Source organism: Lissotriton helveticus, chromosome 7 (genome assembly GCF_964261635.1).
Source record: "Lissotriton helveticus chromosome 7, aLisHel1.1, whole genome shotgun sequence".
Classification (NCBI taxonomy): Eukaryota; Metazoa; Chordata; class Amphibia; order Caudata; family Salamandridae; genus Lissotriton; species Lissotriton helveticus.
The window spans coordinates 1773876825-1773948913 of NC_136068.1; the positions used below are offsets into that span (position 1 = coordinate 1773876825).

Genomic DNA, 72089 nt, shown 5'->3' on the forward strand with positions numbered 1-72089 from the left:
ACCCGATCATCACAGTGCAAATAAAGTTTCTACTGCCAGGAGCGGAGACCGAAAGGTTGCTGACACTCAACATCGTTCATCCTGCTCTCCTGAGTGGAATAAGAAAATTGCTTTTAGAGACAGTTGAGTTTCCAGTTTGCTGTTCACGATATCCAATATTGGAGGGAACTCTTCTTCGTTTGGAAATGCTTGAACGAGTAGTAGAATTGTTAGGAGTGCTTATTGTTGTGGATTAAAACCATACTGCGAATGTCTTCAAAGGGGTGCAGATCTGGAAAAGTGAAGAAAGTGATCTTGATTAGAACGGACCCCTTTGTAATTGTGGATATAGAACTGATAGTACCAGGATTGGAAATTGAAAAAACGCTAACTCTCAATTTCGTCCGTCCACTTGTCTTGAGCGAAATAAGGAGAATAATCCTAGAAAAGGTTGACTTTCCATGGTGTGGTACGAACTGTCCAGAACCTGAGGGAATGATACTTCGGATGGACGTTTATGAAGAAGTAGTGTCACTCCTTGAGTCATACATAACTTCAGATGAAAATAAGACTTTTGAAAAGAAATTGTAAACTTGTTGCAAGATAACCTAGCGCCGAGTGGAAGAAGAAAAGTGATAGGGGTTTCATTTTAGTGGATGGAGAAGGGCTAGGGTTGTCTATTTTCTACTGGACTTTGAACTGTTTTGCGGAAACAAATTGTCAAGCTTCCAAGCGTTCCAAGAAAGACATTGCAAGAGAGAAAGACTTTGTTTGAAAAGAAGAGGAAGTGAATGCTGGAAGAAAGTCGAAAACTACACTGTTTGAAAACATGGAGGCTGGCAACCCGAACCGCAGGGCAAAATGTATAGCTGTTACATTTTTAGGAGTAGTGGTTTCTCTTATAATTTTAGTGGTAACTGTTTCATTCCTAGCGGGACACGAAGGGGATGGAACCACAGTTAAGGAGGATAAGGGAGTGTCAACACCGAGAACTACCATTATTAAGGAGAAGGGAAACATCAATGAGAAAGACAAAGCGTTGTTAGATGCAGAAGTAAAAAGGTTACACATGGATGAGTCACAGGGGAATTACAAGTCAAATGCTTATGCTAAATTGCTTTATGAATATGTTGATGCCATGGAGGTAAAGGACTGCTATGTATGTATGCAATTACCAATTTCGGTGGAGGAGGGTATCAAATACCATCATCTCCCGTTGACATATGGAATAACGTGCAGTTTATTGTTAAGTATGTTTTATGGACGAGACGGATTTGAGTATTACTTCTCGAATTTCGACTCGACATTGCCAGAGGTTCCGAATTTCAAGCATTTGAACAAATGGGACTACTACAAAAGCGAAGACAGGTTACACAAATGGTTTATTCCATGGAAAACGTTAGATACTTCACATGCTCGAAACAACAATCTGACTTGTCAAATATCAGAAGTTGAGAAAAAGTTTATAGCTCAGGTAGATACTAGATACAGAAAGCAGAAGGCATTGAAGGCATCAGGACAAGGAGAAACAGATTGGACCAAGGAGGAAAGGGCACAACAACGGAAAGGTAGTATTGGTCCAATTGCTTTGGATAAGGAGAAACGGGGGAAACTGTGCATTCACAGGAGTTACTCCTACTATGAAAACGTTTATGTAGGACAAGTCAATTGCGAACATGCTTTTCAATTGGAGTACTACTCTAAGAACTTCATGAAAGGGATGCAAGCAATACCAAATGTATATTTTGTATGTGGAAGATATGCCTATGTGAAGTTACCAGATAATTGGTACGGATCATGCTATCTGGCTGTTGTCTTCCCTAAAATATATCATGTTGAGAATTTAGACACGCCTAAGAAAGAAATATCAACTAGATGGAAGCGAGGGCTGGGTGCAGCAGAAGTAATCGGAGATGTAATAGGTGCTGCATTCCCTTTCTTAGGATTGATAATGAATGACATTAAGATCAGGAGGTTAGCTACAGTCGTAGATAGACTGTCTGCCAGTACTGCAAGGTCCTTGATGCTGATAGAAGGGGAGATGCAATCGATTAGGGCAATGGTTCTTCAGAACCGACTTGCTTTAGATGTTCTGTTAGCAAAAGAGGGAGGAGTCTGTAGGGCCTTGAAGGTCCAGGAATGTTGTACTTACATTCCAGACAATTCAAAGCCTCTAGAGAAGTATATACAAAACATTACTGCCATACACTACGAAATTGAGGACCTAGCAAAGGTAAATGTGTGGGAAAAAGTAGGCCATGGAATGGGTAAAGTTGGAAGTTGGTTTGCCAACTTAGGAAAGGGTATCGTTTGGTACATATTGAAACCCATCATCATAGTAGTGATTTGTGTAATCACTTTGTGGGGATTGGTGCGTTTGTATCAATGGTATAGAGCAAATAGGTTACAGAGAGCTATGAAGAAACAGGAAGAAGAGTTGACAGCGATGCAGGACACTCAATATAAGAGTCTGAAAGCATTAGAGAGTATGAAAAGAAGTGGTACTGCCCTGTCTTCACTTTAAAGGTTCTACATTTTTGTGTCATGGTAATGATGACCCCTGAAGGTCATCAAAGGGGGGACTGAGAGAGCACAAGTTTGGGAAAAAAATGTATAAGTACGCCATAGTTACAAGCACGTAGTTAGTTAACATGTACTTTGCACCAGAGTGTTTATATTTAGAAGTGAAATACACCGAGTGTCTTATATTCAGTAGTGAAATGCATAGAATGTTTAAGTAGAGTAACAATAATCATAACTGTGTGAGACTAATGTAGAAATGTTTGGGATGAATATGAAAACCTCACGTTCTCATGTTACAGGAATAATGTAAGAGTTGAATGTAACTCTAAAACCCAGTATTTTGTGTAGGCCTCATGGCAATTCACAAGCAAATCTAAACGTGCTGCTAAAATAATGTGAGACAAGGTTGACATGGTTCTTTCAAAATGTACTATTGAACTTAGGGTTAAAAGTATATGCTTTATAGATGTGTTATTTTAGAAACGTATGCTAGTTAAGAATGTTTGCTGTTTAAATCACGTTAACGTTTTAAGAGTGCAGGAACCTGCTGCATGTAAATCAAGTAGGCCAGAGCCGATAATGTCATGTAGTTTAAATCGTCATGTGCTCGTTAGAGGAGAGGTCGTGAGGTGTCCAGTATGGAGCTCTGAGAGTGTTTTATGGCCTAAGATATGGTGAAGTCTGGAATTTGAGGCCCACTGCAGGAAGAGCTGTATGCAGGTGCGAGGGTCCTAATCAGCTCGAATGAAAGGGACTTTGTTCAGTGGCGCCTTGCGCAGGCCTGTAGGAGTTTCCAGGAATTTCAGGGGGTATCAGCGCACGGAAGAAGAAGCCTGGGAACCAAGGTCAACTTTAACGAGGGTCTTCAAGAGTACCATCATGGAGTTTGCCGCGCAAAGATGTACCACGTGAGGGGCGTCCCAAGGGGCGTTTCTATTGGAAATGTGATTTGGTATTAGGGAAAGTGACCCGGGAGGAGAGCAGAGCAGATGATTTTTGGAGCCTAAGGAAGCGGATGGGTAGGCAGATAGGCTGATCAGGAGAGACCCATTATCTGAGAAGAGACAAAGAGAAGTGCGTGATCTTCTTAGGAAATCACCACGGCTGACACCTAGAGGGTTAAGATCTTGCTAAGTAGGGATGTCATTTAGTGTAGTGTAGGGACAGACTAACCTTAATTTTCTTTTCTGTAATGACTTTGAGGTTGCAACTTGTATCCATTTTAACAACTCTGATGGTATTCGAACTTGTACTTATTATTTTGTTCTTCAGACTCAGACTATTCAAGAAGTTCATGTTCATAGTGATTCCGATATACCTTTTGAATCTCATCTTGAGAAGTTTGTATCTTCAGTTATCTTTGACTTTATATTAAATCTTTAAAACTTAATTTTGGTCAGTGGTCATTTAGAGTGGTGTAAGTTCTTAAATTGTTTGTTTACCTCGAGATTACCTTTTACTCAAGACAGGTACCAACGATTCAGTCGACAGGAAATGGGATTTGGTAAGATAATTAGTAACCAGTAATCCCGCGTTAGCACCCCCCCTGGTCAGACTCTCTGTAACTCAGATTGCACCCTGTTAACCTTAGGGCATAGACTCGAACAAATCACCTCTAACACCCAGGGTGGCTGCCAGTCCACCGAGCAGAGAGCAAAGCAGATACTTTTCTTTCACATTTAATATGCACTGAGTCATGTCAATTAACATTTTAATATCAAATTTGGAAACTTGCTGAACGCGTTCCCAGGACAGATGCCAATGTGTAATTTCTGGCACAAGCACCGGGTCTTGCTCCTACATTTTTCATCTTTGCCTACTTTTGTGAGGCACAGATGAGCCAGAAGCAGTCATTTGGGTTTAATGTCTTCTACTCTGCCTCTTCCTGTCCCGACTCTCAGTAGAGGGCATTAAGGCCTTTGGAGGCCTACATTAAATTTTTTATTGCATGCAGTGAGTATTTCTAATTATGCTGTAATTACAAAAGGTGGTAACGCTAACCACACCTGCACAACATATTAGTTGGTACCTTCTTTTCTCAAAAACATGCTACCCTTCATTTACAGACCACATTCTTATTTCTCTTGTCTTTCTGCTTATTTGACTCTCTTTTTTTATTTTGACCTCTTGCTCATTTTTCTCTTTTTTAATAATCGATATTTTGCTTTTCTTTCCTCGTCCTTAATGCAAGCTTTCTTTGTCTCTTTATGTCTCCCATTTTCGTAGATCCCTTTCCTCTATTTACGTTGCTTTTTTCTTTCCATACTCCATTGTTTGCCTTCTTTCTCCCTCCGTTATTTCACTTTCTCCCTCTTTGCCTTCCTACACTTCCTTACTAGCCTTTTTCTCCCTTCCTTCCTTTCTTTCTTCCTTCTTTCTTAGTTCCTTTCCTTCTTTCTTCATACCTTTGTTTCTTTGCTTCTTTGTTTGTTTGTTTGTTTCTTTCTTTCATTCTTTCTTTCTTTCTTTCTTCCTTCCTTCTTTCTTCCTTTCTTCCTTCCTTTAATTCATTCTTTTTCTTTCTTTCTTTCTTTCTTTCTTTCTTTCTTTCTTTCTTTCTTTCTTTCTTTGTTCCTTCTCTCTTTGCTTCCCTCCTTCTTTCTTTGGTCCCTCATACAGAGTATGCAAACTGTGAAGATGTGATGCAATGGACTTAAAGACTTGAGCCTTAAAGGGCCTCCACACATCCCCAGAGAGAGGTCAGGCTGATTCAGTACCAGCTGAAGCGATGTTAGTCACCGTTCCTCACAGGTTTCTGTTTAGGAAATACTGCAGTGTTTGTGGTTTACTATAGTTACCTCTTGGACTCAGAGAATTGGCAAAGTGCAGGATCTGGGAGCAACAGCCCTGGCCGAGGGCAGGTTCAGGGAGCGGGTGGAGTCCAGGTCCCAATTACTCAGGACGGGGCGGATAGGCAGGCCCAGTGACCTCCACCCAGAATATTTAGGTGGATCACTGGCACCTCGGCGCAGTCCTGCGGAGAGGAGGGAGGAGGAGACGTGAGGAGCCCTGGATGAGGGATTGTGTTGCACACCATGGAGCTAAGGTGTATGTGCCAAGTTCTGCTACTTCTGTCAGCATCATGGACCACAGGTAAAACTCTGGACAAGGAGGGTTACCACGCTGATAATTTGGATTTACAGGATAATGTCCAGATTAGATACCTAGACTGGCTCTATGGGGGTAGGGGTCTCTTGTGCACCCCCAGGGGGAGGATATGGAAGGAACTACTATTCATTAACAGGAAGGTTTTCATGGGCCTGAAGCTATCTAAGATATTTTGTGCTCTCACCTGCAAATGTGGACATAAAGAATTAATGATAATATCCACAAAAGGCAGATATTTCATGATTTTTGCAGCTGGTCTATGGTGATATCTTGGTGGACCTTCATTAGCTTACAATCCCGCTGTGACCTTTAACATGCTAAACGTGACCTTCAAGAGGTAACAGATGGGATAACTGGGGAAATTGGTAATTTTATGAGTAATGCCACAAAGACTCAGGCACTTTAGATTCAATCTTGAAAGCTATATGATCTTACAGGGAATTTGGGGGAAATCAACAGAAAACGCTCTATTTCTTCTATATGTTTTTTGTAAAATGGACATTTTTAAAAAGAAAATTAAATCATAAAATGTTTGAATATCTTTGGCAGTTGAGACTTCTGATTAAAACTTTGCACCAAGAAAGGGTACTGCAAAACAGGGGTTAGGTATTAGACAAGCTAGCTTTAATTTCTGCATCGGAAATGTCTGCATGGGTTGGTGTTCCCACCTAAGATTCAAAATCCTCCCCTTCTTTTGACTTTATCGTATCTGACAGCTTCTTTGATTCACTGTCAGTGGACATTTTCTCTCAAATACAGATGTACAGAGCATCATCGCAATGCCAACATGCTTCTATATAGGGCAATGTGAGGATTTCTCCGGTTCAATGGCAGGTGTTGACTTTGCTACCTGACTACCTTGCAAGATATATTTGGGTGCATTTGCATGATGGTAAAACCCAACTGAGACAACTGAATTCGACTAATGAATTCATGTAAAGTTCTGTGGGGTTGTAATAAATTGATGGATTTTAAATTTTCCCAAAAAAAGAGTTACTTTGGTTTCTTGCAGAGTTTCACTTGAGGCGCCTTCTGGTTGCGCTGTGTAGGGTGCCAGAAATAGTGGCCCTGTACTTTAGGTGTGTGGAGGTAGGTGATCACCCAAAAAGATGTGAAGATGGAGTGTTGGTTGTTTTTTGGTGCAGCGATATTTATCTTGGGTGTGTTCTGGAATTGTGCTGTAGTACACCTGCTTATGCAAGGACCATGAACGTTTTTCAAGCTGTCCACGTTGTCTTTGGTTAGAGGAAAGGACAGTGCTGTTAGCTTTTTGCAAGGGGTATTTAACTTCACTTTCATGGTTAATGCTTAGGTAGATGTCTTGGCTTTGCATTAAAAACTTTGAGAGATAGTGGTCAGTTTCTTCAGGCGATAGACACTTCAGGAGCCGAGCTTACTCTTGCAGATGCCAAAATCAGGATTGGGCAAGTGGGTCTGTGGCAGAAACATCTGGATGGCTCCTTGTTGCCAAATGCAGGCGACCTACCTTTTATCAAAGGATACACTTCTTAAAAGACCAGAAGGCAGAGTAACCAAATTGAGCTAGAGACAAGTGATGTTCGGCACATGCCTGACCCTTGACTGATGTAAGGAAATGACTTAAGGCTTATAGACTTTAATAATCAATTCAAACTATGATAGGTGCATGGAACACCACATCTGCGATAAGATTAAGCAGATGTAGAAGAACAGTATTGGTGTAATGCAGGGTCCAGAACACATGAAAGTGGCCAAGCTAAGTAGGTGTGGTTGTTCCCACCTGATGATATCTCCTGGAGGCTAATATGGGCCACATAAAAGGAAAGCGTACCTGCTATCAAGTCATCCTTCAACCATGCACATGAGAATAGTTAAGTTGCTTTGCTAGGTACTCAGACCCTTCGATTATTATGTCCAACCCCCTGCTGTGGAAGGTGACCCAATACTTGACAAGTCTACCGAGACATCCGGCGTCGCCTGCCCCACCAGCCTCCCCTCCTGTGGTCTTAGATCTCCGTACTAATGTGCTGCCTACTATGATACTGCGATGCAAGAAGAATTATAGTGACTGAAAGGTCTATAAGCCCTTCGGATGTGAGACAATGCAGCGGTTAACTGGTCCCACAACTAGGACCTTCTCCCTCTATCTTAAAGGGCATTTGAATGTTTTCAATGGTAAACCATCAAGTGTATTTATCTCATTCAATCTTTCTGTATTCATATGCTCTCTATGAATATTCTATGAATACCCTCAAGTGAGTCAGCGTTGTCGTACATTGTGGTGACCATTCATGCCTACACTCTTCTGAACAGGGCTACAAATCACTTGCAAAGTGAAAGTCATATATTCTTGTATCTTCTTGTTGAGACTGAATCACACTGGCGGCTCATTTAGTGTATTATCCACTCCCTCTCTCTGATCCATCCCTGCGTTCATAATCCCCCCCCCTGCCTTCCCAGTCTATAGATTTTCTGAAAGTGCTAATTATCAGATTCATTCAATATTGGTCCCTAATGTGCTCCACTTTAAATTTCTCATGATCTCATGATCTTTCCTCTTTAAAGTAGCAAATTGAAGTTCTGTCACATATAGGGTTAAACATTTATTTTTGGTTTGAGAACCAAGTCTGTAGGAAATAGGACCTTTCCTTACTTAGATTTTAACAGAAAAATGTAAATGGTCCATCAAGTACTCTGCCCTTCCCCAGACAATCTTGCACTCGCTGAGTTTCAGTACAAAACCCTTGGCTCGGAGAATATGAAAACATTCATCAAATGGCCTTCAGAACCACTGCTGGCCAAAGTAATTAAACTTTTTACCCTGTACCTATTTGCATTTCCGCGAACTATCCAGACTACCTGCCATCTCCTGTTGCTAATTAAACATTTGTTAGTTAACTACCAAAATATGAATCTACTGTAAATTGTTAATGCTAGCTTTTTCAGTTAACTCGTGGTTTATCTGCAGATTGCAATGCTGGGAGTCTCTCAGGCCCTTTGCATTTCAGCAATATTGAAGTCCTTCAGCTTCCTGGAAATAACAGGCCTTGAGGACCTCTGAGGAGGGCAACCCATCCCTCCAAACCTGCCACGCCGCCTTCAAGGTGCATATTCTATGGTGTGAACCCATGTTGCTAAGTTCACCTTCTGCCACATCTGCTCAGCGACAACAGAGCACCCTCCATATATTTTATCGAGAAATTAGGTCAGAGATGGGGGTGTGATATCTGATGATGTTGAATCACATAAGGGCTGATTCACAAGGTGTTTATGAGTATTTAAGCAGTGCTCCAAGAGTATTCTTTTACAAGCCCTTTATGAATCAGCCCCGAAACGTCCAACTCCCTATTCGTACAATTGCAAAGAGGTCACAGTTCTTGCTAATTGAAATAACTGTTAATTGGTACTTCCTGAATATTCTCGTTTAAAATGTGTAGGGCCAGTTCACGAAAGCATGTAAGAGTATGTAAAAGAGTACTACAGTAGTACCCCTTTTCATACTCCAAAATTTCTTTGTGGGTAGGCCCTGAACGTACACAGCTTCGAATGGGATTCCTTTAAAGTGTATTTGGCCAAGTAGAGGACAATGAAATGCAAAATTGGTACCCGGAGAGAGCATTCGTGGAAATAAATCTCACTTGTTAAGTATTTGAGACCAGTGCTGGAGAATGAGTCAGGTGAAACCAATAATATCTCATTTTAATGTAAGAGGGATTGTTGATGGGAAGTATCAATGAGAAATAAGAACAAGGGTGAGTTTCTACTGATGTTTGTGAGGCTGGTAAAGACGGACTTAAAGGGGCTCCATTGAGATTCATGAGGCTGATGTATGAGGGCAGCAATGTGAGTTAAGGTGCACACACCAGTGCCTTTCTGGCAGTATGGGAGGCCAGTGATAAGTACAGTTTGAATTTAATCTATCAGTGACATTAAGTTTCCAGAGTACACCAAGACCACAATTCAAACATTACATGTGGCAGCAGTGACACCCAGTGCCCAGCAAGAGTATTGCATTTGCAGCAGTGACGCCTAGTGTTCAGTCAGAGTATGGCACTGGTAGCAGTGACATCTGGTGATGGCAATAAAAGGATGATTCAAACAGAAGTCAGACGTAACAGTGCCAGTCGCACCCACGGATGCCAGTCAGAGGAAAGAGCTTGTTTCCTTTCTAGTAAAGAATTGGCTTGGTAGTTTGGTCTGCTCTGTTCCCATGATGCACTGGGCCAGGGACAGACTAATTTGCATGTAGCCATGTTCTGAACTGGGATGGTGCAGTGAGCTAAAAAACGGTGATGGATCAAGCCCTAATCTTTTGACTGGGTATGAGTGTTCTGTTTAATTCAGCTGCTCTGTCCATCACCACCCCCTTTTCTGAATAGTCAGAGGAAGGGATTGTCAGGCCTGGCTGCTCACTTTACTCGTCAGGTGATTTTCTTTGCAGTATTCATAGCAAGTGAATTTAGTTGGAACACTGCTTTGGAAACAGTGGCATCACCAATGAGAAGGTAAATGTGCGAGCGATGGTACTTGGTTGCGGAGTATGGCACTTACAGGAGCACCTACAGAAATGCCTAGTTGTCGGCTTATGTCAATGGCATCGGACAGGGAACGACTTTGGAAGAGTGATGCCGAGTGGCTGGCTGCAATAACGCCTAGTGACCAGTAAAAGTATGTCATTTGTTTAGATCCTTTAGAGGAGATGCTATTGGTTTGTCTGGCACATAACCAGTGGTTGTTGCTGAGGATGCTGAGGACACTGAGATAGTGTGTCCTCAGCAAAAAATCATGATGTTACCTACCTCTTGAGAGTATACACACACCAAACACTACCATCAAACCACTAAGAAGACTGATGAAAAATTCACTGTCTGCCATCTTTCTGAAATCCAACACCTTTTTTCAAACTAGCAATCCAGATTCAGACCCTAGTTTTTTACTGTGACAGCCATCGTGCAAGGGTCAGGGACAGACTTTTTGTTACCGGTAACGGTGATCCATGTCTTTAGTCATACTCAACCCCTCTCATTCATTCAATACCAGCAACTACTTAGCCCTATGCAACACCTTTACATTCTGAATTGGATTTCATGGAATTGTCCTACAGTGGCCTACCTACCAAAACACTAAATCCATCAAGGTCTGAAACCCTCCCCATCAGCAAGGATCCACCTTTTTCCAAGTGACCTTCAACCTGCATATGGAGCCCCTATCCACGGGTGTCCGTATTCACCACTATGTGCATAGCATGTAAGTGTGCTTGAAAACGTCATAGAGCCGCGGCATGGAGCACCTGGACAATGGCTTCGCCACGATGCAAGTTTGGACCACCTGATCCCTCCTCAAACTGAAGACGGCCAAGACAGAATGTATTCATCCCTCAATGACCGCAAGCACAAAGAGAGGAGTGAACTGGATTCTTTCACTCCAAGACTAACAGCGTAAAGTCTCCAAACTTCCACATCACACAGATAAGAAAGCCTATTTGATGTCAGATAACCCTGTTCTGCAAGGTGCTCTACCAGGAGCTAACTTCTGAACGTCTCTCCAAGCATTGGCTTTATCCCATCCATAAGGCGGGAAGCACTGTTGGCGGGTGTCCCAGAGACCCACTGGACTCTATGGAAGAGTTTGCCAGATGCAGCCAACTACTGGCTCCCTCTGCCCGTGTGAGATTCAAGCCCAGCGTCACCGTCTACAAGGCAGTCAACACTGTCTCCCCTCCCCCTTCCTGGCATTTAGCATATGGAAGTCCATTCCAGCTCTCATAGGCAGCCCCCATTTCTACTCCACTTCTTCAAATAGCTGAAGACGTATCTTGTCCATGCATACCTCGTGGCAATGTAACATGTTCCAATACTGGACTCTTCAACAGAACCCCACTTCCATTGGTCCCTTGACTCTTGCATCCCGCCCTCTCCTTGTTGCACTCTGTTATCTCCAATGCCAGTCACCAGTGCCTACTGGTAGTCACCTTCTCCCTATATTGCCTTCTCCTCTGTGCTCAGGGCACCCTGCTTCCACCTGCATGACTTCACTGTGCACGTCTCGCCTGTGCAGCCCTCCAGTCGTCACTGGAACTGGGAGCTGTATTTATATGGCGCTTACCACCCCTGACGAGGCGTGGCCAGGATTGTGAGATGCAAGTGCCAGGCATACACATATTTGTTGATACTTGGACACTGTGTTCTGGATTCTTCAGGTCAGAGCTGTGACCTCAAGAGTGTCCTCTATCTCGTGACCTCCTTTGCCTTTCCACTGCTCTCCTCCCTCAGTGCATACACTGTGTTGAACCCGGTGGGGCAGGGGTTCGAATCCCGGCGGGTCCACTCAACCTGTCCTACTGCTGAGCACCATTCAGTTAGGTAAAAAACGAGTCATAACATACATGTTAAAAAACTGCTCAAGTGGGTAAGGTGTAATTAACTCATAGAGTAGAGCTCTTGTTGTTTAATTTAGTAAATGTACTGATCTTAGCTTTACGATGGGCCCAGTATTTCACCACCAAGAATGCAATTCACTTCTACATTGCACGAACTCCTTCCCCACAGGCTCGAACCGCAGCCGTTGCAGAGATGACTCCATTTTGTACAACAGTTTCCTGTTGTTTTGTTTCAGAGAAGGCTCTTCTTACAAGATTCTGTGGCGCACAGATTTTGTGTGGGTTGTGGTTGGTGGCAGTACGTCCAAGTCGATCTCTTTATTTACCAGTCTGATAACACACTTCCTCCTGCCCATTCAACCCTTAAAGGATAATAACTCTGCTCAAAAGAAAAGGACGATAAATAACGTAACTAAACATCAATTACTAAACTAGTCACAGATGTAATAAGATGAAATGCGTGCACCTTCAGTAACAGTAAACATTTGCTAGCTAGTGTATTCCTCAAGCAAGAGGCTTTTCATACTTTTGGACAGCTTGAAATACGCGTCCAATGGCAAGTACCACGAAACAGGTAGCCTTCCATCACTCGCTGAGCAGAAGCACACAGCTGAAGCAATGGAAATGTGATGAAAGTGAACTGCTTCATCGGAGTTTACCATAATGCATTGCGGGAGGTTTGTGGGAATTGCAGCAACAGGCGTGTTTATTGCAAACGTATGAAGTTTATGAGAGCCAGGTCACATTATGGTGGGGTGAGAGGAAAGTGCCTTGCCCTAGAACTGCTGTGCCTATGACCTCTGTGACGTCCTGAAGGATGGACCAGTGCACCGGAAGAGCAACTGTGCTATCCTGGGTAAAGAGCCCGCCCCACAAATATGACTGGCAAGAGGATAGCCAATCGCTGATGGGAGTGGGCCTTGGGCTGGGTGTGTGTGGAGGGGGCAGAGCACTGATAGCACAATGAGCTTCCATTGCAGTGTATGACACTTTACAATCCATTGGTTGACATGAACGCCCTCCATAGCACAAGGGCAGTGAGGGGGACATTCTTGATGGGCGGATCTGAAGTGTGGCTGACACTCCCAAGAAACACCATCCAGGCTCAGGGTGTGATGCGTGTTTACCAACTCTACTGATGTAGGCGGTGGACAAAAGCGTTTACAGTAATCCTACTGCCCAAAAGATGCCTGCGTCCCATCCTACCGCTTTTTGTTAAGGCCTGACGGACAGGACCCGCCCACTTGCAGTGAGAAACATTGCCTGCAAACACGCTGCAGCCAGACTCAACCTTGGCCTTCCCCCACGAACCCACATCACACCCCACCTCAGGAAACTCCACTGGCTCCCCATACAGAAGAGATGCCAATTCAAGCTGCTGACCTACGCACATGAGGTTCTCCACAACCAAAGACCCGCCTACATTAACCACCTCCTGAACTTCCACGAAACATCGAGAAGACGACGCTCCGCCTCCCTTTCACTTGCCCATACTCCCCGCATCTACCGAAGCAGAAGTGGAGGAAACTCCTTCTCCCAAATCGAAGCAAAGACCTGGCACAGCCTCCCCATCGTCTCCAGACCATCACCTCGCTTCTGGAATTCTGAATGGCCCTCAAGACCTGGCTGTTCGAATAAGCCTCCGGGGACTGCAAGCTCCTAGATACCCTATCAGGTGCCTAGCTGCATTAACCCAGCATCAAAACACTCCCCAGGATTCTATGGGACCGCCTGTTGAACATAGAAAGGAAATGTTAATGGGGTGTGGCACAGGTTTTTCTTCGCTTACGCCTTTGTGCCGAAGATTGAATGGGCAAGTTCAGTAAAACGAAGGACATGTCAATGCTGAGACAGCGGTAGCAGGCTGGCCCAAAGGGAGTGCACACTATTCCAGACAGGCCATGCTCCTCAAGGGCCGATAGCTGGGAAGGGAGAGTGGGGAATGACATGAAGCCTCCAGGCTCCTGCACTGGAAGTAATTCTGCAGGAAACTCCCCCTTGGCAGAACTGAGCAGACAACAGTTGTCCAGCTACAGTGACTGCTTCTCCTATCTTTTTACTACGTCAATAAATGCATAGAATGCAGAGAGGGGTCAAGCAAAAATACTACTTTGCGTCATTGCAGATGACATCATTACACTAATCAGTTATTTTTTAAACCTGAAAAATCCTACCACTACCACTTTATGGTCATAGAAGTTGGCAAGTAGAGGTAGTAAGGCTCAGGTTCCCATAGAGGTAGTACGGCCCAGGTTCCTGTGGAGGTAGTACGGCCCAGGTTCCTGTGGAGGTAGTAAGGCCCAGGTTCCTGTGGAGGTAGTAAGGCCCAGGTTCCCTGGGAGGTTGTGAGGCCCAGGTTCCCGTAGTGGTTGTAAAGCCCAGATACCTGTAGAGGTAGTAATGCCCCGGTTCTAGTGGATGTAGTAAGGCCCAGGTTCCTGTGGAGGTAGTAATGTCCAGGTTCCTGTGGAGGTAGTAAGGCCCAGGTTCCTGTGGAGGTAGTAAGGCCCAGGTTCCCATAGAGGTAGTACGGCCCAGGTTCCTGTGGAGGTAGTACGGCCCAGGTTCCTGTGGAGGTAGTAAGGCCCAGGTTCCCTGGGAGGTTGTGAGGCCCAGGTTCCCGTAGTGGTTGTAAAGCCCAGATACCTGTAGAGGTAGTAATGCCCCGGTTCTAGTGGATGTAGTAAGGCCCAGGTTCCTGTGGAGGTAGTAATGTCCAGGTTCCTGTGGAGGTAGTAAGGCCCAGGTTCCTGTGGAGGTAGTAAGGCCCAGGTTCCTTTGGAGGTAGTAAGGCCCAGGTTCCTGTGGAGGTAGTAATGTCCAGGTTCCTGTGGAGGTAGTAAGGCCCAGGTTCCTGTGGAGGTAGTATGGCCCAGGTTCCTGTGGAGGTAGTAAGGCCCAGGTTTCTATGGCGGTAGTAAGGCCCAGGTCCTGTGGAGGTAGTAAGGCCCAGGTTTCTGTGGAGGTAATACGGCCCAGGTTTCTGTGGAGGTAATACGGCCCAGGTTCCTGTAGAGGTAGTACGGCCCAGGTTCCTGTGGAGGTAGTAAGGCCCAGGTTCCTGTAGAGGTAGTACGGCCCAGGTTCCTGTGGAGGTAGTATGGCCCAGGTTCCTGTGGAGGTAGTACGGCCCAGGTTCCTATGGAAGTAGTAAGGCCTAGGTTCCGGTGGAGGTAGTAAGGCCCAGGTTCCTTTGGAGGTAGTAAGGCCCAGGTTCCTGTGGAGGTAGTAAGTCCCAGGTTCTGCTGGAGGTAGTAAGGCCCAGGTTCGTGTGGAGGTAGTACGACCCAGGTTCCTATGGCCGTAGCAAGTCCCAGGTTCCTGTGGAGGTAGTACGGCCCAGGTTCCTGTGGAGGTAGTAAGGCCCAGGTTCCTTTGGAGGTAGTAAGGCCCAGGTTCCTGTGGAGGTAGTAAGGCCCAGGTTCCTGTGGAGGTAGTAAGGCCCAGGTTCCGCTGGAGGTAGTAAGGCCCAGCTTCCTGTGGAGGTAGTAAGGCCCAGGTTCATGTGGAGTTAGTAAAGCCCAGGTTCCTGTGGAGGTGGTAAGGCCCAGGTTCGCAGATGTCCCTGGCTGAGTCTTCAAAGGCCATTCTAAAGTGCTGTTAATTAACAGGTTCTCACAGGCAGGAAGTTACTGCCCAGTTCTGAGAGGGAGAGAACTGATACCTATAGGTGGAGTCAGCAGTATGTTCTGGCAGTATCAGCTACACACATCTTAGCAGAAACTGTCAACTGTGAGACAGAATAATTTATGTTGATAACAGCACTGTTCCTCCCTCCCAGAGACGGACTTGAAGCCCAAAGTAGACCGGGCGAATTTTGTCAGACCTGCCTCCGTACACTGCATATCTAACAAGCACAGCGAGTAAGCCTCACAACTACAAGGAGGTCTGAGGGGATTCTACTGTACAAAAATTTGGGAAAACATGGTGCACTCCACAACACATTTTTTATTATATATTCAATTCTATTAGTTTTCAAAACATAGTAAATGACTTTACAGTGCACCAGTACACAGCAATTTTTACTGGGGCTCTTCCTTGATTTCCTCATTAACACCCTCCAACAGTGCCTCTCATCTCTCCGTAGTCCCTCTTTCAAATGCATTCCATTTGTTACATAGCATATCTCATACCAGTGAAGGGTGTTGGAGCATTTTACATCACATACACACACAAAAGACAATTAATCATACGTATGTGAATCAGTGTATGGAAAATGTTACATAAGACAAAGCGGACTGAGGCGTAGGATTCACGTCATCCATACACAAGGCATTTTTTAAGAGTGCTTGGTCTGGAGAAGCACAAACTCAGAATTCAGAACGTAACTCAATGGTTAGGGTTGACTTCACTAAAATAATTTATTTCTACACAAACCCTTTTTAGCAAAATTGGGATAATGAAAGACTGGGACAAAAAAATAGCGTTCCAGCCTAGATTACAACTGTAACTTATGAACTGCGAACTAATAAAAGAATGTCGGTAAAAAAAAAGCAGCAACCCACTGCCCTATGCACATACAATACTGTTCTGTGATCTGCATAGTGCACGCTCTTTGCAGCAGGTATATTAACCCTCTGCGCTACCTTAGATGAGTCAAAACTGCCTCTAGACAAATCTCTGATTTCTCTCCAGCAGGTACATTAATCACAAGAGCTATCATGACACTTTTATTGTTGCCTCGAAACTGTTGGACATTCAAGGAACTTTGAAGTGCCTTTAAAACTGCTGCACTGCTACAAACCCTGCCCCAAGAAATAAACCCTGCCCCACCCTTCCGGGGAAACGCCCGATGCCCGGTAGGTCTGCCCGGTCTGGCACCCTAGAAGGGATCGACGCCTCGGGCTGTGCAGAAGAGGGCGGATGCGCGCGGTGTTTGTTTACTCTGCTTCTCCCGGAAGTGCCTCCCAGGTGCGCCCGCTCGCACTGTCACAGCAGGCTCTCTCTGCCAGTGCAACATACCGAATCACCTGCCTCGTTACCACGCGCCAATGAGTTCTCTCATCACAGCAGGGGGCTGCCTCCTGCAGGAGGTGTCTTCCTTCCGCTTCTGTAGATGACAAGTTGTCAGACTGCCTATGTGTGACATTTTGCAAGCTATTTATGTGTGACATTTAAAAAACCTATGCGTGACACTTTGAGTGATACTTTATAGTGAGTAGAACAAATTAGTGATGTTCGTGTAATGAGATCAATATCATAAAATACATCTTTTGTGGTATATGATGGTGTAAAAGTGCCCCAGCACTTCTGAAGTGTAAGGTAGTAACTAACCTATTCCTTTTCTGACATGGCGCGTGGGGGCGGGGCGCTTCCCCATTGCCCTCAATATTTTCCCACTGAGATTGAAAAAGAGAGCGGAAACCTCTGTGCGAATGGAAAGTGACAACTCACTCCTAATGAAGGCTTAAATGTTCTTCCCAGTGTGCACCACTGAGCCCTGTGAGGGTGAAAGATTCTGGGCAAGATGGACGGTGAATAGCAGAAAATCCCTGCCCAAAGAAAACGTAAAGTAGCGGTCAGTGGCTGCTTGTTGTAATAGATCCTGACATTTTTAGATGTGGTCCCTTCCTGGTGGATGCTCAGAGGCTCGTGGTCCTTGTTTTACAAGGTCTTGGGCTCTGTCCCTTCTGGAGGTGATCCAGGGAAGTGAAAGGCCACTCTCTGCCTCTGGAGTCGAGTGATGATGGAAAAGACCCCTGTCCTGTAGGAAAGCCGTAGAAAAATGCACAGCTGGAATTTCCTCCACAATGTTATGCCTATGGTAGGGAAACATCTACTGTTGGGGCACTTATGAGAATCAGGACTTCCTCCGGGAATTATAGGATTTTCCATTACCACTCACTTCGAATTCAGTCCCGGCACTGCATGCAGAAGATGCTTTAAGATGTAGCTCTGAAGTGACCACTGAGACCTCTCTGCACTATACAACAGTGCACGAGACACTATGCATCCTTTCTTTTTTGTAACTCCCCAGAACACTCCAGACATCCTCTCTCCATCCCCATCTTTCATTCTGCCATCCAGTTCAGTTCATAAGCTTTTATTCGATTTGTCAAACAAATCATACAAGCAGCAAATTAAAAGATAACAAACATTTCCTAAAAATTCAATAAGATCAAGATGCTCGATAAAAGCTAGATTCATTTAAAACATACAACTATATAAACAAATATACAAATATACAAAGATACAGACAGGAGTCCAAAATTGAGACATGGCTCAATCAGGTATATCATATAACTATGGACATCCTGGCAGCTGTACATTTTAACGGTAATACAAAACTATTTGTCGCTCGATGAAAACTGAATTCATTTAGGAATCATGCAGCTGTATGGACAAATATACAAATATACAAATATACAAATATACAGACAGGGATCCAAAATAAGATCATGGCTCAATTAGATGTATCAGATAATTATGGCCTTCCTGGCAGCTGTGCATTTTAGTATATATGAAGCTACGAAAAAGCAAATGTCCAGATCCTTCAAAGAATGTAGTAGCTGTAGAGCAGTCTTCGTGGAGCGAACATTATTTTTTTAAAAGATGGGCTTTAAATATGTTACCCTAAGGGAATGATAAAATTTACAAAACAGTAAAAAGTGACAACTACTCTGACGTGAGATGTTATCACAGGGGCATACAGTAACGGATCTGACTTTCATGACGGGAAATGCAACAAGATGGTGTACGATACCCAACCTTAAGCGTGTTAAGACAAACCGGTGAGAATTGCGGGTAACACCAGAGAGGCAAGGTTGGAAACCCAAAGTTAGGTTGCAATCCCGATAAAGCGTCACAGATTGTGTCGTTCCCGACACCCTTTCACGGTACTCCTTTTTATAGTTTAGAAACCTTTGTTTTATGACATTTTTGGGGATAGAAACAACAGATTTAGGGTCAAGAAATATGTCGAGCTGAAAAAGAAGGTGGAACCAGCATTGTATATATTTAAGCCATGTAATACACGAGGAATGGTCCAACCTAAGACAGTCGAGGATGATCTCCTGCGTAAATAAAATTTCAGTCTTGGCCCAGATCGAACGCCATAACATCAGAGGGCGTAAAGCTGCTAAGTCCGATATGAGTTCGATACCAACTTCTTTGTGGATCAGTTCAACTGATGCTGAGGGTGGGACACATAGCAGTTTTCTAATAAACTTGTTTTCATCTCTTTGTACAGATGGGCCAACACAGTGGCCCCACACCCCCGCACCATACAGAGCTGAAGTCACACATTTAACATTGTAAATATTCAACATATCTCTAATACTTCTCACCCCTAATTTAGATGCAAATCTGAAGATACTGTTGGTACACCTCATCATTTTAAGACTGATATTATCAAACTCAGATTGCCATGTACCATTGTTTGCAGAAGTAATTCCTAAATAGCAAAAGGTTTTGACCTGTGACACTTTAACCTTTTCCATAAAGAAACAAGGATTTACTTTCTTGGTTTTCATCCCATAAGACATAACAAAGGTTTTGGTTTTATTTACAAGTAGTTTCCTGCTTTGGATAAACAACATAAATCTATCAATAAGGCGCTGCAGACCAATCTGTGTGCGGGATAGTAACACCGCGTCGTCCGCATACAATAGTATAGGGACCGACTTCCCTCCTACCAATGGTGCATCTGCAGGGGTCTGGCACAAAATAGAGTTGCCATCCATTCCTCACTCTTCCTTTGTTACTTTCCTCCTTTTCGCGTTCGTTTACCAATCTATCCTCACTTCTCCCCATTCCCCGAGTGGTTCTTCTCTACCCCACTTTCTCCCTCTCGTCTTTTCCCTATTTCCCTTTCCCCTCTTCCCTCTTATTCTTTTTATTGCCCCTCCATGTCTCTTGCTTTCCTTTCCTCCTCTCTATTTTCCTGCCCTCTTTCCATCCTACTGTGTCCTCTAACAACATTTTGTCTTTCTCGCCAGTTTTTCCATTGCACCACTCTCTCCTGCGGTTGTATTTCTTTGTCCTCTTTGGCCCGATTTACCCTTCCATTTGTATGTTTCCTTCCCTTTCCCTCCTGCAGTTGTGTGCTCCAAAACTCCACCAAAATGACTAAATGCAAGGCGCTGACAAAGAATTTTGCTTATCCGGATATGAATAATTACATTTGAACCAAACTTTTCTTGGACTTTTTACTTGGGCTGTGAGTTTCTGCACGGGACACAGAAACTAGGCACTGCTCCCTGTTGCTGCGGGTAACCATCTTCCAAGCTCATGTGTATTCCTGTTTTTCAGTGTGAAGGTGAGGGTGCTAGAGTGGGGGTGAAGAGGCCTTCAGCTAGTCACCTTACTCGATATCTCATAATCTCTGATTTGCTTCCCCCAACTGGCACCGTCTGGATGTGCTTGCCATTACAAGAGTTTAATGTGCCTTGGCAGGTGGGTACACATAGGTATGCAACCTGCCTGGATTTAGATGTGCCAGTAACTAGCAGGAAGGGGCAGGGGGCTCAACTCAGGCCCCAGCCTCAAAAATTCAGCTGTGTAAAAGGAAACATCACCTTTCTTCGACCTGTCCTCTGCCTTGGCATCTTGGTAGAGCAAACTGACAACTTTTTCTGATTGCCTTCAGGAACACAAAGGAAAGAAGGAGCTCGGATTCAGGGAGTAATGCATTTCAGCCCGGTGATGGCGGGAAACGCCCTGAAAAGCGTTAGTCAAACCCATGATGCGTGGCACATGGCAAGGCTGCACCTCATATCCTCCATATAGTATTTTGTTTATGTTGACTATCTTATCCCCTCCCTTTTAATCCATGTTGGCACTATGGCCACGTCCTGGAATGAGTAATGAATGTCCCCTGTAAGTAATGCATGTGATAATTCACCTATACACTTCCTCATTGCATACTTTATCGACTGAGTTTTATATTTGATTCCTGCTTTAACATCGCAACATAGATTGGTCTTTGTAAATTATTTTAGGTAATCATACAATAAAGATTTAGGGGGCATATTACCAAGCTATAGCGATAATTATCGCTAAGCTTGGTTAGTGGGTATAATAATATCGCCGCGCTCCGACGATTTTTACTGCTGAGATACCTTGATATTATCAAGGTTTATCTCAAAAGCGGTAGAAATCGTGGGAAATGCATGAATATCGCTGAAAAATCAGCGATATTCATGCATTATTGTGACAATGCTCTTAGCCATGTTATCCACCTTCCATTGGATAACATGGCTAAGAACTGCTCTGGGCAGGCGTTAGCTTTCGGAGATAATTGCGCTTAATGCGATTATTTCCAAAGTTGGTAATAGGGGATAGCGATGTTAGCGACTGTTTCCAGTCGCTAACATCTTGGCTCGCCCACTTTGCATGTCATTAGCGATAATTATCGCTGACATGCAAAGTGGGCCCCTAAATGCCCGCTATCGCCTATTAGCTGTCACTATCTGGTGTTATCGACAGCTAGGTAATAGGGCGATAAAATTATCGCCGCTTTAGCGGAAAAAATTCCCGCTAAAGCGGCGATAAGGCCCTTGGTAATATGCCCCTTACTTTACTTACTTCAACTGAGGATATAGCAAGCTCCCTTTCTTTTGCTTAAATGCAGGAACATTTCTGCCCATGAGCCATCTGTTTCTCTTGTCGAGTGACCCTTTATGTTAGAAGGTGTCATTTGTCCTGCCGTTTTATATACTGCTATTATAGCAAATTTTACCCACGTACTTGAATTTTATTGTAGATGGTGTCATTCCTTTTGCATTTCCATCAAAATAGCGTACAGATTGAGAAGAGTGAAAGGAGTTTGTCCTGTCCAGATATATTCAAATGGCTCGCCTCATATCTGATGCATGTAATATTCTCCTTCCTTCAATGATCCTTGGGAGGAATTTGGAAACATTTTTTTTGTTCTTGATGCAATTTTGGATTAATGTAAAGTATTTTTGAGTATGACACATTAATTACTAATGCCCCTTAAGCCACCTTCTAATTGTGTTTTACACACTCTACCCCTATGCACTTTTCATGGCATCCCTTTCCATGGCCCATGACAGCCTGTATCTTACATGTGTAAATTCATTCCAGGTGCTCCTGACACCGTAATACTCTGAGGTCTTGTCCACGCTGTAGAAAACTGCTCAATATAAAAAGTAAAATAGACTCAAGAGACCAGCCTGCAGAAGGCACTAACCCACAATGGTGCTCAGTGCTCTTAGCAAGTTTTCCAATGTAAAAGTCCCCATACATATATATTCGTACAAGTTATATTAATCAAATACTCACCCAGATATATCTTGGAATCCTTCATTAATAATTCTTTAACTCTAGATTTGAATACTCTCCTCGCACTGTTCGGCATCAATGTGTACATTTATAAAGACCTAGAAGGCCAGAAATACCACCGCGATATTAAACCTAGGAGATATCCTTTGATTTAGTTCAACTTAAGCTTCCTCCCTGTATCAACAGTGGTGGGGAACATCGATCACTTCCACAATTGTCTACCTTGTCCTGTTGGTTCTCAACTCTGACTTAGTAATGCCTTCATAAGGACTGTAATTGACTCTTAAAATCATCTTGTTATCACCTATACCTGTTGGCCTTTTGTGCCAAAGATGGTTATGGGGTACTCACTATAGCTTACAATCTAGGCTGTGACTGTGAACTCTTCAGAGTTTTTTATGTTCTTTACAGAAGGAATCAATCAATAGAATGTTGTTGACACAACCGCCCAGTTCTCCCAGAACTGCAGCATATGCTCTTTTCCTACTTTAAGAAAAAGTCTCTGTGTGGAGGATGGACTTCAGGCCATCACCATTCGCTATTTACAATTCCAACAGAGATGTTGTTGGGTCTCTCTTGACGGGGAAAAAAGAAAATTCTTTGCTGTGTCAATCTTCAGATCTCCCAAACTGCATTGCATTCTTCGCCTGGCACCAAACCGAGGCCTGGCACCCCCTTTACATCTTGGTAAGCCAGATACTCCAGCAGCGACAAAAGAGATGAAGGAGCCGCTGTGACACCTAGACTCAGAGACTACTCCCATCTCATACGAGTTGGCCAAAGTCCTCTTCCTCAATCTCCCCATGGTGAGAATGCCACTGACGACAGAAGGGGAAGTGGCCACCATGCTAAAGTAGTTTTCAGGTGACTTGGACCTTGCTTCGGTCCCTTGAAGGAAGATATAATGATTAGGGGCTTAATTTAAATTTGTAGGGCACTGAAAATCCTCTCATGTCAGGAGGAAACACTAAATAATATTACGATGGTGTAGGACATTCAGGAATCGGAATAATTCTGGCATCAGGAGACTGTTGGCAGAACTAATTAAACTACCTTCCATGCTTGCAAGCAGAGCCAAATATGTTTCTTTAAATAAATCATCTATTCAGTAAATGTAACATAAATTAGAACATTGGAATGTTGGGAGCTCCATTGAAAACAATGGAGTGCTCCGGGCTTATAATGGCTGGTATAAGCCTGGAGCTCCAACATTCCAATGTTTCTTTGTTCACAGCTCTGGCTGTGAACAAAGGCTTCAGGGAGCCTGAGGGGATTCTAATCCCCTCACGCTTCCAAAAGGCTTTGTTTTTTTTGTTAGAACATTCTGTCCTCTAGTGACAGAATGTTCTAATAGCCTTATAGCCCTTCGTAGATGGGCTATACCGCTATTAAAGTCCCTCTCCCTTGTTAAAGGCCCTAGCCTTTGGCTCGGGGCCTTTAACGCTGGAGAGGGCCTTTAATAGCCGGTATAGCCCTCTGCGGCGGGCTATAAGGCTATATTAAATATACTGAAATACATTTTTGAGAAATATTAGAACGGCACACAACTGCCGTCACGCCAGCCCTTGTCACATGTGTCAAACACCATCATTTCCAGAGCACAGATGGACTGGAGTCCTACAATGTTGCCACACCAGCCGACAAGAACCAGAGGCTACCTGCGAACCTTGTCTACACCAGAACCGTGGCAGCGAGAGCATGTCTTGGCCAAGACTCATTCTCCCTTGAGGGTTGTGCGTGGGACTAAGTAACGGCTTATCAGTGGTCTTGCAGCTGCCCCCAGTCGGCACACAAGCAGCCCCAGCGCAGCCCTCCTGCAGTTCCATTGCAACCACGACACCGGGCCTCCCCAGGCGGGAGAGTGAGAAGAGACATTGCCCCACCAACAGGTCCTCGGTTACAGCCAAGCAGTTCAAGAGAGACAGTCGCTCAGGCAAACCCTCCGCGAACTCTCACCATGAACTCCATCCATACTCATGATGCATCCCATTGTATGAACTGTTAGAACTCACCACAGACCATCCTCGACGTCAGCAGAGTGGAGCTGGGCAGGGCTGTAAGACAAGACATCGTCAGTGAGCTGACGGTATGCAGCAGACGTCTTCAAGCCAGCGGTCGTGTCCCGAACCCCTCAGCTTTAACTACGAGTGTCCGCTGAGATGGTCCTGCTGCGGGCAGAGTCACCAGCCCATGACTGACGTCTTCTCGGTTGATGGACGCTGTGGTGCTTAGTTGACTGTTAATTGTCCCCACAGGTTGGTCTAATGTTTTGTTTTTGTTCTTCAATAAAGTGTGGGAGGAATGTAGAGTCCTGCACGACACGATCTAGTGTTTAGCAGGCATCTGTATTCCCAGCCACTCCCTTGAGGGCTGGACACATTAGCACCCCACCCACCCATCACGGGTGTCACAGGTGACATGGCCCTGCCAATAAAAGGGCCCGGGTGCATATGGTCGTGGCTAGTTACTGTACCATACCACCTGGTGTCTGTGTCCATTATTCTCAGCATGTGGACCTGAGGCCCAACACCACAGTGAATAGCTCTGTAGCTATTTCCTAATTTGACAAATTGAAAACTGTACTTTATCAACAAATATGCTTTTATCGTAGGTAAAGGATTACACAGCTTACACTAACTTTAAAATTAGACATTTTGCGTGTTTGGACATTATGCATCAAGGCCTTGTGGGCTGCAGTACAGGTATGTGACTTAGCTAAAGCCTTTTATTGACAGGTATCTGCTGTAGCTTTGCTCCCAGCAGTTCAGGGCTAGAGTGGCAGGCCTGAAGCTATGCTTTTAAAGTCACTGATGTGTGTGGTGTTAATTCATGCCGGGGCACAAATGTAACATCTAACATTAATTACACTGATGCCTGTTTATTTCCGTATCAATCTTCTGTCGCCTCATCTGTAAGTTAGACAGTTGCCATATTGCAGACCTACCAACTTATGTGGTACCAACGTGTGTCACACAATATCAACTCCCTTCACATGGTCACACAGCGAGGAACAATGTACGTGGTGTCAGGGAGCACGTTAGCATGATGGTACAGCGGTGGGGATAACGAGCTGGAAACCACTGTAAAAGGTGGATAGCCAGATGTTCTTTTGAGACTGTAAGCATCTTTTGTCCATAAGGGTGTGAAAACACCCCAGAACATTGGCAGCAGCCTCAGTGACCTTTTGTTGGGGAAGGGGGTGCGGGGAGGGCAAGGAGGGCGATGGGGCTAGGAGACAGGGGTGGATGGGCCTCTCAAGCAATTCCAGGTATAAAGATCTGCCCCTCCAAGGCCACGCCCCCTCCTCACACAGCACATTGTATTTTCAAGTTGACAGGTCTGATATTTGTGGGCCAGGGCTAATTCATTGGGACAGATAGAAGCTTACCAGAGCACAGACTCAAAATTACAGTACGAACAGTCAGAATATTTGTGGCAGCATGGCGATGAAGTGGTTTTCACAGCTTCCTGGTCATTACAGGCATGTGTCTGATTATGTGCATGGTGGCTGGGCTATTCATCCCTATATTGGAGGAGGAAGGTCCGCCCCATGTAAGCACTGCGCCACATGGGTGGTTGCTTCCCCCCAAGGTGGCTCCTGCTTGCATGGTGGGAATGGTTTCAGGCGCCAAACGTTTGTGACAACAATTCTACAATGTCTAGGCAGTATGGTGTTTTTGCAGTCAATACAGTTGGCAACTGGAAATTAACCATGAAAGGAGGTTCACATTGCCAATGCCCACATTACAAATGTGCAGTGAGTGCGCTTCAACAATCGGTGCCACCTTCCATGCAGGACTGGCATCATGTTACACAGATATACCAGGGCTGAAAAGGGTGGTGGATTGGCATGCTTAAATTAACATGGGGGTCTTTGGCCATTTTCTGCTGCTCCACAACCATATTCCTACCTGGTGGCATCACTCAGAATTGGTGGGGAGAGGCTTTTTCTGGTGATGCCTCATTACCAACCACCTGTAAACAAGATGTGCTTCCAAGAAGAGCAAGTTAGGAGAGCCACTGAGAAGAGTCTGCTTTAGAGAAAATATATTTTAAATCAGGGTTTAAATGCACGATTGAATCATTGCAAAACTGAGTAGGATAAGATGAGTAAGGAGGGGTAGAGGCATGTGCCTGAAACACTGTGTGACTTCTAAATCATAGAATAAATCTGGAACAGTGGAAGAATTATGTCTACTCCCCAAGATGCTCTGCCTTTGATTTGAATAGTATCAGAACAGTCTTCAATGTCTGTGAGGAATGCTAAAAGAGAGTGAAAGTCCACCCAATGACTCCAAACCACCATAGTATGCCGATGGTGCAGAGAATTCCATAGATGGATTAAGGTTACCATATAAAGTAATTACTGACATGATTTCCAGGCTTGAACTTTTTTGTTATCACCTATTGCATTCTGGATGTTGTAGTATCTTCCACATAACTAATTAGACTCATACACATGAAAACATTGATTTGCATGTGAAAAGTTCAGGACTGGAGGCAGTATATGCAATGACCTCTAGTTGGGTGTTCAGCCTGGGGTGGATTCTTTTTTTAGCTTTATCATTTCTCTCAGCAATTGGGTGGCTTTTCATTAACACCCAGCTGTCAACCAGGTCCTTGTTTTGACTGGGCTTCTATGTTTTTAGATCTGGAGTTCCAAAAGCAGACAAGAACATTCTTTGACATGATTGAGCATATGGTCCTTTAGATGCTGCCTAAAATGGTTTCAATGAGATGGTAGAGTGCAACCGTCGTGATAATGCTTGTTTGTCTCTTCCAGTTAACAGCCTGGAGTGCTTTGGTTGTGAGGAAGAAGCAGAGTGCGATCAGTCGCCGATAAGCTGCCATGGACCTGACGCGTACTGCAAGACATCTGTCCTGAAAGCCTCTGTCTGTAAGTAACTTTATTTCACTTGCTGTTCTGATGGAATGTGTTGTGCTTTAATCTTGTTAGGCTCTTGCTATGTAAAAAATGTTTTAAACTCAGGTGTTCCTACGATGGTAGGAATGGCCCATTGGCAATTACTGAAAATGTCACGGAAAATAAAACACAGAAATCAAATAAGTCCTTTCAAACAATTTTCCTACTATGACTTTCAGTGAAAATATTTACGAGTTTCTTTTCCCCACTATGTGCAATATTTTCTTGCAAATAACAAGATGCTCTAAAAAAGTGTAAAAAGTAGGGGTGGGCGGAATTTGTGTAATCACGTTATGCAAATCTCCACGAAATGGTAAAAAATCTCAGCGAACACACAGAAATTTTGCGAGCACGCGAAATTGCTTGTTCGCGAAGCTTTTTTAATGTTCGCAATCGCTGTTTGCGTGCTCGAGGGGAAATATTTCGCGAACACGCATTTTGAGAACGCGAACAAGCAAAACATTTTCCAAAGTCGCGGAACGCAGAATTTTGGGCAATTGCGCGTTCTCCGCGGAAGGCGAAATTACCCAAATTCCGTAAACGGAGCGCATTTTTCTGCCCAGGCCTAGTAAAAAGCTAAACCTAACTATATAGCAGCATCCATGAACATACATATACCATGCGTACCAGTATCCATAAGCATATGGTGTACACAGCACCTAAACATTCTGGCGTCTGGATACTTGTGATGGAAGGAGAGAAAGTGTTAGTAAAGCAGGAGGGCTGATCTACAGAGCTATGGAAACACGGTAAGGCCAGTCTCACCGGGGTAAAACCAGTCACATGTCAGGTGTGCCTAATTTGTGACAGGCTCTGCCCAGGCCCTACTGGCCTTTCAAAGTCTGTGGCCTGTAAGGACATTCGTTATCAGGCTTCTGGAAGCTACTACCACTGACCTGGCTTCTGGGAGCTATTACCATTAAATAGGCTTCTAGGAGCTATTAGCACTAACCTGATGGGGCATCAAGCATTTGATAACATTGCTCTTGTTCCTCTGTCCATCTGCAGTTTTCCTCACTGCCCTGAACATCAAGAAGACATGCGCCTATGGGGAAAGGCCAGATAAGGTGACACAGATTACTGCAAAGCAGAAAGTCAGCTTGTCGTTCCAGGAGAACTACTGCAACACCAACTTCTGCAATAACGAGACAGACTTTGGTAAGCATCTTCCACTTTTCAACATCACCGCCAACTGAGATCACTTTCAAGAAAGAGGAACTTGGCTGTTACACCAAGGAAGCACGGTCCACAGGTTGTAGTTCCGCATCTGCAATTCCAGCACTCTATGTGCTACCGCAGACCTACCACAGATGTTCCACATGGTCAGAGAGATTAAACACCAAGCCCTTTGTCATGGCTGTAAAATATTATACAGAAAAAAACAATTAAGAGAATTACAGTTATTAGAAACCGTTTTACATAAACAGTTTAATCTGATGGTTTAGAGGATGAATGCCATTTATCAGTTAGTAAAATCTAAATTCTTAGAAAGTGTGTTTTTCCAAAAGAAAATTTTGTTTTCCACCCATGGAGCAGTGAGTCCACCCCAATTCAACTCTGAGGGTGTCAACCATCCCCATACCTTCCCCGCTCCTCCCACCCACAACTTTCACTTTTCCCAAAACTCATGCAAATATTTTACCCATCCCTAATTACAATACCGTTCCCTTACCAGGATTCACTATGGGGATCCCTATTTATTTTTCTTTTAAAACTCAGTCTGTTTGTAGCAAATTAATCTTTTTTTTAACTTAAAATAAAATATTTTTTCAGTAAACTACATTTATATCAAATTGTTTTACACTCAATATGTTTTCTATTATTTCAGGTCTCAGATATTGGTTTTTATTATTTTGTTTTTTAATGACTTTACATTGCACTGTTGTATACATCACAACTGCACTCAGACTGTTCCTACAATCCTAATCCTCTTTAGGGTTTTGTAGAGTTCCATTCTTCTTAGTGATTGGACGTTAACCCATTGGGAGATTAAGACCACACATTTAAATGTGCTAATAGGTATATTTCCAATGATTTCTAGATCCCTCTTTTTAGTAATAGCAAATATCACCACCCAAATATGTGTTCTCATCCACTAAACATACCAAAATGCATATGTGGGTGTGACCCCTCTGATCAGACAGTATTCAACTGAAGGAGGTACAGAGAGAAGATATTGGCTCATACAGAAGTACCACCTTCCAGGGAAACAGCAAAAAGGCTGCAGAGGCTAGAGGCGAGGTAGTGCTCAGGAGAGAAGAGGAAGGCATGACAGAAAGATGGATGTGAGAAAGTCATCCTTTTTGCTCTGATCACCCAGATTTTTAAACTGATACTGGTGGTAACTGAATCTGACTCCGCCCTGGGCTTTGATAACCAGGCCGGATAACACTGCTCTGATTAAAAATGTATATGGTAATTAGATGCAATTACAATTGGCACTGACAGCCTACCTGTAAGTCCCTAGTATTTTGTAGGGCATGTAGGTTTAGAGGCCAAGCAGCTTTGAGGCACTTAGGTGTGCACTTCTGTGTTGCCTGCTGTCATTTTAAAAGTCAGCCTGCTTTGCAATCTGCTTTTAAATTGAAATTACTCGCAAATTCGACTTCGGATTTAATGTATTTCCAAAGTATTGAACTACATTATTTTACCTATAAATCACCTCTAAGGTCTACCCCAGGTGCCCCCAGAATGGGGTGCCACGTACAAATAAGCAGGGACATTTTAAAAGATGTTTTATATGCCCTGGTGAGGGAAAACTACCAATGATGTCCCTCCTCCCCCCATTGTAGCCTTTTAGCGCCGTAGGATAAATTGGGGAAACTATAATGCAGTGCATCTATTGACTGGAGTGAGCTAAAATAATATTTTATGGGCTTAAAAGAATGGTAATGATAAATCCAACAACTTGACACTGACCGCTGAGCCTGTAACCAGGTGAGGTCGCCCCCACACACCCCTGCTACTGCTGCCTTCAGCTGTGACCTGGTGCCCTTTGCTGCCGCGCTCCTCTCGCTCGTTTTTTGGTCTCTGACCTCTGCTGCCTTCGTTTTCTCTCTAGCTCGCTTCTCGCTCTCCCTGCCCTTTGCTGCCTTCATTTTTCTACTCGCTCTTTCATCCTCCTTCCCCTGCTGCCTTCACTTCATTTTTCTCGCTTCTTAGCCTTTTTAATCCACAGGGCGACCCAGCCGCCGCTGAGCCGCCCCCTGTCCTCCTTCCCACCGCTGCCTCCCTGCGGCCCGCCCCACCCTGCCCATTCGCCGCCCCGCTCCCAGCCACCCAGCTGCCCCTCCCTCCCGGCTCCTTCTTATGCCGCCCATGCACACGCGCAGCGTTGACGCGCGGCGGGCGCGCCGATTGTGCGCCAAAGGCAAGCCCGTCTGCGCCCGTCCGCGCCTGGACCGCGCCCAGTGCCAGGACCCCAGGCCCCGACGATGCCAGCCCACACGACGGACCTACGACGCCGCCACTCTCAACGCACTCAATGCCGGCCGGACCCACACCTGCTGCCGAGCCACCCCGAGACGCACCCATGGACCCTTCACCTGCTGTATCTGCAAGTTCACCTGCCTCCGAACCTCCCCCGCACCCGCCAAGCCAAGCACCAGCAGCAACCACCTCAAGTGCATCCTGCTCAACACCCGCTCCGTCCACAGACACGCCGTGGAACTCTGGAACCTCCTTGACGCTACATCACCGGACGTCGCCTTCCTCACGGAAACCTGGATGAACGCCTCCTCTGCACCCGACATCGCCATCGCCATCCCGGACGGGTACAAGATCATCAGGAGGGACCGCGTCAACCAAACCGGAGGAGGCATCGCCATCATCCACAAGAACACCATCCGCATCACGACCGACGCCAACGACCCCTTCGCCGCAGCCGAACATCTCCACTTCCAGATTCACACCGACCCAAAGACGACCCTCAGAGGCACCCTCGTCTACAGACCCCCAGGACCACGCACACAATTCAGCGAAGACATCACAGACTTCATCAGACCACACGCCCTCCCCTCCGCTGACTACATCCTCCTAGGGGACCTCAACTTCCACCTGGAGAACAACAAGGACCGCAACACCACCGCCCTGCTGGAAAACCTCGCCTACCTCGGACTCAAGCAACTGGTCAACACCCCCACCCACTACGCCGGCCACACGCTTGATCCCGTCTTCTCATCCAGCAAGCACATCACCTTCAGCCACTCCACCGGACTCCACTGGACCGACCACAGCTGCGTCCACTTCAGCTTCAGAAGAACAACGACCCACCACCACCCACTTCAGATTCCCCACAGAAGCTGTAGTAAGATCACCACCGAGCAGCTCAACACCTCTCTCAGCCAGAACCCACCCGCCAGCGCAACGGACCCCATCGAAGCAGCCCGGAACTTCACGCAGTGGCTGACCGCCTGCGCCGACGACCTCGCACCACTGAAGAACCCTCCCAGCAGACCCAGAAGCAAGAAGGCATCCTGGTTCACCGACGAACTCAAGGACTCCAAGAAGACCTGCCGCACCCTCGAGAAAGCCTGGCTCCTCGACCGGACCACCGACAACATGACCGCCCTCAAACACGCTACCCGCAAGCACCACCAGCTCATCCGCACCACCAAGAAGAAATCCCTGAAGGAACGACTGGACAACAATACCCACGACAGCAAGGAACTCTTCAGCATCGTCAAGGAGTTCTCCAACCCCAGCACTGGCACCAATGACATCACCCCGTCACAAGACCTCTGCGACTCCCTCGCCTCGTTCTTCCACCGCAAGATCGCCGACATCCACAACAGCTTCGGCGCACCACCCACACACCCAACCGTCGAACCAACGCCCCCCATCGCCACCCTTCGCACCTGGACCACGGTGACCACCGAAGACACAGCCCGCACGATGAACACCATCCACACCGGATCACCGACCGACCCCTGCCCACACCACGTCTTGAACAAGGCCGACTCCACCATCGCACCCCAACTCCGGAACATCATCAACACCTCCTTCAACACCGCCACCTTCCCGGAGAGCTGGAAGCACGCCGAGCTCAGCGCCCTCCTGAAGAAACCTACAGCGGACCCCACCGACCTCAAAAACTTCCGCCCCATCTCGCTCCTCCCTTTTCCTGCTAAAGTCATCGAGAAGATCGTCAACAGACAGCTGACCACCTTCCTCGAGACGAACGGATCCCTCGACCCCTCGCAGTCCGGCTTCAGAGCCAACCACAGCACCGAGACGGCCCTCATCGCAGCCACCGACGACATCCGGACCCTGCTCGACAAGGGGGAAACAGTGGCCCTCATCCTCCTGGACCTCTCCGCTGCGTTCGACACTGTCTGCCACCGCACCCTAGTCCAGCGCCTCAGCAACATCGGTATCCAAGAGAAGGCACGGGAGTGGATCACCTCGTTCCTCGCCGGAAGAACACAAAGAGTCCGCCTCCCCCCGTTTCGCTCCGAGGCCACCGAAGTCATCTGCGGCGTCCCGCAGGGATCTTCACTCAGCCCCACCCTCTTCAACGTCTACATGAGACCTCTCGCAGCCATCACACGCCAGCACAACCATAACATCATCTCTTACGCCGACGACACCCAGCTGATCCTCTCCCTCACCAGATACCCCGACACCGCCAGAACCTGCCTACACAAAGGGATGAAAGACGTCGCCGAGTGGATGAAGGACAGCCGCCTGAAACTGAACTCAGACAAGACGGAAGTCCTCATCCTGGGATCTTCGCCCTCCGCCTGGGACGACTCCTGGTGGCCCCCAGCCCTGGGCACCGCACCCAAGCCAACCGACCACGCACGCAACCTGGGCTTCATCCTGGACTCCTCCCTCTCCATGACCAGACAAGTCAACGCCGTCTCCTCATCGTGCTTCAACACCCTGCGTATGCTTCACAAGATCTTCCGCTGGATCCCGACCAAGACAAGGAAGACTGTCACCCAAGCACTCGTCACCAGCCGACTGGACTACGGAAACGCCCTCTACGCCGTAACTACAGCCAAGCTACAGAAAAGACTCCAACGCATCCAGAACACCTCCGCACGACTCATCCTGGATGTCCCCCGACGCAGCCACATCTCCAGCCACCTGAGGACCCTGCACTGGCTCCCCGTCGACACGAGGATCACGTTCCGGCTCCTCACCCACGCACACAAGTCTCTCCACGACCTGGGCCCCAAGTACCTCAACGACCGCCTGACCTTCTACACGCCCACCCGCCAGCTACGGTCCACCAGCCTCGCCCTCGCAGCCGTACCACGCATCCGAAGAGCCACTGCCGGAGGAAGATCCTTCTCTTACCTGGCTGCCAAGACATGGAACTCCCTCCCCATCCACCTTCGGCTGACCCAGGACCATCTCGCCTTCAGGAAACAACTCAAGACCTGGCTGTTCGAGCAGTAGCATACCCCTTCCCCAAGCGCCTTGAGACCCTCCCGGGTGAGTAGTGCGCTATACAAATGGTATGATTGATTGATTGATTGAAATTATCATAACTAATATAGAAAAGAAGTTATATAACTTTCTTTTCATGGAGCCAAAATCCAGTCTTCTAGCAGCCTCCCCTGATTGGCCAGCCCTTAACAGGCTTCGCCAAACTGATTGATGAGGTGATAAGTGGCCTGCACAGCGACAGGTTATCTGATGGGGGGAGCTCTGCAGCTGCAGAGACCAGGCCAGGACGGGGGCTGGGTAAATCAAACTGGGCTTCAAAGAGAGCAGGACAGTAGGGAATGCTAGCCAGGCATACCCCTTCTTCCTGTACCCCCCATCCAGATGGCAGCCTCAGGATTTGAATTTGCAGGAGGGCTGTAGAGGGTGTGTTATTGGAAATGAGCCACATCAGTAGGTTGGTTTAGTCAGCTCTTACTCCCCAGGATGGAGAATCTTCAATTTGAATTTTAAAGTGCAGTGCTTTGCGGGACAAAAAAAATGCCACACTTCAGAGGCAGCTGTCATGCATTTGGGTGGCACCAATAACCCCATTGGCCAGCGATGCTCCCCTGCTTGTGGCCCCAGAACAGTGGATAAATATATGAGAGCTGCATAGCAACTCAGATATGCTGCCTGAAACTACAAGAAGAAGAGGGACTGCCCTGCTGGAGCCAGGGTCTGCATCCCAAGAGGCTTGCACTCTGAAGGATTGAGCTTGGTGCACACTTGAAACTACAGCCCTGAGGACTTTGCCTTGCTTCAAAAAGGACTAAGGAGTAGACTTCTTGAAAGAAACAGGCTAACAGAGCTCACCTGAGCCATCTGCCCCAAGGAGTGTGTCCAATGGATGTTTAAGGATTTGGCCAGGTGCATTCTGGGAACTGTAGTCCCAACTTCAGAGGAGCAACTCGGAGACTCTGGGAACTTGGATTTGTGTTATGGACACTTGGAACCCTCAAGAGGAACTTTCGGAAGACATTTCTGAAGTTTGGAGCAACTTTTGTGAAAAGCTTCATAAGGTGACTGACCTTACCTGACGTCAAGAGTCAAACCGACTGCCTCGCACTGCAACCTGGCCTGGATTTTAGGTTTATCCTGCTGGAAGCTCAGGAGCAAAAGACCTCCATGAAATGACCGGGGGCTCCCGCTGAACCAAGCCAACGAAGCTGCTCCAAATCTGGCCTGCTGGAGAGGACCGCTCAACGTTGAGAGAAAATCCTCTAGAAAAGTTTCTAAGTGCTATGGTAAAACTTTGACCGGGGCCTCCCGCTTAGTATATCCGACCAGGGCTCCATCGTGGTCGGTCTCAAACCTTGACTTTGTTTTGGTCAAGCACAACCAGCTGCAAGTTGGCTCTATATGTTTTTAAGCATAAGAAAGTGTTTATTCTTTAAAAATTCATATCCCCGGTTCCCTATATTGGATGTTTGTTGTTTTGATGTATTTTTAATCATAACATATTTTCCTATTGTTATGAATTGGTTGTGGATTTTTATTGTGTGCTGTGTCTTGCTTATTTAATGTATTGGTGTTTTTAAATGCTTCACACACCTGTCTCCTAAGTTAAGCCTGTCTGCTCATTGATAGCTACTAAGGGTTGAGCAAGGGAATAATTTATTGAGACCTTGTCTAGAACATTTATTACGTTGGTGACCTCATTGCTAGTGGTAGGTGTATACTCACTCCTACTAATGATCCACCTTCAAACAACGAAGATGGTTGTGCACATTAGAGAAAAGAAACATTGTGCCAGGAAAGGGTAAAAGTGATGAAAGGGGCCAATGAGTGAAGAGGAGGTAATCGGATCAACATAATGGAGATAAAGTGAAAATATATGACTATCATTAGTAAGCAAGAGATGTCACAGATTATGTGCCTTTTATCTTTCAGAGCCTGTACCGGCAGAGCCCAACAACCTGCACTGTTATGGGGCCCTCTGCCAAGGTCGCCAGTGTGCCAGCTCCACTGCTATGGACAACTTGATGTGCGTTGGGAACCAAACCAAGTGTGTAGAATTGGCCATCTCAGGAAAGATAGGTAAGTGCATTGCTTGTGAAAGGTCAGTGTCGCTAACATCCCACTGCTATAAAGAAGAAGAAAAAGAAAAAACTTAGTGAACATTCACTCAAAGTCCTGCATTGACCCAGGAGCCCCACAGCAGCCAGTACAAGAAGAGGTCCAGACTGAGAAAAGTCCTCTTCTCTCAGGGGGCATGCTTAACTGCTATATAAGTTGTTCCTAAGTCCCCACCTCCCCCCACAAGCTGAAACATACCTATCAGCATAGAAATCTTCACATCTTTCTTCTTCACGTTACTATTGCAAGAAAGGGATTAATCTAGTGGAGTTAATCTAGTAAGGAGAATTACTTAGGACTACATTCAAATGAAGTTTTATGTGAGGACGATAGTACATGGAAGGGCCATTTGTGTGGATAGAAAACAAAATCTACTTGTGGTAGAACCATGTTTATGGTTCACCATACTGGGAAAACCACTAGTCAACAAATTAAGGGGGGATAGGAAACTTTTGCTCATAAAGGTCAATCCTGGTGACCACAGAGGTCACCAAATAGATTTGGTTGGGTATTTCAGTGGCAAAATGAAGTACCGAGGACAGGGGCAAAGGGAATCCCATTCATCACTACCTTCATCAAGAGGAAATGGGTATACGATTGGACTCAAGAGCAGCTCCCACACCTGAGTGCATGGAGTAAATGGGTGAAGGGAGGAAGATGAATCGAAAAAGTAAATTTGAGAGATTTGAGAGAGTATTCAAGGATAATTTGGAAACAATTATAGACTTCAAATATCAAAACATGTTAAAAGATAATGCTGTTCCAGTTACACATTGTGTATGAACTCTGATCATTTACAGAATAAAGTTAAGGGGATGTTAGATGATGTGTACAAAGGGCACAGTCAACCTAATAATAATCTCCATGGTTTTCACCAGTTGAGTAATGAGTTCAGGATTGGTAGGCATCCGAATCGCCATAGAAAGATTTTGACTCTGCCTGTTGCAGCTGTCTTCTCAACACTAGATGTAGGTGGTGTGTAACATCAGATTGAATGAGAGGAGTGGTCTATACCTTTAAGAGTCTTTTTGATATTAGAGAATACATTTCAATACCTCTGACAGCCGTTTGAACTTTTAAGTACATTTTAGGATGGTTTTTGGAAAAGACTATAAGAAAACGTAATAGATCCTTGAATGATATTCTGGATTTTTTGGGAAAACAATTGTCAATAGTGTAAATTTAGATATACAGAAGTGAAATATGTAAGACACAGAATGGCAAATGATGGGATTAGACCAAATCCATGTTGAAGCAATCCTTGAGGAACCAATCGCAAAAACTAAAAACAATTGTTTTTTGTGACTGACAGAGAACTGTATATTAAACGTTTGAATGAGGTTCAGAGCAAGGAATTGTGTTTAAGAATGTTAAACAAGAGACTGTACAGGGGTATTAAAACCTTTTTAATAGGAAAAGAGTGTGTGACAGGGAGGACTTGGGCCCATCCAAACATTTGACACAACCTCATCCCAATACTATGGCCACGCATACTACTGTACGCTTAATTACATCTGTTACTACTAATATGCTGCATACACAGTCGACCAGCGGCATGAACATTCTCTCAACCCTCTATAACCCTGACTTGAAAATCTACTTCTGAACTAAAGGGTTGCGAGATTAAGGCTAGATCCAACAATAAGCCAACATTTTAAATTTCCGATCTTATTACATGCTTCAAGGTTGACACTATATTCATAGCTGAAAGGTGGACTCATGAGGCCTCTGCTCTGATTTGGGATTTGCCTCTCCTTTTGGCTTTAGATATTTCCACTTGTCATACTTGGGCAGGAAAAGGGGAGGGCTTTCCACCAAATTCTTCAAAATGTGCCCCTTCCCCTTTTACTCTTTTCCAGACGCAGACATTGTTGGCCTCAAACTAGCCTTATGTAATAGAAGTACTACTACATTGCTCATGATTTATTGGACTACTGGGAACACCACAGCATTAAATGAGAACCTTTCAGGCTTCCTAACACCTAATGTTCTCTCTTTGCATCTACCTAGAATTATTAACATTTGGGCAGATTAGCCTTTGCTACTGAAATCCGGCTCTCTTTTCAGAACATTTAAAGCTGTTGACATGACTCAAATGATTGCGATTGCTACACACAAAGTCGTACATACTTTGGATTTAGTTTTTGCCCTCCCTGATTTGACCATCTCCTATAATATATTTCCTCTCGACATGAAATTTGCTAACATCCCTGAAAGTTTTAAATCCTCGTAGACCACCATCAAATGACCTTGGCATAAAGTTTCCAACAGCAAACTGAATGTGGCACTTGCCATTAATCCCCCATCTGTAGCCTCCCTGAACAGTGCAACAGAAAATATATAACAATTGGTTGGTTGGTTGGTTATTATCTGCTATTGACCAAATTGTTCCCACTAAAACAAGCGATTGTCATTGAGCTAGGCCGTCCGCCCCTTGGTTCACAAAAGCACTCAGAGAGGCTAAACAAAAATGCTAGAAGGCCAAGAAGGCTGGCGTACAGATAAAATACAGATTTATCAAAAAACCCTTAAGAACTACAAAAGACAAATTAGAACAGCTAGAGCTAGCTCTTTAAGTAGATCAAGCGAATAACCCCATCTTTAAAACAGTTACCATTCTTTTTATTCCAGACTACTGTTCCAATTCTATTCCTCATTCTCAAACCCTATGTGACAACCTATACCTTTTTTAGCATAATAAAATCAGGGGCATCTCGGAGACATCTGACACCAGCATCTCCCACTCTTTCATGTTCAATACTTTCGGTTAAATCTGGGTCACCGCTGGACCCATGCCCAACACATGTCTTTCAGCAGATAATTGACATATTACCCGTTTTTTAAACATCCTCTGCAATCATGTACTTGCCAAAGGCATGGTTCCGGCCTCCTGGAAACAGGTTTTGACTTTACCTCTTAAAAATAATGCCTCCGCTGATTTCTCCATTCTCAGCAACCATAAGCCTATCTAACTACTACCATTCCCGATTAAGGTGCTAGAAAAGGAGATAAATGCTCAACTTACTTCATTTCTTGATCACAGCACAGAAACTGCCCTATTGTCCACCATGGACAATATCCGTCTCCAAGTGCTCATTGGCCTTGGTCCTACTTGACATATCAGCAGACTTTGACATTGTTTCACAAAAGATTCTCTTGACGCGCTACCCTGAGGTGGGTGTGCATGACAATGTTCTCAATTGGATTGCTGTCTATCCTTCTGATCATGCTCAAGCAATTATTCTTCTCCCTTATAGATCAGAATTTCAGAAATCAGAGCAAGGAGTGTTGCAGGGTTCATTCCATTCTTTTTAACGTATATGTCCATCCGTTAGCCGTGCTAATTTGCATTTTTTTTTTTTTGAAAACCTTTATTGTGCACATGAAGCTTACAAATACGGGCCTACAACCCATCGGGCCGGCCACCACACTGTATTTGCACGTAGGCCAGGAAAGAAGCTCCAGCGGGTCTCCGATACAACAGAAGCAATAAGGCGAGGCAGAAAGCCACAAGGAAACCACCATGAGTAGGAAAAGTGAAGGTTAATTTTATAATACAATAGGGTGAATAGCAGGAATAGTGCAGTCATTAGGGTCCAAAAGTCTGTGGCGGGCCGTCAGCAAGCAGTAAAACAATACACAGCGAATTTCAAAAAGAACAACCATATTATAGCAAGGGCAAAACGTAAGTCCCACATCTGCAAGCAAGTCCAACCACTGCCCAACGCCCACCCGTTACTACGAAAATACGCAGCAATACATAAAAAGGAAGTCAGGATTGCAATACAAAGAGCCATCCGCTACATCAACCCAATTAAAGGGAGAAAGAAGGGGAAAAAAGGGGAAAGGGACATCAAGAAAAAGGGTAGAAAAAACAGGGAAAAAAGAACGCGGCACCACAGCATGCGCCCCCTGGCAAGCAAAGCATACAAAAGAAAAGGCCAGCCTATGGAACCGAAGGAAATAGGATTAGTGGATGCACAATGAACATCGGAGGCAGGGAGATCATAAGGCCCACGCTGGCAAAAACACCCCAGGAGGCCTACATGTAGACGCAGCGTCCAGAAAAGAGGATACATAAGAGCCATAGAACCAAGAACAAAGAAAAAAACAAAAATACAGACCCCCCCCCACCCACCCCACCCTGCACCCCTGCAGAAGGCTACGGCCTACCCCCCCAGCAGCGTGCCTGTCGCCCTAACAGGAAACCCGAAATATAGAAGAGTCAAAAAGTAAGGAAGAGACCACATAGGCAAAAAGAAAGGAAGGGGAAAGGAAGGGAGAAAAAAAAAAAAAAAAAGGAAAAATCTCTAGTGGGAGAGGAGACACATAATCAAAACTATCAGCTCCCAACCCCCCGTTCGAACACATTTTAGATCCCACGAGAAGATGAAGACATTTCAAAAAACAGGCACCAGGAATATGAAGAGGAATCGATCATACACGTACAGCTGCAAGGTGGTCATCGGCCATGCCACGAAGTAATAGTCCGGCGGCACAAGTGCAACTCACCCCTGTCCTCGTCTATCCAGTGCCATAGGCACAGAGTGCACAAAGAACCAGAACATGAGGGGCCAGAGGTGAAAAGCAGGGATTCCAATCGTCGATATACCACACAAGTTATAGCGGCTTCGGACCGGATGAACAAGAAAGGACAGCAACAGCAGCAGGCAACTCAAGCATAGCTCCGCCGACCAAGGAGAAAAAGTCGCCCCGGTGAAACAGTCACAGGATCTCCGCTCGGCAGGTCGAGGCAAAAAAACACCGGGAGACCCGGCGAGACAGTCCCGGACGGATCTCGGCTGGAGGCCCTCCAGTACATCCACCACAGGGAAGAACTCCTGACGACACAAGGCAGTAGGCATCTGTACGTCCAAACAAGCGGTGGCCCCGGTGTCTTCAATTTCCAGGAAGGACTCCGCAGCACACTGAAGCGGTGGAACCGCACACGCAGGGGACGGCCCAACGAGCCCGGTACCAAGACCACCATTCGGCCCAGCAACAGGTACAGTCATGGAAGCACGCCAGGAACACAAGGCGGCGAAGACGTCGCCAACTGTAGGCTCACCTTTACGGTATTCAGCAAACGTGCCGTGCGGCCAGCCGATGTCGCCATCTCCAACTGGGCGTAGATACAGGGCGCAGGCCGCCATCTTTTTAGCCCGGCGGGGCCTCGGCAATCTCCGACCCCAATCCGGCCACCGGCGGGGCTCGATGAAATCCAGCCAGCAACAAACAATGGAACCTCCAGGGCAGAAAGGCGGACCACCAGAATATTGAGGCAGCCGGCGCCACCGACCCACAGGCGCCGCCCGCCAAGACCGGGCGGAGGGTTTTAAGATGGCCGGACAGGAGAACAAAGGGGAGACCATGCGGTCAACCCCCGTCCGCGGAAGGCAGCGCTCCACCACCAGGCCCCGGACAGCCAGACCAGGCCCGGTCAGTCGCCACCGGTCCAACCGCACAGTGGCCGCTTCGGCCGACCCCACTCCTCCACCAAGGGGTCGGCCCCGGCGCTCCGCCCCGTCCGGGCGCCGCAGACGAGTCCCAGGCCCGCCCGCCCCGGAGGCCCCGAAGCGAACAAGGGCACAGCTCAAGATCCGCGGCACCTAGGATCATCCAGAGCAGACGGTAAGTGCCAGCAAAACGTCATAATTCCATATTCCATCAAATAAGACTTCTCGGGGCAGGATAAGGCGCAGGATAGGTAGTGCAAGCAGGAAAGTTGACGGAGCCGAGCTACAACGCGGCCATCACGGTCGCGAGCTTGGCTCCTCCCCCCTTTTTTGCTTTTTTGACCTTGAATTCTCAGCCTGACCAGACAGCCAACAAATTCTCTCTAATCTTTACAACTACGTTCATCTTTCAGATTTTCAACAATGTCTCTTAAGCTGTTACAAATTGGATGAACGACAATTTCCTTTAAAATCATTGCAGACAAGAGCGAGGTTTTTTTCTGATGGGGAAAGGAGAATTCTTCTGATTCAGCTGGTGGTCTAAGATATGAAGCACCACCCACGCCAGTCAGCTATTTGGGCTTCTCGTTTGAGTGGGAACATTCAATTTCCCTGCAAATCAGCACGTTTTTGGCAATTTGCCTTTTTCACTTGCGGCTCCTGTGCACAATTTCCCCTTTTTACCTGACTTCTCTAGACACGTTGTAATCCAATACCTAATGTTATCCTTGCTTGATTACTGCAAGTCATTCTTCTTGGGACTTGTCATTAGAAGTCTTTCACAGCTACAATGCATTAAAAACATGTCAGTCCATTTTATTTTTAATCTTCCCTGGGACTGCCACATCTTCTCTTCCAGAGCCTCTCTTCTCTTGCTACTCAATTCAAAACACCTTAAATTCCAGACTCTTAATCTAAACATTGTGTGGTTGATTATTTTAGACCCATCTATCTTCATAAAACATTGGCCCTATCCAACCCTTCGAGTACTCTCAGATAGTCCTCATTTCCTTTACTTCAGGCACCCAGGATTCATCGCCTAAGAGAAGGAAGATGGATGATCCTCCACCTCTTTGGTTTCTAAAAACTGGAAAGTTCTTCCTCAATCCCTGTGAATGATTTCTGGTCATTTTGCCTTCCAGAAGGCCTTGAAGGTCTGACTCTTTTCATTGGACATAAGTCGATTGGACCTTATGTTTCCAGGGCACTGAGATTGGCAGAGCAAAACTATCCTGTGATAAGGGATGACTTATAATGGAGTGTGGGGATAAAGGATGTTCTTATTAGGGTACAACTGTGTTTTAAGAACCAACCACAAGCTTCTGATAAACATACTACCACCAACAGGGCCAATGGAAAGACTGGCTGCCAAATTTCAGGCATACCATTATGTGGTGGAGAATTTCCTTGGAATACAAAGTGTGCATGCAGACTGCATGTTACATTTGCTATTAGTTCATGCATGGTTGGTAGTTGCAAATAAGGTTGAATGTGAGGTTGTTTTTATGACTGAAGACGTTAGTATGAACAATAACATATTCACAATAAATGAGTGCATGAAATGAGTATATATAAAGAGATGAAAGTGGTATTGAAGAATATTGCCAGAGGTTGGCCTGAAGAATGGATATTGAGTGGGGAGGGAAGAATATTTTGTAAATGGCGTAATGCAATGGCTGTCAATGGACAGGTTTTCATCAGCGGGTTTAAATCTGTTCAACACAGACACACAAAAAGAAGTAAGGTGGGTACAAGTCGCTAATTGTAAGTATATGTAAAGTTACGCCAGGAGCACATTCATTTTGTAAAAACTGCTCTCACCCACACCAAGTTGTGGCATGCTTCATCATATGTATCGTCTTGGAGGAGGGCAAAGTAAGGTGTTTTCATCCTACCCCTTATCACGTGTATAGTATAAATCTGTTCAAATCATGGTTCGGAGGAAGAATACGACGATTGTCATGTGTCATGAAGAGGATGAGTGCCTCTTGGGGTAAAGAGAAGGGTTGCAGAACTTCACTGGTGGTCTAGGCTTCTTAGGATGGTGGCTAGATGTGTTCAGGAATGTGACTGATGCGTGGGAAGTGATATGTCTGCCATCTTGTGTATTGTGAGTTAAGATCTGGTGAATATGTAGAGGAATTGCGGAGGAGTTAGGATTCGACATTACTACATCATCAGGGACACATTACCCGCAGCTAATGAGCAGGATACAGTCAGATAACATAGTTTGCTGCTTTAAGTGCATAACAGAAGACTGTACCTTCAAGATGAAGCAGAAGACTCTGCTCTCACTGAATAAGTTGACTAGTTTCCAGAAGTGATAGTGTGCTTAAGAAACATTGAGCGGGTGGAAACTTTTGTTAAGTCTGCAATGTGCAGGTCCTGCTATTTTCAAATCAAACCTCTGAAAAGAGTCCTTGCATGCTCCTCCCCGGTCCTTGTAGCCATTTGGTCTTTGGAGTTGGACTACAGAGTCGTTTATTACTCACGTATGTCCCTCTGCCAATTGTGAAGGCTCAAAATATGCAGATGTATTTATAAAACACAAACGTAGCTACAAAGTGATGCTGTGTTCTGCTGGGGCGTTGGCAGCCCAGGTGTCAGAGTGATGTCTACTTTGAAAAGATGAGTCTTCATTTCCTGTTGGAAGGTGGACTAGGCAGATTTGACCAGATTTCCCCAGCTTTCTGCCTCTCCACTGGATCAAGTTTAAATGCCATGTATTGTACAGAAGACTTTACATATCAGCAGTCCCTAATCCTTAGCCTGTGCAAACCAGCACACAATCTGTGGTCTCAATCTCAAGCCCGCTTATAGAGTAAAGTTGCCCACTGTTCTCTGGCCCAGACTGTACAAATTTGGAGCTATAGTTTTTTAATTTGCATTCTATATGATGAAGTTAAACCTCTTTAGGAATGTAAGCACTCTAATTAGGTTTTAAGGATAGAAACATGCACCAACCTATTGACAAAGTCTCAATTTTGTCGTGCAAGATAGTTTGCTTTTAGTCCCAGACACAACTCTCACATCGGCTAGCTTGTCAGATACTTTCAGTGCCTCATACCAATGACCAATGCTCATATATAAAAGAGTGCCAGGAGTCATTATTTGATGAAAGGGCTTCTTTCAGAAACATTGATGAGGATAAGTAAGGGCTGGCAACCCTTTTAATCACTTTGATATCTTTGATATTCTTTCGCAGGCCTCACGTCGGACGTCTCCATGAAAGGTTGCGCTGAGGTTCCAGAGTGTGAGGAGGAGATGGGATTTAGAAGCACACATGCCTCCTTCCACCTGCAATGCTGTGACTCTGATTTCTGCAATGGAGGCACAGGTAAAGTTTGTTTGTGGGACATAATCAAACCGGTGCACATGGGTAAGCCAGTGTGCAAAGCATGAGCCAATGGGGACACAGGTGGGACAGTGTACATGCAACAAACCAATGGGAACAGAGCTAAGAAAAGTATGGATCACAAGCTAATGTCAATGCATGTTGGATGGTCTGTGGAACGCGAACAGGAAAGTAGTTGGGGCACCAAAGACCTACTCAAGCTACCATTGAGCACACAACCTTTAAGACTGGCGAAGACACAGAACCTTAAGTACCTCCGGCAACATAACTACCATGACACAACCCAGTAAAACACTGCTTGAAGAGACTCCATTGCTCGAACCAGTGCAGGCACAAGGAGGACTTTGTGGATAGCACATATCAATGTGGACATTGATAAGATGTCCTGCAAGGCTCACACCTAGTGGGATGTAGGCAGAATGTTTTCTGAAGAAACAAGTAGACATACATGAATGTAATCAAGACACAAGAGCCAAAAGCGAGCAATGAAGAACCGTCTATGTACTACAAGTCAGAATGTTAGTTGGTAGGACAGTCTGCAGGCAGGAATCAATGTAAACATTGGTAGGAGAGCCTGCAAAGGCACAAACCAGAAGACAAAGGTACATGAAGAGTATAGTTAAGCTGCAGGGTACAAGCCAACAGGAGCACAGAGGGCTGACAACTGGGCAAATGCCAACGAGGACATGCTCCCTGCGAGCTCATCCTTTGCGAACGGCACTCTTTGTGTCCATGCTCGCTTAAGGTGTTCATAGCATGAGTCAGCTGGGACACAAAGAGTGAAGTCTGTGGAGGATGAGCAGTCAATGAGACACATGTAGGTCAACCAGCAGGCATAAACACATTGTAAATCAGGGAGTTGCCATTGCATGAAAAAAAGGGTGAAACATGAGTAAGGGAGCTTTCTGGGCACATGGCAACATAGATACAGGTATGATAATCTGCAGGTATCACCAACATTAACACGGGTAGTAGCGGAAGGGCCACATTTTCTAAACCTTCACTTCAAAGCAGTGCTGCAAGCAAACTTAGTGTGATGTGTTGTGGGAAAGGGAGAAAGCAGAAATGGTCCATATTTACAAAGATATGGAGCCTTTCGGCTCACTCCCTGCGCTGGTGCACAATCTGCAGCCTAGTGCCTACACACGCACCCTTGCGCTATAGCGGAGGAAGCATGCCTGTGTTACAGGCAGGATTGTTTTTGTGCGGGAAGGGACACAAGGCAATATAAGGCAATCCTTATATGCATTTTCCTCTTTCTATGTGTGCTGCAGAATGTATGAAAAATAGAAAGAGGATGTAATGAGGAGAAATAAATATATTTCTACTAGTTACACCTCACTTGGGATAGCGAAGCAGTTTGACACACATTAAGTCTTGGTAAATCTGGGAATGCGCCGAAATCCATAGGTGGATGCATGAGAACATCCATGAACCACCCATGGTACACCTTCCAAGTTTAAATATAACATAACTCAGCACATGCAGCTACCTTGAGTTGCAATTCTTTACAAAGTCACGCAAGGTCATCCAGTTCAGGCCTTGCACAGCTTTTTCAATATCACTGAAGCCTTTGCATTGTTCTTGCATCACCTTGAGTGACGCAAGGACAACACAAAGCCTTCAGAAATATGGGCCTAAGTGTGTAAAGTCTACTAACTGGTAGGGTACAGCTCAGTTCCTGGACCACACTCTGGGGTATTCTTTGCAAGTTAAGTGGTTAAGGAGGAGAGTGCAGGTTTATGCTCAGAACATTGATTAGACCAGCCTTTCAGATGGGATTCTCTTCAGCCTCTAACAAAGGATTCTGAAGTTCCTTCTGGTTTGATTGTATCTGCGAGTGCAGGGTATTGCTTACTCCATTCTGTCTCCTGTATCCTTGCATGGCCCTGCTGTTATCCACCAATCTGACATAGCAGGTTAAAACTTACTTCATTCAGTGTAATTCTAGGGATTCTTGGGCCCTATGCAAGAAATATTGTGTGGGCCCCTGTTTGGAAAAAACTTAGAATGTTACTATCCATTTTTTTTTACTAATTCAAGCTCTGTGTTGCCTAACAATATTTAACAATATGTTAAATATTAGGATAAAATATACAGAAGTGAGTTAGAAAAAATGGTCTCTTGCCCATATGGCACCTTGGAAGGTGGGGGTCCTTGGCAATTACCCACTAAGCCCATGCCTTAAAACATCTCTAGCTTCATTGTATTTCCTGTGGGTCTCTGGGGCATGAAGGCTTTCTGTCACTGCCAGTTTACACGGTTGTCTGCACTGTACTGTCCCATGATGGTGGTTTCAGCTCTTTTTCTTTACCGTTCAGATGATCAGTTTCTTGCAAGTGGTTGCCTTTTATTTGCAGCTAACTCATTATATGTGATCCTCATGACGTTGACTTGCTTTACTTCATGTGTAGTTAGGTATCTGTCCTCCTAGGTCACCCACAGCCACAATTTGTTTGTGCCAACCATTAATTCACGTCCAGCTGCCTGTCTGTGGTTCTCACTTTGTTTTGTTTCATTTCAGGTCCAACTGAGGATGACCTGGTGCCCAACGGAGTTGAGTGTTACAGCTGCAGCGCAGGCGATGAGAAGATCGGATGTCCACTCTCGAGAGCCACCACGGTCAACTGTACAGGATCCATGACCTCCTGCCTGGAGGCCTACGGTGTGACCAGAGAACGTGAGGGACTGTTATTTCTCTCTCCCCTCCCTTCAAATTTCTCCTAGATGTCTGTGCTTCCCTCTTGAATTATGTCTCACCTACAAAGGCTCTTCTCTTAGGTCACCATCTGGCTCTTGCTTCAATCTCCTACAGTACTACTTTAATTCCTTCTACCTTCTTCGTGCAAAGTTTAACATTGACTTCATACATCTTCCCTAATCTACTATGTCCTTCTCCTTTATGCTCCCCTGCAGCTTCTTTTCCAATCCGTTGGCCCTTCCCTTGGTACCTCCCTTCCTCACTGCTACTCTCGAATCACTGGTTTCTCTGGTTTCATTTCTCTTACATGGAAAGAGTAAATTATGTCTGACTTTTCAGCAGAAAAGTAACTACAGAAGAGTTTCAGATCTATTGATAATTATACTAATAATCATAATATTTGCACTGCCCCGTATATACTACATACATTATTGCTTGTCCTACTTATAATTGCAGTTCTATTCTTGTTCTAATAATAGTTAGACTAACAATAACTACAACTATAGAAGTAATTATAAATATAATTCTACCAATAATTGTGCTACTGTTTCTGCTATTAACAATATTCATGTCACTGCAACATATACTATTGTAAATTCTAATAACTGTGCTTGTTCTATTTATAGCAAGACTGCCACTACCATTGCTACCAATTACAGTAATGAATAATAGTAATAATAATAGTGATTGTTATTGTTATTATTTATTTTGTTTGTTATTGGTGGTATTATCGTCAGTTGTAGTAGTGATACAGCATGCTATTATTATTACTTATCGTCTTATTATTATTTATTGTATTTGTTACTGATATAACAGATAAAGTACCCCTGCCATACATTATAAAGAGATTGTAAGTCACTGAGGAGTTCCATAACCATATAGAGGAACAAGGCCGAAGGCCAAGTTCCTTTATAAGATTATGGAACTCGGAGGTACATGAGGGGTACTTTATCCCATATAATACATGGTCCCACCAGCACCTATCCCACAAACCACTTAAAACCTTGGTGCGTAGCTCTTTCTTTTGAAAGAGCGAACATGTTTGCAAATATGAAGAATACAAATAAAACTTCTAGTGCAAAATTAAACACATCCTATTTGTTGCAAACAGAAATTAAAAACAGTTCAATACAAAGCAGTTTAAAAAACCCAAAAAGCTGCAGTAGGTCCGAACAGGTAGAAACATGCAGAAAGATTCTAGCTTTTCTCTATCTAAGGAGTGCAAAAAATAAACATATTCTCCTTGCTTGTCATTGTAAGCTATTAAAATAGAGAAGAAAGAAAAGCAACGTTCCATTTGTTGCTTTAAACAGCTGCTTTAATTATGCTGCATGACGTGACTTGCCTTTCATCTCGGCTGCCTGCAGGAGGCATTGTGATGCCAAAAAACTCGAGTGGAATAACATAATAGTCAAGTTCTGATGTATTTTCTTTATAATCGGTGACTTGGTGCATCACAATTCACCTATTATAAAGATGTTAATGACTACTGTTTATACAGCGATTACAGAATCCCTTGTATCATAGTAATATTTGTATCAGTAGTAGTAATATAGCATATTAATATTATTATAATTACACCTCTTATAGAGAGCCAATAGCACAAATAACTGCATTCTAAATCATCAATGTTATTCACTGTTACCCATCTAGAAGTTGTTCTTATTGTTGTACATTTACAACTGATAATGATGATAACAATAAAAGCCATCTCCGACCAGCCAGTTATCGCAACAGTGATCTGTGATTTATAACCAGTGCATAGGTCCCCTTTTTGCTTCCGGCATGACTGGCTTCTTTCTGTAATTGCTTCTCTTTTAGCCACTCTTGTACTCATAGGTGTGTAGGTGATATCACATGTGATCATATTGCTTAATCTGCTCTTGTAATTGTAGGTGATGTTGTCTCTAGCAGAGTTATCCGAGGGTGTGCAGCACCAAAGACGTGCAATGGGTCATTTCTGTCACTCCTACACCAGTTTCAAGAACCTCAAGTGTTTTGCTGCAGTGGAAATTTGTGCAACAGACGCACATTTATAGAAATGCAGAATGCAAGCCATGGAGTTTCCAACAAACCTTCCTCTGATGGCCTCTCCGAGCACTCTAGCCATGTTACGTCCAATTCTTACATCTACAGTGCTGCCAATACTGCAAATGGCAGTGTTGTGGGCACCACAAGTATGGAGGGAAAATCAAATGTGACCCTTTCGGACAATGAAAACATCCTGAACTCAAAAAGCAATATGTCTATCACAAACTACTATGAAGACAGTACTGCAGTCATGGACTCTGGCACCAACTCAGATCTTACACAATTAGAAGATCAGCAAGACAGTGGGTATGATCCTCAAGGCCAAACTGACATACAAATAACTGATGACTTAATTTTGTCCAAACAGGGAATGCCTTTAGATGACCTTGATCTTAATGTTTCAGTTTCCAGTATGTCCTCCGATCTTTACCAGAGTGGGGTTGATGAAGATGATTACTCCACAGGTGGTTCCGAAAATGTTGTCCAGTCTCTAAAGCCATCTGAAAGCAACAACTCTATTTTCAGTAACTCCTCAACAGGTTTCCTCAGCGGCCCACCTGATATTGCTATCTCCAGTGACAATGGCAGTGCTTCCATTTCAGGAGTATCACCAGGAAACAAGAATAACTCAGTTTCCAATAGTTCATCAGTTTACCACCCTGGTGTTAATGACACAGTCCTTTCCAGTAATGATTACAACTTTGCTCCCAATGCAGGAATGGCCTTGGGAGGCAGCAATGACTTAAATTCCAAAAACCTTTCAACAGTTTCTCCTATTGCCTCTTCAACAGCTTCACCTGTTACCTCAGCCTTCAATAATACTGTCAGTGGTTCCTCAATTAGTCATCATATCTCAGAAATATTGACAGGAGGCACCAATGGCTCAGCGTCCTTTAATTCTTCAATGGATTACCATAACAGCTCTGACCACATAGGTCTTAGTGGTATCACCTCCCCCTCATTGACACCCCCAGGAGTTACCAATAATTCATTTTCGCCCAGTTCCACAGTACTTTACAGTAGCTCTGATAATACTGATGTCCCCACAGGTAATTCAGGTATTAACAGTACCTCCTCAGATGGTTATGAAGTCACTACCCATACTCCTATCTCATCTGCAGGTGACAACAGCAGTGCACCCCTTGCAGGGATATATTCAGGCATGCACAACGTTTCACTTTCCAGTAGTAACTCAACCGTATATCACAATGTCACTGAACACACCACTCCCTCTCCTGGCACCCACAGCACTGCTTCCTTCTCAGCAATGTCTGAGGACAGTCACAATGTCTCAGGTTCCAATAGTTACTCAGTAATTTACAATAATATCTCAGGCCTGAGTGATCATGACACAGATACCCATAATAGTACCGCCTATTCAGGAAACATAGCAGGAGGCAACCTGTTAGACTCCAACAACTCCACCACAGTTACTCCTATGAGCTCAACCCTTAGTACGGTGCTCAGTGGAAACCAAACTGGTGTACATAACTCAACAATATCATCAAGCGTAAACGATGGCTCTAGAGTAGTCATTTCATCAATGGTCTACTATAATGCTTCTAACCACACAGGCCATGATAGTGCTGCCTCCTACGCATCAATGTCGTCAGGAGGTCCTAATGACTTGAGTTACAATACTTCGGCAACACATTATTATAGTGGCTCTGATATAAATATAGGTAATGACAGCATTGCCCCCAGTTCAGGAAGTAACTTGTCTACCACCTCCTATGGTGAATCCAACCAGACTACTACTACTCCCTCCAATCATCTCCTTAACATCACAGTGCCTGAAACTATTATTTCATATCCCCATGGCTCGAATGGTGGATTTGCCAGCACCAGTCCCCCTACCAGTATTGAAATGAGTACGTCCCACTTAGGAATGAGTGCAGGGGGAACAAATGACTCAGCTTACAATATCTCTTCCAGTGACTACAGTTACTCTGGATCAGTTATGCCTCTAGGAGGCCACAATGAGGGGATTTCTAATGCATCCTCAGCCATTTACCACAGTGACTCGGAGCATGCTGGCCTCGCCTATGGTGACTTTAAAAATTACTCTCTTTCAGGAATGCCATCAGTAGGCCACAATGACTCACTTCCTAATGTTTCTTCAATCATTTACCACAGTGGCTCAGAGCATGCGAATCTCTCCGCAGGGGACCACAGTAATGGCTCCCGTACAGGAATGCCCTCGGTTGGCCACAACGACTCGATTTCTAATACATCCTCAACTATGTACCACAGTGACTCGGAGAACGCCTATGGAGACTTTAAAAATGTCTCAGGAATGTCATCAGAAGCCCACAATGACTTGCTTTCTAATGCATCCTCACCAATTTACCACAGTGGCTTAGAACACAGTGGTCTCTACACTGTAGAGCTCGGCAATGGCTCCCTCCCAGAAATACTTCCAGGAGGAGGCAATGACTCAGTTTCTGATGTTATCTCAGCCACTGTTCTCTCAACTGGTGCCAGCAGCAATGACTCTTTGTCAGTATACCCACCAGGTAGCCACAATGACTCTCTTTCTAATATATCCTCAGCCGTTTACCACAGTGACAAAGACCACGCTTATGGTGACTTTAAAAATGTCTCTGCCTCAGGAATGCCATCAGAAGGTCACAATGACTTGCTTTCTAATGCATCCTCACCAATTTACTACAGTGACTCAGAGCATGGCTATGGTGACTTTAAAAATGACTCTCTCTCAGGAATGCCATCAGTAGGCCACAATGACTCACTTCCTAATGTTTCTTCAATCATTTACCACAGTGGCTCAGAGCATGCGAGTCTCTCCGCAGGGGACCACAGTAATGGCTCCCGTACAGGCATGCCCTCGGTTGGCCACAACGACTCGATTTCTAATACATCCTCAACTATGTACCACAGTGACTCGGAGACAGCCTATGGAGACCATAAAAATGACTCTGTCCCAGGAATGTCATCAGAAGGCCACAATGACTTGCTTTCTAATGCATCCTCACCAATTTACTACAGTGACTCAGAGCATGGCTATGGTGACTTTAGAAATTACTCTGTCTCAGGAATGCCATCAGAAGGCCACAATGACTTGATTTCTAATGCATCCTCACCAATTTACCACAGTGGCTCAGAACACAGTGGTCTCTACGCTATAGAACACAGCAATGACTCTCTCCCAGAAGTGCCTCCAGGAGGTGGCAATGACTCTGTTTCTGATGTTATCTCAGCCACTGGTCTCTCAACTGGTGCCCACAGCAATGACTCTTTGTTAGTAACCCCACCAGGTAGCCACAATAACTCTCTTTCTAATATATCCTCAGCCGTTTACCACGGTGACAAAGAGCACGCTTATGGTGACTTTAAAAATTACTCTGTCTCAGGAATGCCATCAGAAGGCCATAATGTGCTTTCTAATGCTACCTCGCCAATTTACCACAGTGACTCCGAACACAGTGGTCTCTACGGTGTAGTACTCAGCAATAGCTCTCTCCCAGAAGTGCCTCCAGGAGGTGGCAATGACTCAGTTTCTAATATCTCCTCAAACATTGGTGCCTCCTCTGTTGATTATCACAAAGAATCTCTCTCAGGAATGCCACCAGAAGGCCACAATGACTCACTTTCTAATGTTTCTTCAACCAGTTACTCAGAGCATCATGGTCTCTCAACCAGTGACCACAGTAACAGCTCTCTCCCAGGAATGACCTCTACAGGTCACAATGGCTCGGATTCTAATACTTCCTCAACCACTTACCATAGTGGCTCAGAACACGCTGGTGTCACTGCCGTTGACTACAAGAATGACTCTCTCGCAGGAATTTCCGCAGACCGCCACAATAATTCACATTTTAATATTTCCTCAGAGCACACTGGTCTACACTCTGGTGAATACAAAAATGACTCTTTCTCAGGAATACCTTCAGAAGACCACAATTACTTGCTTCCTAATATGTCTTCAAACAGTGGTCTTGCCTCTACTGACTACAACAGTGACTCCCTCTCAGGAATGCTATCTGAAGACCGCAATGTTTCGCTTTCCAATATGTCCTCAAACAGTGGCCTCTCCCCAGGTTACTACAACAGCGGCTCTTTCTTAGGTATGCCTCCGGGAGGCCACAATGACTCACTTTCCAATATTTCCTCAACAATTTACAACACTGGCTCAGAACACAATGGTCTTTCCACTGTTCACAACAACAATGACTCTCTCTCAGGAGTACCATCCGAAGGTCACAATGACTCACTCACCAATGTCTCTTCAAACATTTACCACAGTGGCTCAGAACACACTGGTATTTCCAATACTGACCACAGCAATGGCTCCCTCCCAGGAATGTCCTTAGGAGGCCATAATAACTCTGCTTCAAATAGTTCAACTCTTTACCACAGTAGTTCTGAGTATTACAATTTCTCCATTCATGGCCTCGACAGTGCCCTGCTCGCTGGAGCATTCGCTAGGAACCCAAGTTCTAATAGTTCTTTGCCTGTTTCCCATGTTAATCCCAACCACACCAGTATGACAAGTGGCCACAGCAGTGTATCTCACTCAGAGACAACCGCAACAAGCAACAATAGTTCCCCACTGGGTTACCACACTGGTGCCAACCACACAAGTATCTCCCACGGGGTGAATGAAAGTAGTGGCAGCAATATGAGTGCATCTTTCTTAGGTGCCAGCAGTGACAGTTTCCCGAATCGTAACTCCTCTACAATGAACACCAATGCGCCCCACCATGAATCCTCACCTGAGATATCCTCAACAGATTACCCTAGTAATGTCTCAATGCATAACGTTTCTGTTGAAACAGTCTCATCTTCGTACTTCGACAGTGCAGTCAATACTGACATCCTCTACAGGGGCGATCCGAACGGGACCTCAGGCCTCACTATGACCCCTACCACAACAACGAAGGCAGGAACTGGCAACAACATATATACTACAAATAGTCATCCTGGAAGAATAGTTAACACATATGTCTTCTTAGCTGTGGTCATTTTGGGACTGATGTACTGAATACCTCTCCATAGCATATTGTGTATAATACTTATGAGAGTTCTTTAGTTCTTTTGAGACTGAGAACTTGAAAACAGGTTTGGATTGCAAATTGAAAATTATGCTTTGGAGAGAAATGTAAAAATCATATGTGATCACCTGTTTTATAGGGTTGCCTTTTTCTGATGTCAGTTAGAAGGCGATTCCCAATTGTGAGGGCCACAACAAATAAAGCTGGTTCCCCAGCCTTGCATTTACAAAAATATTGGCTCTGGATTCCAAGCAAAGCGACTTCAAGAGATGGTAGAGCCTACGCCTGTGTGTTATGAAGGAAGGGTCCACCTGGTAAACACTCAGGAGGCCAGTACAGAGATTCTTAAAAAGCAGAGCCTGCTGCACCAACAACCAGTGAAAACTATGTTGCGTGATTGAAATAAGATCATTCAGGGCAGTAAATCACAGAGGATCTCAAAAAAGTAAGGTTACATTGTTTTTGCCAGTTGTCCATTTACGAAATTACTAATCCTTAAAGAATGGCACATTTGGGGTCAGAAGTTTACTATCACCTTTCAACACAATTGATCTTAAGCAATAGTGACCATCACATTTGAAAGTTAATGGTCTCTGCTCTGGAAGGTGATAGCTGTTGAAGACTTCATTTCTGGAGCTGTTGACTTCAGTAGAATACCACAGTTCCAGAAGTATCTTCTGCTTTAGTGTTAATTTCTCTAATGCTCTTAGGTAATAGTTGCAAGATCTCCTTAAGCACATCGTTTTGGAATCTGAATAATATGCAGTTAAGTCTAAATTAAAAAAGAAATTGTCTGCCTTAAATTCATCACTGTTCTGATCAAATTTGGGATCCATCCAGCATTAGCTGGATTGTTAACCTCAATGGGAAACCTTGGATATTCATGTGAATCTTAAGGTCACCATTTTCAGGGTTGTGTAGAAACTATGACCTGTTGCTACTTTGTCCTGTCGCTAGGTTAGGTCTTTCTGTAGGACTGTTTGGTTGCAGATGCTCTAAACAGATGTCGACATGTGTTCTGCTGGTTTAGTGTAATGCCTTTTCGTGCTTGCCAGTTCCAGATGTGTTTGTGTTTCTCCCTTACTCTGTAAGATGGTGTAACTGTGGTTATTGTGCTACTAAAGGCAAGTCACACTGCATTGTTAGCACTAGTCTGTGCTAACTCATCATGTATCCTGTGGATGTATTGTTCCAGAGACAGCTTTTATAGAAATTGTTTTTCAAACAGTCTATGCAATGAGATTGCAAACTCTTTGATTGAATGCAATATTATTTGTGAATTCTGTGCCTCTATAATTATAAAGAAATAGTTCACAAACAAAATAAAAAGACTGTGTTTTATTCATAAAGAATTTGACGTAGTGATAACGTGATAGTCGCGGAGTGGATTGAGCAAAGGCTTCATGGACATATGGTAAATAAAATCAAAGTCTGTTGTTGGAGCCATCTACTGCAGGATCCTTGCAGCCTCAAAGATGAGGATGGACTGAGAAGACCTATTCATGCTCCACTAAGCACAGCTCAGCCATCATTAGTATTTCTTCCTCCTCCATGTACATTTTATACATGTTGCACATTTTAGGGAAGGCAATTCCAAACGTGGGGCACCTGGTCCTGTCCTGGGTGCCTTGTTGCCTTTCTTGACCACAAAACTACCACAGTAAGGAAGCTACATTGTTTCTAAGATAGCAAGAAACATTTTTTTTGGTTCCATGCTGACTAACCAGATTGGTTGAAATACCATTGACTTTGAGATGGGTTGGCGTCCGTCCAACCAATCAGAAGTGGTCTGATATTCTAGCCCTGTACAAGGAGGAGATGGTGATTATGATATAGGAAAAATGCATTAATTCTAAATCGGCTGACCACAATCCTAAACCTTATGGATTTTGTCAATTTCAAAGTTTGCTGAAAATATTCTCCACCTTTATGTTGTAACCCAAGGAGCCAACGGAGGGAGTAAATAGATGCATGCTTTGTGTGTGTGTTATTTTGTCAGGGAAGTCTGTGCTGCCCTATGGGTCCTATAGAGGACAGTAATGTGATGCAACCTTGAATCAGGTCGGTCAGCAATATGTTTCTAAGATAATTTTCCAAAGCAAGAGTTGGATTGGAGCAGGAGTATTCAGAGTTTCTGGTGCATCATCACCACACCTGGTAATGTCTTCATTGGACCTACAGACTCAATGCTGCAAAGTGAGTTGTGGGGTGACATGGAGAAGTGGATTCAAGAAGACAGAAACTACACTGGAGACATGTTTGTAAAACATAAGAGACAACAAACCCTGTGGGGGGCTTCAATTAAGGTCGCTACCTTTCTCAGAGAATAATATCAACCAGATGCGTTTGTTCTGGGGGTTGTAGAAGTGCCGGGAGCTGCTACTACATTAACAGTTTGAGTACAATCCTTTATGTTCTGTTTTAAGACAGCTTTAAACATGTATTAAGAATAATGAGGTAGCATTACAATTCTTTGGACGTCCATTCGTCTTCTATTTTTTTATTTTATATATTTTAACGGTGTTAAAAATACAAGATTTGATTTTTTTTCCTAATTTTTTCTCCTGTTTTGTAATTGAAATACAGTGCAGGCTGGTAAAATCATGGCCAGGAGTCAACCCAAGCTATATCCTCCACCTTGGAACTGGCCCAGGGTAATTTTAGCAACTAAGGGGCTTATTTAGGAGCCCTTGCAACACTTTTGCGCTGCCGCTGCATCACTTTTTGTGGCTCAGCAGCAGCATAAACAATGCTCCATGTTGCGCCATATTTACAAAGGGATGCACAGATGTTTCACATTGTAAACACCTGCATCACGTTATACCTGCACCTAGTATAATGTATGAAGGGTAGGCATACCCTCATAAAAAAGCCCCATAGAAGTGGTGCATTTGAAACTATAAGATTTCAGTGCGCCACTTCTAGGACGTCATTGCTTCAAAACCATATGCCTGCCTCATGGCAGGCGTGATGGTGACGTAGTGCATTAAAGATAGGCCTCCCCGCGCATTGGTGGAGTTGTGTCATGCTTGCGATGCAACTCCAGAAATGCGTTACTTTTGCGCTAACAGATAAGGGAGATAGGAGACATGTGATCTAGGGAAGAAATTTACTCATAAGGAATTCTCTGCCTTCTTTCTTGAATAAAATGACCGAGGGATTCAATCTGATTTTAGGAGGTAATGTGTTCCAGATTCTTGGAGCAAGCCATCCTTCAAGGAGGAGGAGAGAAAAATAAATGCACCATTAACTATTTGCGTACAACAGGTTTAATTCAAAGCTCCAGTCAATGAAAATACTCCCCATCAGCAGATGAAACCTAGCACGTTGAAGTATAGGGATGCCCATCCGGCGATAGGAACTGTAAAAAGATGGACTAGCCAAATGGCAACAAGGACAAGTAAAAAGTACCACCAACCACACCTCATCCAGAGTCACAAATTGAGCATGGATGGCAAAGCGCAAAGAATGTCATTTGTCTATGCACTCATCCATCGATTACATGAACCCCCTCATTATGCAACCAAAAGATGGAGGAGGGACACAGCTGAGAGATATAGGGGACTGGCTCCATAACCAACCATGAATGGGGCCAGATTGCCCTTTTTGTTTTAGGCACTCAATCTAGTGCAAACCAGCAGAGGCATCTTAGCTTCTCAACTCCGGTGACCTCAATGACAATGACAAGTCCCACTGTAGGAAGCCTCCCATAGTTCAGACTGTGACAGTAACCCAGAGAGCTGGTGACGGGGAAAGAGATACAGAAGCATGGTGCAGTGCAGCAAGAGCCGTGAGCCATTAACAAGCCCAGCACACATAGAAAGAGGGAAATGCCTCAGAGGACTGTTTTTGTGCAGGAAGGTGCCCCTTAGTGTGCCCTCTAGTGAATCATATCTTGTAGAAACATAAGTAAAACCTCTAACCGCGTGTTGTCCTGCCGTGCTGCAGACCTCTGCTATGGGCTAGTAGAAGATGTACACGGAGCGTGCAGGGCGAGGATTTTAAATGGGAGCGAGGAGACTGTGTCCTTCCAAACTTTGGGCACGATTCACACAGAGCCTCTAGGTCAGTGCCAAAGGATCTTCGTGAGATTTCTGGCAGGGTCTGCAGCAAGAGATGGGAGGGGGTGTTGGGGGGAGGATAGCACCAGAAAAGGATGGGTGCCACCTCAGCGCAAAGATCTATGCCCAGATATCCATGAAGAAGTCTGAAGCTGCAGGCCTAGAACACATGCTTGGTGAAGGGGTCATCGATGTGTCCCCCTCAGGCCTAGCACCAATATATCACCCTTCAGACAATGCTTCCTTTACCACTTCAGATAGACATGCATCTGTATCAGTAGTGGCGTCTATTCTCCGTGCATCTTGATACAGATCTTGGCGACATCTAGGGCTGAGTCTTTTCGTAGTCCATTTTACATATCTGATAGGGGACTGACTGCTCCAGCACGACCAGAAAGTCAGTGGCATGACCTGTTGTGAATTCTTGCCACCGCAACATAGGCCTCTCTCTACCTCCCCATCTCTTCCAACTATATAAATGACATTCAAGTGCTTCTTTCAATGTTTTAATCTCTGTTTTTAATCATGCCAAAGCATGCCACCGGCTGGGATCAGGAGTTGTGTAGTCCAGTGGCCTAGCAAGGGGAGGGTGATTCGCCCTAGGGGACCGCGAGTTTTGGGTGCGGCGGCCTCCCCCCAGCTCTTACCTGCTGTCTCGTGGTGGCAATCATCAGCACCTCCCCCCCACTCTTCTATGCGGCCGTCATGGGGTGGCAACCGCATTCCAAGAACTCGCGAGCACCCCCGCTCTTAAATGCGCCGGGGGGTCTACGGTCTAGCTACACCACTGGTGTAGTCCTGATAAGGATGTTGGTGCTCCCCGACTGGACCGGTCACTAATACATTTGAGATCAAATTCAATCACCAAGACTGCAACATCACAATAGAATGACAGACAAAGGTTATGGTTTTGAAGGTTTATATAAGTAATTAATCATCAAGGTATGTGGAATGTGCCATTAAGTGATAAGTACAGATGATAAGTACAAGTCTAGCACAGATTCACCTTTTTAAGAGTGGGAAATGGGGGGTTACTGATTACAGACAAATGTACATCCTTTTACAGGGCTTTGATGTCGGTTCTCATACAGTAATGGACAAATACATTGGCCATATTTACAAGGAAGTAACACAGCGCCGTGCTGTAAGCCATCAGGCTGCGCCATACTGCATTACTTCCAAAGCAAAGGCATGCGCCATATTTACAACAATATGAAGTATCCATGAGCTCTCCCCTGTGCTGGTGCACAATTGGCTGCCATGCGCCAACGCAGGCACCCTTGCACCTAGGTGCAAGGGTGCCTGCGTTGCAGAGATGATAGTTTTTGTGCAGGAAGAGACAACTTCCTGCACAAAACAATCACAAGAGGTGTTTTCCTCTTTCTATGTGTGCTGCAGAACGAGGCACACATAGAAAGAGGAAAACACGAGAAGAAATAAAAGTATTTTTTCTCATAGCCTCCTTACGCCTCTCATGGGGAGGCGTAGGATTCTGACGCATTCCCAGGTTTATTATACGTTGTAAATCTGGCAATGCGGCAGAATCCATGGGTGTTGCATGGGAACACCTACAGCAACACCCTTGGAACTCTTCTTTCACACAAAGTGATGCATGTAAAGTGGTCCTATTTACAAGGACACAGGTGGCTTTACGTACCCTTGTAAATATGGAGAACCACACTGCGCCAGCCGTGTGTCACCAAAAGTAAAGCACCGGCAGCACACGGGGCTTGTAAATATGCCCCATGGTTCTCAGGCTATACACTCATGAGGAAAAAGCAAGAAAAAACATTCTACTGCAGAATACATTTGAGGATTCTCTCATAGTAGTATTACATTAGTTTAGTTGTTCCAACAGTTTATTCAAGCCTCTTGATTGATACATTGTATAAGCTATAGCCTGGGACTGGTAGGATGGCCTTGATAGGGGATGGTGCAGTGGAAAAGTTCTTATGAACGCTCTCCATCTGTTGGTGTAAGCTTGTGATTCTTTTTTAGAACAAGAAACAAGAGAGCGAGTAATCTCGTGGGGTATTACGACAGTGATTCAAGATGGAGGACAGTGTAATCACAGTTTATGTTAGTGTAAGCTCAGTTTCAAATGCATTTATATGAAAAAGAAGGATAAACAGCTCTCGCACTACCCACCAGGTGTTGTTTCATTAACCTGAGAGAACACCAACCCTTTTATGTATGCTGAACAGCTCAGTCAAGTACATTGTCCTAAAATGAAGAAATCATTGTGGGCACATCTTGGTGATGAGGAAATGTGTTTTTAATGCTTTTACCGCTTTGAGTGGCGAAACAGTGTGGCAAGATCTGGTGTTGATATAACAGAAACACTGTTCCTGTTGTCCACATAATATATGTTCTGTCTTCATATCGTAGAGTCTCGGTGGGGGCCAGGTTGGGCTAGCAACAAAGGGGACTCACAACAAGCAAATGGAGACCAAGGTTTACTTCTAGAATCGGTAGGAAATTTGACTTGGTTAAGGCACTGGGACTGGAAAGATGGCCCTATAAGACATTAAACAGATAGAATTGTTTGTGCAGCCTCATTCTGTAGGAAAGTGCATCTTTGTGCATGTTTGACCCCCACTTTTTGTCTAATGTTGATGCAGTTTGAATGAGTGTGCCCTGGTTTCTTGCCAACCATGTACCCAGGGCCTACGTTCTTTCCTTAAACTGCACTGTTGTAAAACCCAATTGACAACTCTCTGGCCACATGTAAGCCACATGTAAAAGGTTCCATAGATACCAAAGGCACTGTGAGCAGGGAAGGCCTCTAAGCACTGCAGAACTTTTTGTGCCACCCTTACAGGCCCTGTACCTTAACAACCACACTGCCATTGCATACGGAGTGTTTTGGTGCAGAGCAAACGGAAGAGTCGACATAGCACACATCCCTGTGTGTCATGCCTAAAATGCACTGCCTTGGTATAGGTAAGCCACCCCTCTAGCTGGGTGCAGTATACCAATGGTGAGGGTACAGGGGCATGAGCCCTGTAATGGTACAGTGTCAAAGTCCTTTCTTAGACATTTGAAGTGCAGTAAAGCCATATAGAGTATATGGTCTGAGAGTCTGTCTTTATGAACTCCACAGCACCATAATGGCTTTACCGAAAACTGGCAAGTTTGATATCAAACTTTTAAGCAAATTAAACCCACACTGATGCCAGTGTGGGATTTAATGATAAATGCACTCTAAAGGCATCTTAGAGATGCCCCCTGAAAAACGACCAAACTCTAGTGTCCTGGCTGAGTGGCTGCTCACCAGCTCCTCCACTAGACATGTTTCTGGACCCCTGGGTTGAGAGCTTGCCACTCTCTGGGTACTAAAACATGTCTTGGGGTGCAGCTCGGGGTCCCGAAACAAAGCCCATCCTAGTCAGAAGTGCCAAGTCTCATCTACCATGAGAAGCAGGGTCCACGAAGGGGGAGCTTCAACATCTTGTTGCCTTTGTTAGCTGACCCAGCAATTTGCTGCTCCCAGCATCCGGACCCCACCGGTTCTGACCCCCACTTTGGGAGGGAGAATCGGCGGGATATCCAAGTTAAGAGGAGAGGTGTGCCCGCCTTTGCCAACCTCACACAGGTGGGGAGGCGAGATGAAGCACAACTCTCAGTCCCTGCCATCTTGAAGAAGTGGGGACACAGCCAACCAGAATGAATCTTATGTCCCCCTCCCACAGGAGGGTGGCATAATAGGGTTGCACCCACCCAAAGGAAGAGACCCATTGGTCCCAACATGTACTTACCTGAAAACCCCCTGAAATTTTGTGTTTACGGGCAACCCTGAACCTTGCCTCCTCAGAGAATGAGAAACAAGAAGAAGAAGGACTGAAAAGTCGTGCTGAAGGAAGTAGAGGAGGACACCAACTGTCTTGACACCAGCCCTACTGGCCTGTCCCGACCTCGACTTGCTCCAGCAAAATACCGGCGTGCCCTTCAGCCAGCAGCCCCCCAGAAACTAGAGGACCTCCCCTGCCTTCACAAAAAAGAATTTGTCTCTGTCCCCTGAGCACCGGATTTGCTCATTAACAGACTCTGGCTCTGACCAAATACATGAGTCTGCACCACACTGCACCTGACGCCCACGGCAAGAGTTCGAGTGGCTCAACACCACGAGGAGGAGGTCTCCCCGACGATCCTGACCTGGGATTTGGTGATCCCTGACCCACCTCAAGCCTCCAGTCGATGCCTGAAGTCTCTTTCTGGAAGATCCCCCAATCGGGACAGGAGCCGGTAAGGGACACCCCTGCAGACGATGCCCCACGGCCTTGGGTGGCCCAAACAACAGTGTCCTGGCTTCCCTCGACATCCCAACTCACCTCTCTAACTGGTGGTTGCCTCCAGAAGATCTTCGATCCCAGGCCTGCAGTGTTTGTTGCAACTGGAGAATCCCCATTGAAAACAACAGGGTACAGGATGCCAAAAAAGCCCCCTGCACCCAGCCACCCCTGTGCCGCAGAGAGTGCACTTTGTGTGCAAACCTGACCTCTCCTTTGCCCTGAGCGTAATTCCAGGACATTTGCTCCCACAAACTTGTGGCCTGCTCGTGAGCACCCACCAACCGGAGGCCTCCTAGCCCCCTTTGGATAACATTGGGCCTCAGCACTCTGCACCCGACCACCCTAGTGACGCTGAGGGTACTCTAAGAGTGCAATCTTGACCCTGGTGGAACCTTTGTTCTAATCCCAGAAACCCAACTTCCAAAACCAAGCACTTACCTCTGAACCGATAACTTCATTTCCTCCCATAGGATTGCATTGACTGCTTTTCTGTGAAAAATGGTCTGTGTGCAGTTGGGAAATTGTATGAAAACATAAGAAACTGTATATTTACAAAAACTGATTTACTAACCTTATGTCTAGGAAATATCCCAGTGTGTTATCAAGGCATATTACACTGAGAAGAAAAAGTCACTTAAAAAAGTAATCTAAAAAGTATCAGCAAAGTAACTGAAAAGTAATTTCTACTCTTTATGAATAAGTGACTGACCTGTAACCAAACCAATTGCATTCAACTGCATTCAATTGTATTCAATTGCATTATTCTTGCAAAGTACTATTACAATTACCTCTGCCAGTCCTTGCTTGGTTCTAAAAATAAAACAACTATATAATATTTTTATACAAAACAAATTGGTCAGAGTTCAGTGTATGAGTGTGTGAAATCATTTCTTGCCTGAGTGTGTACAATAAATGCTTAACACTACCTCCTGATAAAGCCTTACTGCTCGCGCACTCTACCACAAATAGAGAGTAAGGTATTATCTACTTTTACCTCTGCCTACACTAATGGCAGCTTCAGTCTGACGACACCACAGCAGACTTCCATTTAATTTAACATAGCACTAGTGCCTGCCTGGAGAAGTGCTCCGGCAATATATGTCTGACTTGTGTAACAGTGAGATACCAGAGCACAGTGCCAGAGTACTAACAGTGCCTCAGAAGGGCAGTTTCAAGTTCTTTGCAGCCACTTCAAAGAGCAGTTTCAAGAGCTGTGCAACCACCTTGGAGAGCAGGTTCAAGTGTTGTGCAGCCATCTCGAAGAGAAGTTTCAAGAGCTGTGCGGCCGTCTCCAATCAATAACTTCTTTCATAAACATAAGCCATACCACCTCCAACTAGAATCCCCCTGCATACAGCATACCTTGCATTAAAACACAGCATCAGAGTTTACTCCCTGTTCAAACTTCCCCCAGCTCCGTTACTCACTCCAACATGCATCTGCTAAAAATCAATGCTTGCAGCAGGCAGATATTCCTACTTCTCTGTGCTTCACTTAGCTCCATTTTTAAAAGCCTTGCAGAAGTTTGATCATGATCCTTCTGTCAAAACCTTGACATATTCCTTCATTCTTCCTGGCAGGAATATTGGTGTGGAAATTGTGCCACCTGCGGATATGCCAGTGGTGTCATGTAGTTCCTAAAAGTACATTGACCTGCACGTTTGTGGATGACATAAACTAAGGGATTGGTGTCAAGACTGATTCCGGACACCAAAGTAGGATATGTCACACTATAGAGCAGCTAGCATTACAGTGTCTCTATAAAACCCCCGAACTCTTCCAAAGAGCAAATAGTTTCTGGCAACCACTGAACATGACCACCATGACCCCTCATGGATCGTGGAAACAGTACAGTACTTTTTACTCAGTCACTGGTGCTCACTAAGTCTTAGAGGAATACACAGAGAAACGATGGGGATGTTTTCAATAAGCATTTATTAATCCAGCCTCACTCTAGTGTATGGATCTATGTCTTGCAACAATCAGTAGACAGAGACCAATGTAAAATGTAGCAAGCACCAACACAGAAAACAGTAAACACATTTCTATGATTGTGCTAAAAAGATTAATATATGCAGGCATATTAATACTGTAATATTGCATACTGCTACTATGCAAACCCTGTCTAAGTATGTACCTCGATGTACCTAGCATGTAGGTGTATGTGAAAGCCAAGAATTCCCCTAGGGAAGAGCCAACACCATTATTTGATGGGAGAGAATGAAGGACCCCATCTTGATCTCGTGTTTGGCCCCCCTCAAGGGATGTCAGACCGCTGCATGTTAAAATGAAGGACCTAGTGTCAGCATGGAAGTGTCTCCTCTCCCATCTAGTAGGACTGTAGACCTTTTATACTAGAAAGGGGGTTCACACGATCGATATGTTTATAAAATAAAATCAATCAGGGTAATTATGCACAGCAGGCCTGTTGTCCAAGGATGACGAAAGCAACTACTTTTGTACAGAGTTTTATGCAAGCATTTAAACTCTGCTGTGTACATCATGTGTGGAGTATTAAGATATGGTACTAAGAATCCTCATGCATAATAAATGAGGCTAGCTTCAGGGAAACTGAGCAACATTTATTTCAGCACACAACTAGGTATAAGGTCAGCGCTAAAACCGTTAAATAGGGTAAGGAAGGACAAATATAGGTGAAAGGTGCCCGTACAAGTTTGGCTTAACCTATGGAATATAACAGTGGCTGTGGTATTTACCATGTGCAATACTACATAATTTCAAATTTTGCATCTTTGAAATAGGGTATCGCCACCCGCCCCAAATGAGCCAAGGAACTATTTTCCATCGTCAGAGAATTCTCCTGCCCATCAGCCACCGAAAATACCAGCCCGGTATCAGAGGAACTCTGCGACGCACTGGCCGACCATTTCGGCAACAAGGTAGAACCCATCTACAAAACCTTCGACCCCCAACCCACCAGCCCCATCTGCCAGCAGTCAACCACCACAACCGAATGCCAGATCACCGAATGGAAACAACTCAGCACCTCGGACAGAACCACTCTGATAAACACAATCCACTCAGGAGCACCCACCGTCCCCTGCCCCCGTTGACTTTTGAACCTCGAAAGAGAGGAGATCAGCAAACTACTCCCCACCACCCTCAATGCCTCGATAACCACATCCGCCTTTCCCGATACCTGGAAAAACACACTGAGGTCAGAACTCTCCGCAAGAAACCCTTGACAGACACCATATCGCTACTCCCCTTCCCTGCCAAGGTCCTGGAGAAGGCCATCAACCTCCAACTTACCGAGCCCCTGGAAAGAAACAACCTTCTTGACTTCTCACAATCAGGCTTGAGACCCAACCACAGGACGGAGACAGCCCTGATCACCACAGCAGATGACATTTGCACCCTACTGGACAGAGAAGTCTGAGCTACCCGGGTCCTGCTCGACCTCTCTGCAGTCTTATACACTGTCTCCTACCACACTCTTATCAACTGCCTTCAACACATCAGCATCGCAAACAATGCTCTCAAATCAATGTCATCCTTTCTCATGGGACACACTGAGAAAGTTAGGATCCCCCCCTTCACATCACAGGCCAAACACAACATTTGCAGCTTACAGCAGGGAACATTTATCAGCCCAACCCCCTTCAACATCTACATGACACCACTTGCGGATATCGTCAGATCACACAACATAAACATAATTTTCTACCCCAACAACACCTAGCTTATCTTTTCGCTCTCAGCTGATACCCACCTCAACTAAAGCCAACTTCCGCAACTTCCACAACTGTATGAAGAATGTCTCAGCCTGGATGAGGGACATCTGCTTCAAGCTCAACACGGACAAGGCAAGCCATACTTTGGATGAGATTTTTCCTAAAGATACCAGACTAGTTTATTAAACAAAAACATCCCAATCAGCTGGTCTGATCATAGCGCAGTCGCCTTTGACCTTTTACCCCTCCCGGCAGCCAGAAACAATAGAATTCCTTGCCTCTCGGATAAATCTAAAAACTGGAAAGGGGTCTTGGCTAAGTCTGTAGCCAGAACCATAAATAGTATACCCTGCATAGCTGGAGAGTGCAGCCAATATATTGGCCCCCATGTAGGCAATCACACATAAAAGGCACTCATCATCAGCCCCATAGTACAATGATAGGCTGAGGATGCTTGAACAAGCATGCCACCGTCAAGAGCGGGCGTGGAGGAAAACCCAAGATGAACAAGAAAAAATCCTATATAAACTGAGTATTAAAGAATACAAGCTTGAACTAACTGAATAACAATCTAAGTATTTCACCCATAAAACCGAAAATGCCTCCTCCGCTAAAGAACGTTTTAAGCTTGTACAACTGCTTTCAGCGTCGCAACCCAGAGCGGAGCCAGAAGGCTTGCAAATGCTCAGTAACCAGCTTGCAACCTTCTTCCACTCCAAGATTACAGACATTCACTTGGGTTTTGGCCCAACCCTCATTACGCCTACCCAGTCAATTTCCACTAGCTAGCCCCTACTGACACCCCAAAATATGTCATCATCTTCAAGTCAAGAGCCGAAAGGTGTTTCCTACACCTTCTCCCAAGCTCGTAGAACAATACCTTCTGAAAACCTATTCAGGATCACCTCTAGAAGCCTAACCACAAGCAGTCCTCCATATGGCAAGCAGTATTATAGCCGACCCACTATGCAAATTAATGAACAATGTGATCCTATCCGGATCTTACCCTCGGAGCTGGAAGCAGGCTATCATTAGGTCTCTCCTAAAAAAACGAATCTGGATATCATGGACTATAAGAACTATCAGCTGGTTTCCCTATTTCCTGTTCCAGCAAAGATTCTGGAGATGCAGCTCAATACCCACCTGGTGGAAACTGCAGAACAGCAACATTGGTTCAATGACTCCCAGTTTGGCTTTAGGAAATATCATGGGGCAGAAACCGCATTAATCTCAGCCACGGACTGTATAAGGTGTCTAGTGGATGAAGGACAAGGGGTGGTGCTGATACTCTTGTATCTATCAGCTGCATTTGATACCATCTCACCTACACTGCTGCTGGATAGACTCCAAGGTCTTGGCATCTCTCACCAAGCATTAGCCCTATTGTTCTCTTTCCTTATGTTATGTTATGTTAGGTTATGTTATGGGGATATTTGATTAGCGTGCAGCTGCTCCGGACCAATGAACCTCCTGAGAGAAAAAGATGCAGTAGGACTACACTATTATTGTTGGAAAAGCCAGGTCTTTAATTGGCGCCTGAATTTTAGTAGCTCATGCTCTTGTCTGAGGCTGAGTGGAAGGGAGTTCCATATTTTCCCTACTACCACCTGAAAGCATCTACCCCCCTTTCTGACCAAAGAAAATCTTGGTATCACCAGCAGATGCTGTGATGATGATCTAAGCGACCTTGCCGGGCAATACGGAGTGACCCTCTGTTGAATGTACTGTGCCCCACTATTAGGTAGAGCCTTAAAGGCCAACACAAGGGCCTTAAAGAGTATCCTATTTTTTATAGGGAGCCAATGGAGAGTAATCAAATGATTCCTCATAGGTGTTCTGGGTCCTACCAGCATAATAGCTCTTGCGGCTGCATGTTGGATCACCTGAAGATGGTTAAGTAGGTAGTTAGGTATTCCCAAATACAGAACATTGGCGTAATCCAACCTGGATAAAATAAGGGCTTGGACCACAGTCTGCCTATGGGACTGAGGGGGCAAAGGAAGAAAATTTCGCATCATCTTCAGTATTCCGAAACACATACCTACCACGGATTGTACCTGTGCTTTCATAGACAAGGATGAGTCCAACCTGACTCCCAGATTTTTAACAACACTGACTGGGCATTCAGGCGGTGTCTGAGTCTGGGGCCACCAATTTCGCCATTTTTCTTCGGGAGCCGGTCCCAAAAACATTATTTCCGTTTTGGCTGTGTTACACGATAATTGGTTTTGACACAACCAATCAAAAACCTTGGTAAGGCATAGGAGGATTGCAGGCTCATTTAGCTGCTCATCTTTACCAGCCGTAAACAGCAGCTGTGAATCATCGGCATAGGTTTTGATTTTAGCTCCATATTCCTCCACCAGGGGTGCCAAATGGGTCATATAGATATTAAAAAGAGTGGGACTTAATACCGATCCCTGGGGCACCCCTACATTCAATTGGGGAATATCTGCCGAGAAAGGAGGCGACCTCTCAGTTTGTCGACGGTCCTCAAGAAAAGAGGAGAACCACCTAAAAACCGTACCCCCGATACCGCACTCCCTCAACCTCTGTAAAAGCCTGTCGTGGGGTATGGTAACAAACGCCGCGGAGAGGTCTAGCAGTATCAAAACTGCATTACCGCCCCTATCAAGTGTAGCTCTGATAGTTTCTGTTATCTCCAGCAGGGCCGTTTCCGTGCTGTAGTTAGTTCTAAAACCCGATTGGCTGGGATGAAGAGCATTAGTGGATTCAATAAAATCCGTAAGGATTGAATTCACATACTTTTCCAGGGTTTTTGCAAAAAACTGAAGCAGAGTTATGGGCCTATAATTACTTACTACTGTGGGGTCTGCTGAAGGCTTCTTTAGTAGCGGAAGGATCTTACCCTGTTTCCACCTCCCTGGAACCCTGCCTTCTGACAAAGACATATTCAAAACTTGATTTGCCGCAGGGTTCAGAACCTCCGCCACTGACGCCATTATAGTTGCGTGACACGGATCCGATGGTGACCCGGATTTGAGCGCTTTCATGATACTAAGGGAGGTCTCCATAGGAATGAGAGTGAAGTCCACCAGTGTTTCCTCACTTAATTCAACAGTCCGTGCTGGCGACATATCGTGATTTGAAACAGTGGACTTCCCAAATGAGTCTTGTAACAATTTTATTTTCTAAAAGAAAAATGTCGCCACCTGACTCGTCCATTCCAAAGAGGGGATAAAAGGGCTCATGGTAACATTAGGAGAAACAAAATCCTTCCCAATTTTAAATAATTCCCAGCTTTTATTTCTGGATGATTCAATTCTATTGGTCAAAAATCTTGTTTTCTCCTCCCGAACTTTGGCATAATGATCCTTAAGTGCCAGTTTATATATATTTTTCTTTATGGGATCAAAATCTTTCCTCCATGAACGTTCGAGACATTTGCACGCCTTTTTGCTATCTCTCAGTATCCCTGAAAACCACGGAGCCGATTTTTTTGCCCTTATTTGCGATATGCACCCTAGTGGGAGCCAGCTGTAATGCCCATTTTTGGAGCCAGTTCTCCAGAGCAAGTAGGCCCTCCACTAGGAAGCCCTTCACATGGATAGGATGGAGACTCAGTATTTCTGCCAGCGAATCCAGTGTTATCTGTTTAAAGGATCTATATTCTATGGCCCGAGCTAAAGGCTTCGACTTTACCCTCTGGACTATTTTTAATCTAAAAGTGACCATAAAGTGGTCAGACCATACCATAGGGGTCGGGTCATCGAGTTCAATATTACACGTGGTGAAAATCTGATCTAGAGTGTGGCCCTTTTCATGGAAACATTCCAAATGGTGAATCTACAGCACTTATACTCAGAGGCCTTTTCTCTGCCCTAAGAAGTGCAGCAGGGCTCATATTTGAGCCCGATGCTTTTTAATCTCTATGTGGCACCATTGGCATCAATAATCCATTCCTTTGGAATGGAGGTAGGGATGTATGCAGATGACACTCAGATTATGGTGTCAATCCCCAAGATCTCATGCTCAGTAGCAGAGAACGTCTCACGTTGCATGACCAAAGTGGCAGAATGAATGTCATGTAACTTTCTAAAATTCAACGGGGAAAAGATGGAAGTGATGATGTTTGACCCAGGGGCATCCAGCTGGAACAATAGCAGTTGGCCTTGCTCCTTTGAGATCTGTCCTGCTCTGGGGAAAAATAACCTTGGAGCGCTGATGAACACTGAACTCAACTTTAATGCCCAAGTGAATCGCACAATAGCAACATGCACCTGGATCATAAGGATGCTTAAGAAAATGTTTCCATTCATCTATCAGTCTGCTCATAAGCAGGTCGTTCTCACCCTGGTAATGTCCAGACTGGATTACTGCAACTCATTGTACCTGTCTCGAACAAAAATACACAGCACAGACTGCAGGTGATGCAGAATGCACTGGCTAGACTTGTTCTGGACATTCCCAGGGGGCAGTTGGCTGTGAAGGAATTGGAGACCCTTCACTGGCTTACATTTAATAGGCGCATCAGCTTTAAATCTCTCTGCATGGTATGCAAGGCTCTTTAACTCCCATATCCAACAAGATTAAGAGCCATGTTTGGTTGGTATATCCCAGGCAGGCACCTTTGTTCATCGCTTTAACCCCAGCTCACTGTGCTGAGAACTTAAAGAAAGAAATGGGGCGACAGAGCATTTTCTACGGACACGGTCAAACTCTGGAACACCCTTCCACAAAATATAAGGGCCATCCCGCTGCTCTTGCCCTTCGGGAAGGCTCTTAAGACCTGGCTATTTTCCTTGTAGACATTTTCTGAGTGCTAGTGGACTTTTCCGGATGGTGATCGATAGCACCTTGATGCCCTAAAGAAATTGCTGCGCTCTGTAAATTTAAATCACATCAAATCAAGTCCTCCTCTATGGCAAGCACACTATCCTTGGGAACAACTCCTGGTGACTGTCGGAACTTGGTCATACCCCAATACGAAACACCATGCCTGTAACCCAGTATCATCCTTGACAGCAAACTTTCCATTAAATGTCAAGTCAACAGTGTCTCCTCAGCCTGCTTCCACACACTCTGCATGTTCCAAAAGATTTTCAAGTGGCTCTCCGCCAACACTAGCAAAACTGTAACACAGGCCCCCGCCAGGAGCCACCTGGACCACAGCAGCCGGCACCACCACTGAAGTCATGCAGAGACTACAGCTGATATAGAACTCAGTGGCCAGACTCATCCTCAACCTGCCCAAGAGATCCCACAACATCCAGCACCTGAAGGACCTCCACTGGCTCCCAGTAGAGAAGAGATGCCTTTTTAAGCTCCTGACCCATGCCTACAAGTCCCTCCATAAAAATGACCCACCTACATGAACCACCGCCTGCAGTTCAACCAGCCAAACAGGAGGACCCTTGGCTCAGCACACCTCACTCTCGTAGACATACTACATAGTCCTCGGAGCCACACCAGAGGACGTTCCTTCTCTCACCTTGCCGCCAAAGCCAGGAACGAACTACTGCTTCACCTCCAAACTGCACCATCATTGGCCACCTTTCTCGCTGACCACCTTCAGGAAGAGGCTCAAGACCTGGCTGTTCAGACGAAGCCAGCAGTAAGCTCCTGAATACCCCCCAGAGTGGCAAGCCACGCTCTACAAGTACGCTGATTGATTGATTGATTGAGGGAGGGAAACTTCCTTTACAACGAAACTTTTACAACGCACTACCATTACGACGCAACTTTTACAACGCAAACCATTACAACGCATTGCGCTGGGGGGCACTCTAGGATAGGGAATGGGTTTAATGTACTATCCAACACTGGAGTTGGCATAGTAAATTGAACTATTCACTATCCAGCGCCCAAAAGCATTAT

At 45.1% G+C, this 72089-nt stretch overlaps 1 protein-coding gene across 1 annotated transcript; it reads left to right on the top strand.

Moving 5' to 3' along the window:
* Positions 1-5441: 5441 nt before the first annotated feature.
* LOC144770762 (uncharacterized) lies at positions 5442-56758 on the top strand. The gene is made up of 7 exons (XM_078655510.1): positions 5442-5595; positions 26997-27110; positions 28146-28295; positions 35463-35609; positions 44310-44441; positions 46984-47139; positions 49056-56758. The coding sequence occupies exons 1-7, from the start codon at positions 5538-5540 to the stop codon at positions 54191-54193; spliced, it is 5895 nt and encodes a 1964-aa protein (XP_078511636.1). The 5' UTR covers positions 5442-5537; the 3' UTR covers positions 54194-56758.
* The last annotated feature ends 15331 nt before the right edge of the window (positions 56759-72089 follow it).

Coding starts and splice junctions, on each gene's coding strand:
- LOC144770762 (XM_078655510.1), top strand. CDS start 5,538: ATGGAGCTAAGGTGTATGTGCCAAGTTCTGCTACTTCTGTCAGCATCA. Junction 27,111..28,145: donor TGTCCTGAAAGCCTCTGTCT/GTAAGTAACTTT, acceptor GTCCATCTGCAG/TTTTCCTCACTGCCCTGAAC. Junction 44,442..46,983: donor TTTCTGCAATGGAGGCACAG/GTAAAGTTTGTT, acceptor GTTTCATTTCAG/GTCCAACTGAGGATGACCTG.